The following is a 70,933-nucleotide window of genomic DNA, read 5'->3' as shown; positions in this document are numbered from 1 at the left end:
CAAACAGCATCTTCAACGCCTTCTGCTTCGCTCGCCACGCGGTGTGGTAATTGATAAGCATGCCAGTCTTAGTGTGGACCTCCCCCATAATCGATTTTGGCGACAAACAAATTTCTGTGCCAATAAGCGTGATGAGGAGTTGGGCTACGAACCTCGCATCAACGGCGTGGCTCACATTCCTAATAGCCTCTTCGCTGCATGTATGTGGGGTGTGTCTACTGATCACAAAATAGTTCTCATATTTCGGCTGATGTGCTCGTACGAAGTAAGGGCAATTCGGGTGCTTCGTACACCTGACCTCATACTCTGTAGGGTTAGACCGGGCGCACTTGTGGTCCCTTCTTGTTATTACAGCATAGTTGCTAATAAAGTGGATGACCTCCCCTCTGTTACGAAACTGTTGCCCGACCTGAATGTCGCTATTCTGGTATCCCCAGTTAGATAAGGTGTTATACTCAACAACGACACACTCCAGGAGCCCAGTACCACGAAAGTACTGGATCGCCGGGACCGGGTCATCATTGTCAGCAGCTTCTTCATCCCCACTACCACCGTCTTCATTATCCATGCATCCTGCATCGACCTCACCAGGGTCCACTCTACCTCCCTCTCTACTGGAACTGCCCTCCCCGACATGCCCTCCATCCTCTTCATGCATCACCTGCTGGCTTGAGCCTTCCACAGTGGTTACTGCATCACCTTGCACCAGTCGTGACACTATGTTTATGTACACCGCCATATCAAAGTTCTCCTCCAATGCCTTGCGTGAGTACAAAGCCCATGCATTGTTCCTACTCATCTCGAACAACGTATGGACAATGACCGAGCTATTTGGAACAAGCCGCGGCCGTACACCCTCTAAGACAACAGTATGAGACTGCTGGTTCACACGCAAAAGGCGCATAATATGTGATTTCAGGCCATCTAGATCAATAGGTACCTCAACCGAACTCTCTATGTGCTGGCAGTTCTGAATTGTTACAAGTCTCCCGTGCAAAACTGTGGGACGTTCTCCATAATAAATATGAAAAATCATACCGTATCTCCTAAATAAATATACATGTAATAAATAATAAGTACAAAAATAATACTAATTAAATAGTGCAATATACAACTAATATGCATCTTTGTTGCTACTGGACACTATCTTCTACGGTTCTACCAAACCTAAGTGATTAAACTAATTAATCAAGTTAATTGATTAATTATATTACTTTAATAAAACTAATTACCTAGATTAAATCACGTAAATTCATGTTACTATATTAAGTAAAGAATCTAATCACACTTACTAATAAAAATTATATAACCCAACTAAATCATTAATTTAAATACTCTAATTTACCAAAATAATATAATTAATCAAATGTACTTGAATGAATTTAACAATATACTGACGAAATGACTAATATACTTCTGAACGAACTAAGAAAAATCTAATTACAATTACTAATTAACTACGTAATCTAAAAACTTACCTTAAGGAAATTGAGCGCGGCTGCTGCTCGCGTCGATCCTCTCCGGCTGCCCCCTCTGCTCGAGCTGCTTCTCCTAGCGTTGCTTCGCTGCTGCTCTCTTCTCTCCACTGCTGCTCTCTTTTCTTCTCCCTTCTCTCCACTGCTGCTCTCTTCTCTTCTCCCTTCTCTCCTTTGCTACTCTCTTCTCTTCTCCCTTCTCTCTTCTGCGAGCCAGGGCTTTTTATTAAGCGCAAAAGCAGCATCCCGCTGGCACGCACACACCGAAAGCATCGACAGGACGTGAAAGCGACATGATGCACTGAATTCGGCAACTGAGGTGCCGAATACGGCACTGTGGGTCGTATTCGGCACCTCAGTTGCTGAATACAGCAGAGTACAGGGTGTATACGGTAACTGAGGTGCCGAATACGGCCCACAGTGCCGTATTCGGCACCTCAGTTGCCAAATACGGTGTTTTCGGAATTTCAGTTTCCGAAATCCAAATTTCGGAATTTGAGGTACCGAATACGAGTGCTAGATTTGCAAATACGTCGATATGTTGTCTAATTTCGTAAATACGGTCGCGTATGTTGTCTAAATTTCCAAATTTGCCGGAAGTTGTGAGCATGTGCGTCTTTGCCCTATGTATCGTCCAACAGTATTGCCCATCCAACAATACGTCTTGTCCACAAGTGGTCCAAGAAATGTATTTTCCATTAATTTACTCCATCTCCAGTGTTTCCTTACAGTTCAGGGGATGGTGCCGTTTGCCCATGTGTTTGGAACTGACTACGTGCAACTGAACATAAGCACACATAAAAACTTTGTAAGTACTCATGGTACAAAAATATAACCAGATGGTCAATATACAAGCAAGAAAAAAAAAGATAAACTTAGCATGCAAAAGATGTGTGTAATTTTTTGGTACAGTACACAAATTATTCAAATCATTTGTGAATATTTGTAAGTATGCATTTACTAATGTTGTACGTGTATAATTTTTTGAGAATTTTTTGTGTACACAAATGTATGCAACCCTAAAGTGGGTTCATATTCTAATTAAAAAAGAGGTAAGATTATGTCGACGAAGAAACTTAAGTAAATATGTACATTAGTTTATATATGAGAGTTATTAATAAAGTCTAATGTGAGTTGAGTTGAGTTTACATGAGCTTGACTATGTATGATTTTGATTATGACTAACCGAAGTATGATAAAAATGGGAGTTGGAATTTTGTGCTTTGAAGCCAAGAAAAATATATACACTGGATAATCCGGTGTTAGAGAATTTATACACACCGGATAATCTGGTATTCAGAAGATTTCACACTGGAGCATTTCAACTTAGAAATGAAAATCGAAGAACTCACCGAATGATCTTATGTTAAAGAGAAGAGCACACCGGACTATTTTCCAGGAGATACTTCAATGCTTGTCTGGTGGTTATACACACCGAATGGTCCGGTGATGAGTAGGTGTGAACACCAGATACTTCACCGGAGCATTTCACATAGATCACCTTTGGTTCAATGGAGAGAAGAGTTGTGCATACCGGATGGTCCGGTGCACAGAATAAGTGTACACGGGAGGCTTCACCAGAGGATTTTTTTCAGAAGGTTTTCAGTGCACAAAGGAGTTGTATACACCGAATGGTCCGGTGATCGATGGTGTGAATGCCAGATGCATCATCGTACCTTTTTTCTAGAAGGTTTTCGGTGGAGGGAAGATGTGTACAAACTAGATGATCCAGTAATTAGAGACTGTACACACCGGAACATTTAGTGTTCATAATTTTTCTATGATAAGATTTTTCAACAGAGAATTTTAATTTTGACTAATTGGAGATGGAGTTAGAGAAACGTGTGTGCTTGTCTTGTGATGTGTAGGTGATAGATATAGCTTGACGATCGATGGTGGGATGATCGGGGCTAAGCAGAGTGCTTGCTGCCAGACGATAAAGGGGGTCAGGCGGAGTCAAGGATCATCCTAGCTATACACGTGGAGAGCAAGAAAAACAATAGAAGGTGGATGAACATGGTATGTTAACAAAGTCAAGCGAAAGAGATGTCAGTATAAGTGACAAGGCGGCCCGATGGATCAGGAGCGAGAGAGATTTGTCGGCGGTCAAGATCGAGGATGTAGTACAAGTGTCATCATCGAGAAGGTTCTTTGGACATCAAGGAAGTTAGGTTGCTTGGAGAGCAAAATATCTATAAAACTTGGGCGGCAAGAAAGAAATCTAGGACACTTAGGGGGTAAGGAACCTCCCAAAGGCATGTAAATAGAGAGGAAGGATTGAGAGCCTCTTTAAGCCAGCCATTTGAGAGCATTTGGGAGAGAGTTCTAGGATTTTAGAAGAGAGAAATGAGAGCTTAGCATATGTGTTTGGTGAGAGCTTTGTAAGCTAAAACATTTTGTAATCTGTTAAAAATAGGGTGTTCCTCTACAAGTGATGAATATTGTGTTTACTCTTATACTCGTGTTCATCTCCTTATAGTTTTCCTGTTTTGGCTCCCTTGCATGATTGCAAGTTTTTTAGTTTTTGTGGGGATTATCATTTTTGTTGAAAATCTGAATTTTTTTCACTGTATTGGAGTTATTTTTTCTTATTGCTAGAGGGATAAAAATCATATATGAGTTGGTCTTGAACCATCCCCCACCTCTAGATTCATCAACTTGGAGAGTTTCTTTACCCAGTGTCTAGTTCTTTAGATCTAAGTGTTTCTCCATCTATTTGCACGTTTCTAAGAGCTATGACACTTTGATTGATCTTCTATGGAACCTAGGGTTCAGATTATCCATTGTAGCTATGGTTTTTCATTAAGATGTGTGGAGTAGTTTATTTTATCTTGATTTGTTGCTTCGCTTTTTTATTTGAGGTGCGTTGAGTGAAAAATTAAGATAGTCCATCCAATAATTTGATGAGACTCCTATTCACCTTCCTCTAGTCGCATTTCTCTGTCATACACAAATGTCTCATGTATGGATCCTAGCAAGTACTTCACTGGCAGTTATTGCTTAAATCACTGCACACATAGTCACTAGTCTGAGTCACAATGAGTTTGACAGGGTTCAACACCTTTGGACTGTTAGAGAGATTTGATCCACGTGTCTTTCATGAGGGCAGTAACCAAATTAAGGCTAGGCATTAGAGCACTTACAATCAAGAATATCAGAAGTTTGTGTAAGGTTCTGGAGAGTCTTTGGATGCTATGTTTGCGAGGTTTGATGGGACTATGAGCAATCTTAGATCTATTGGGGTTTTGCCTTATTCTGATCATGAGATGGCAATCAAACTTTTTTATGCTTTTGACCGTAGCATTTGGGAAGTGAAGATCTCTAGTATTGAGGATTCATCTAGCTATGATACCTTGACTTATGATGAACTCTTTAGCAAGCGTAAGTTCATGGAGATAGCCAAGGAAGCTAGGATAGATCTAGGAAATCCCCTATTTTAGAATATGGTATTGGTTTCAGGATCCAGTAGTGGCAATTAGGCAGTGGGTGGTTTTTCTTGTGCTAACCCTTCACGCGGTTGTTTTGCTTTGTCTTCCTTGATCTCTATTATAGAAGAGTAGGTAGGTGGACTCGATGATGAAAATATGGCGTTGATCATGAAAAAATTCACCCGCTTCTACAACAACCAACGAGAATGGATGAGAGATGATCCTCGTGCTTGCTATAAGTGTAGTGACACCATTTATTTCAAGACTGACTACCCCAAGCTCAGGAAGAAGGAAGATCGCAACCACGACCTTGACAAGCCTTAGAATAACAAGAAGCTCTTCTTAAAAAACCATGTCAAGATAGCCAAGAAGGCAGCCAAGGCAGCTTCACAAGCTTTTGTGGCGGCGCTCAGCGATATTAACACTTCCTCAAGCGAGGTTGAGAGCTCGGAAGAAGAGGAGTAGCCCATGAAGAGCAAGAAGAAGAACAAGAACTTCACTAGTCTAGGCTTCATGGCAGGAGAGAACAACGACCCCTAGCCTGATTCGCATGAGGTACAACCATCTTATTATCAGCTTTCTGTTAAGGTAGATCGATTAACTGATGCGCTAGTTAGTCAAGATAGGCTGGTTCGTACTGCGGCTAGAGATGTTAAGGAACTCAAGTCTAAGCTAGAGTGTTATTGTCTGAGCTTGAGTTGCGTAGGTCTAGAGATAAGGATGAGAAAAAGGAGTGCAAAATTTGTGTTGTTGTCATGATAGAGCTTGCTAAGATTCAGACTTTGCATGCTCAAGTTGCCAGTCGACTTGAGACTGTTGAAAAGAAGCTTCTTAGCAGGAGTCTAGACCTACTTTGTTAGGCACTTGCAAACATTGCCCTTTGCTCGTAAAGGATGCTAAAATAAAAGTCAAGTGTATTTAGGAGTTAGAGTCTAGATTGGAGAGTGATGGGTGTTCTAAGGATGTACAACCAAATTGTTCCACCTGCGTCATCTTTAAGGATAAACTGAACTAGGTAAGAGAGCAAGTTCAGAAGCTCATGGCTGAAAATGAGTACATTCTTTCTCTTGTGGAGAAGTTGTCAAAAGCCAAGATCAAAATGGATTTGATATTGGCCAAAACCAAGATGTGTGCTGATGTCACATCACAAAATCCGAAAGCATATCATTAAGCATAATCATGCATCATGAGCATCATATTTATTTGTTAAGCATTGTTGATCATTTGTCATTTCTAATGGTGCTTGATAATTGCTATGTATTTTGGAAATACCCGATGTAGAAGTTCTTTAGTTTAACCTCTGCTTATGCAAGTGGGTGAACCCTTTTAGAAAGGTTTCCTCTCTTTTTTAATCGTGTCACAAAAATTCCTAGATTTTTTGGAGCTTAAGTCACCTCATTTGGACTAATAGAAAGGGGAGAGAATGAATAGAATTTCTAGACAAATACTTGCCTCTCTTGTATGTGGGACCCACCTAAGCTAGATGGCCCCACCACCTTCACCTCCCTCTCTCAAGTGCTGCAGCAGCCCTTCTCCCTCTCTCTCACTCTCATTCTCTGTTGCTCTCTCAACCAGCCAAGAAGAAAGACAGCAGCAGCCATCTCCCCTCTCTCTCAAGCTCTCTCTCATTTCATCCCCAAAATCCCACCCAAGGAGCTAGAAGCAAGCTGTGCATGTGTTACCATTGTTTTCCCCCACTTTCTTAGTTTTCTTTCCATCCAAGAATCTCTTGCATGCATGGAGTTTTGAAGAATTGCAACTCATGTTCGTCACCATTTTGTTCTGAAATTTTACCAGCACCTTGTCTTCCCTTCTCCAAGCTTTCCTTCGATTCTTCCCCCAAATCAACAGCCACAAACCTTGGGAAAGCACATTGGGTAAGTCTCCTAGGTTTTCCATGTGAGGATGAACAAATTAGTTGGCATTTGGATCGGATTAGTGGGCTGCAATCGAGGAATGGCGAAGTAGCATCGTGTTCTTAAGACATTAGAGATAGAAGGAAGGTTTGAATGAGTAGAGCTAGTGATTCGAGTTAGTGGAGTGGATAAATTAGGTTTAGAATCTATGTTTTAATGCCTATACATGCTTATGTGGGTTAGGCTTTAACATGCAAGTTGAATCAGTCGAAGAATCATCAAAAAAACTCGCGTTCTGCTGGAACCCGGAGACTCTGGATCACAACCTGGACGTTTTAGGTGATCCTAATCAAAAATACCCAATGACCCCACCCGAAGGTTCACCCGAAGACTCAGGAACCCGGAAGTTCTGAGTTCAATCCGGAGGTTCTGGGTGATCCTAACCAAAAATACCCGAGGACCCCCACCCGAAGGTTCACCCAGAGGGTCCAAGTTCAACCCAGAGCATCCGGATTGTACTGTTCATCAAGTTTTTTTTTGTTTACTTTGTTAATAGCTTATAAATTTCATAATTAATTCATGCAAACTCCAAAATTACGAAACCAGTTGCGTTAGCTTCGTATGAGTATAGCTACATGTTAAAAATGCTAGAACTCAAGAAAATACTTTTTGATAATTAATCAATTAATTAAATGTGTTTCAACTTAATTAAATCATGGTTAGTTATACCATGAGCCTATGTGCTTCAATTCGAGTGTTTCTTGCTGCATTATGTTCATTACCCAGTACCACATCCCCATTAAAAGTTTGTAGCATTTTCATAGCATCTCTTTCATGCTCATCATTGTATGCGTTCGTTCTTAGTGAATGAAGAACCGGAGGGTAACGCAGACGTGATCGAGGGCAATCCAGAAGGTCTTTCCCTTGCTTGTGAAGCTGATCAACAAGGAAAACATCCAAGCATTTTCATCCCATTTACTTTGGATCATATATTGTGTCAATCGATAAGTTATGCTTTATGTATGTTTCATGTCAATTAGTCTTATGTTGGGTTTTGGGTTAGATCCTATTTGTTGCATTACCCTCCCTTGATATTGTTTATCGCTTCATCCTCTGTAACCTGGGTTATTCATGTCATATAATGGTCTAACTTAAAAAGAATGTGTTATGCTATCATGACATAAGTCCTTAATAGAAGTTGAGTGGTGGTCCGGCCATCATTCGTGAGCTTAGGGTTTACTTTATATCACAGAGATAATGATGATGGAGGATTGTGTAAGTGAGTGAGGATGAGCCGAGATTCGGATGGGCAATAGGGATGGCTCGAGAAGGGAGTCTCGGATGCTATAGGCCCATTTGAATCAATTAAGCACCGTCTGTTGTTGCAATTAGCTTTAGCACTTATCTGTACTTACCAAGTATCCGTATATGGGACGAATAAGCCAAATACCTTACGTAGCTGTGATTTTTTGGCGTGCTAGTCTCTGGTGTTGTTGACATAATAGGCTTGGAAGGGGTATCTAGTTTGCTATGGGAGTAGTTCTAGATGACCCTCACATGCCGAGACACATATTCAAACGGTTGGGGCTTATTTGGGAAAATTTGACATGAGTACCCTTTGTGTGGACCTGTGTGGTCATGCAAGTCATATGGTCCTCAAGTCGTGGGGTAATGGAGTATCCTTGCAGTTTTTAAAAAAGTTTGAATTGCCACGCTCTCGGTTATAAGCCCACTTCTGTCCATTTGCATCAATCGTAGAGTTCCGGTTGCGGTTGTAATGGTATGTTGGGAAATATATGGTGATGTTGTTGAAGTTTTGATACAGTTCAAGTAATAATTATGGTATGGTAATGATCTCAGGATAGAAAGTTGTTTATGGTTAGGTGTAGATGCTTACACTTGAGTCAAAATTGCTCTTGCATATGAAATTCACTTAACCTTGTGACTAAATCTACGTTAATTATCCAAATTGCATTCTCTTTGGAGTCAGGCTATTTATAAGTGCCCATTATGGATTAAGTCTTCGAGTACCTTCGTACTCACATTTTTCGTTTGCTTTTCATGTGAGCAAGGTTTAGTCTTTGGCTACTTTACGCCTATCGATGTTGGCGATGGGCAGGAGTAGTGTCATTCTACTCAAGTGTTGTTATTTTGGGGTGGCATCTTAGGGCAATAGCGCTACCCATCTTTTGTCCTCATGTAAATTATTCCGCTGTGTAGCAACTCTAGCAAACGTTCGAGTTATGTATTTTGTTGTAAAGTTTAATCCATTTAAAGACTTATAACTTAATTTAATTACTTGCTCTTTATTATGTCATGTGATGATGTGCTTGTTGTAAAGGTGTGTGTTCTAATCCTGGAAATATACACATGCCGGGACAACTGGGGTGATATTCTGGTTAATCGTGTAGTCATGATTACACAAATGATGGACTTCATGATTAATTAGAATATTATCTGGACGGTTTCTCACAGCGTGATATCAGATCTTGGTTTAATAAAGTAGTCTAAAAAATACTTAGGATGAGATAATAAAACATGTCTACCTCCCTAAGACAACCCACTAAAGTTTATCTTTAGTTCCTAAGTCTTTGCTTTATTTTATTCCTCATCTTATCTTAGAGCTTTTCGTACATGTGCTTGTTGATAATCTGTTTAAACATGATCTCTAACTCACCTCTTTCTTAATGGGTTTTAAGTTAGTGGATTTAAGAATTATGTAATAGGGTGTAGTTTCTTTCGTGAGCTTTTGACGATTAAGTTTAGCTATATTATGCCCTATGTATAAGACTTGTATGTTGTACCTTTATGTTGTATCAGTATCGTGACGTATAATATGTCTTTCAATTCGGTTGATTGTTATTTATTATTCTGTCATTTTATTTGTATTGCATCGACGAAAAATGTAAGAAGGTAAAGGACGCATCCCGATGGCAGTAAATATCGAGGGCTCAACTAGTGCGAGATAGGGGTCTGGTATATCTCGTATAGTGAGAGTATGAGAAGTGAATATGTTAGCAATAACATATGAACATCCACCATACGATGATAGTTATGGTCAAATACTCATGTGACGATTACATGGGGTGTCTCGTAAGGCTATGGTACGTAATGTTTCATACATTGGCAATAATATATAAAACGTGGCTTGCGCGGCAAGTTGTACAAGCACCGTTCACGCAAATATTTTATCTTCTCGCGTGAAGTGTGATGATTGTTGTGTCATTACATGCATGCCTATGATTTTTGATGCTTGTAGGGAGTGATGCACTCCAGAAAGAAACCTGTAGATAGGGATCGAGCATGCTTCCTTCATATCTTTCTTTTTTACACATTTACATATAGTGGGCTTTAAGGAACCCGACCGTATTCATGTTGAATTATCATTTCCTTGTCGTCTAAATTCCTTTTCGTTATCTTCCTTGCCAAGATCATGTCGTCACTAATCTTGGAATTGACGGCAAGATGAGGGCCCATGACAATTCGGGTTCTAACGAGAACAATCCTGTGTCACCTCCGCCGCCGAGCATGGCGGATGTGCTAATGCAGATCGAGCAGAACTGTCGAACGTAGACCATTTTGCTTGAGGCTTTGGTGCGCAACACGGCCACTCAAGGAGGAGTAGCCAGACGCCATAATGACTATTAAGACTTCCTTCGTACTAGTGTACTAGTTAATCATGTAGACCATTTTGCTTGAGGCTAAAGGTGGTCAAGTGGGCCGGGTCAAATGGGCCGGCACAAGGCACGGCACGGCATGACGGCATGGGCCGTGCTTGGGTCGGAGCCGCGGCACGACGGGCCGGCACAGCACGACCCGTTTACCTGTTCATATTTTTGTAATATTTTATATAATTTGTTTAGATCTAATACCATATAGGATATATGTTGTAATGGTAGTGTGTTTGATTCCCAAATAAAAGGTCAGGTGTTCAATTCCGAGTGAAAGCAAGTTATTGTGATTTTTTTTTCAATTTTCTGTGGGCTGACGGACCAAAAAAGGTCATCGAGCCTATCGTGCCGCGGGCCGGCACGACACGGGCTGGTCTTAAATGGGTCGTGCCTGGGCTAAAGTCACGGCACGTGGGCCGGCACAGCACGACCCATTTAGCTAACGAGCCTAAACGAGCTGTGCCTCAATGGGCCCGTGCTGTGCTGGGCTGGCTGCCCATTTGGCCACCTCTGCTTGGGGCTTTGTTTTTCTTGAATTTGAGTGGTTTTTTATCGAATTAAAGCGGTTTTCGATCACAAATGAAATACGAGAAATACTGTCGGTTTTTGGTATAATTTGATTGGTTTTTGGTACAAATCGAGCGGTTACCAAATCGTCGATTCGGTAGGTTTTTACTTTCGATTTACAAATTTAACCGACTAAATTTGAACGAATTCTCACCAAATTTTAAATAGTTTTTCACGATATTTGCGAATTTTGAAAAATCACCGACGAGCGATTTCTAAACTTCAAACGGTTTTGTGAACCTAATGGCAACAAGATATGGGCAGCTATTGCTTGAAAAATCAACAAAAAAGAGAAAAAAATGTTTGGAGTCCTGATCACAATCAAACAGAAGCTAGCCGCCATGAGTCGAGCTGCTTCGCTTCTCACTATCAGGTCGCAATCAACACGCAGCAAGGAGATAAGATGAGAAGATTCCTCCATCATCGCTTTTTTCTCGTTCCAATTGCTTGGAACAATATTTGTTCCTGGTCGCGAAAAAGATCTTCAGAATCTATTTACGGCCGCCATGTGGCGCGGCACGGCGAAAGGCGGGGAAAGTTGCGATCCATCGAGCACCGAGTTCAACACCACATCTTTATGCTATGGAACACTATGAGAAACTTCAATGCTTGGCCCTGAAAAAGGGGAGAAAATTTTCAGTGCTCCTAAAAAGGATTTAAAAATTCGAAACAAAATTAGGCCTTTAACTGTAACCTTTTTCAGCCGTTATCCCATCTTGATCAATGAGTGCCAGTTAAGTCAGTTAAATTTTGTTTTGGACATCGATACAATACATGAAATGTGCTTTTGTCATTGACTTATGTTAATAAAACACAGTTAAATTTTAACTTTGTGAACCACTTATCGAGATAAATCTACATAGATCATTTTCATGTGTGCAATTTGAATATTCAATAAGATATCAATGCTCAAATTTACACTTTTCTCATGCACCACATACAGTCACTTATTTTTTTAACTGGACAGTGTGTACGTTGAGGATCTATTATTTCGGTGGTATTAAACATTATTTGGTAAAACTTAGAGTTCAATGTTGTAATGTGTACATCACTAGGTTATATCCTACTATCCTAGTGTACAATAATACCGTAAGGACACTATGAAGATACAGGAGTAAATACACATCATGTTATAAGGGTACATCTAAATTGATAATGGAGAACAAAATTTCAGCAGCAGTACAACAACAAAATATTTGCTCTGTGAACACTTCTATTCTGCACAATGGAAACTGCACAAAGCATAAAACACCAACAATTACAGTTTTTTTCTGGAGTTTTGAAGCTCTTGAAAACTCCTCATTTGCTTGGCATCTATATAGCAAAATAGAAGCAAAATTTTAACCGTCTCAACTACTCTCAACTGAAGAATTGAGAAGGTAAACTAAAGATGAGCATGGGCAGAGGAGATTACCCATATCAATAGGCAGCGATCCCAACAGTACCAACTAAACAAAAATCAAGCTGTGTTAATACAATATGTTAAGGGATCGATCCGTGTGACTTGATAACTCTTCTGCATAGTTCTCAAAAACGGGGGAATTAAAGAAATGCCCCTTGTTATTTCATCAGCTTTTCCTCTGCTTCATCTTGCGGGTGCAGTTCACTTTCTTATTTTTCATACTTGTCAAAAGATCAGCACAAACTTGTCCTTTACAGTTAGTTATCCTGCCAAGAAGAAGAAGAAATTAGATAAACTCCAGTATACTAAAATCCATTCACAGATGAAGACACAAGAGATATATATGTATGTATAAACCAATTGACTATTATGCTGATGGTGACAAACTAAGCTGGGCTCAATACAATTCACTTGCAAGGTCAACTGCATATAAGCTAGAACGACTTAACTCTTGGCGTATGTGAAAAAGTTCCTGAAATTTGTTTGCAAAATAAAATAATCTCGCACCATTCGAGCTGCCTTTTTTTTTTTTCAATGGACGAATAAGTAGAAAAGGACCCTACTGTAATGTCCAACCTTATCCTATCAGATTTTTATTTTCAATACGGAATTTTGTTTGCAAAAGTGTCAGACGGCACGTAGTTTTCGTATGGTACCACATTACCGGATTCGCATCCTTGGCAAAGTCAGAGGTGCTACAGTAATGTACAGTTGATATTTGGGTGCTACAGTATCGCTCAGTATTATTTGCATTTAATAATTTACAGTACCTCTGTGACCCTAATTTGCATTTAATAAACTACGATTTACTGTCAAAAGATGCGAATCCCACGTTACCACGGGGGCTTGCTGAGCTAACTATAAAATGAGCACGAAATGTGACCATAATTTACATTTAATAAAGCTTACGCATGAAACTACGAACTGGAATAAATCACCGTGTTTGTACTTAAGAAACCTTTTCGGGCCATTGTTTTCGGACTGATAAGTGCATTTGTTTACTTTCAGTGTTTTTTTGGGGTTGCTACTTTCAGTGTTACTCCACTAAATAAAAGCTTTAGAGAATCTCATGACAAAACGTCAGAACCTTCCTGACTTCCTCTCCTTTGTGATACTAATCATTGGGCCAGAACTGTGCAAAGCCAAGCTTCTTTCTAGCCCGTCCTTTTTTACCCATATAGCTTTATCCTTTACTGATCCTATTGATTAAAAAATATAAATTCGTGTATTGTGCTACAGACCAAAAATGTTCCTTGTATCATGGCAAATTGAGCAATGCAATGTAGTAGCAAACGATGGAGAGTTCTAAGTTGTATAATTTGTTAGCACACATCCATCAATCTATGTTATGAAAGTACTCCCAAAATAGCCAAGCTAGTGGCTACTTTTTTTTTTTTTCAATTACAAGGTGACGCATAGATGGGTAAGTGCGCTATTCTCACACATCTACAGATAATATCACTGAAAGCACACGTGTGTACGTAATTATAAGCACCAGAATTTAAACACTAGTGCATAAAATTGTACCCTTGTACTTCCACCACACACCTGGAGGTGGTTCCCAACCGTTACTCTGTTTCGGTAGCAGAGTGGCATCAGATTCATACCTGGTCCTCAGTTTGGAGCGCTTTCAGGGTGCAACACTCCATGAAGCGTTGGATTTTGCTGCACGGCCTTCACCCCCAGCGGGTAATGCTGCCCAAACATCTCAGAAACTCAGCACAGAATTATACTACTACGTTTCTTTCAAAAAGAATGCCAAAGCTAATTGTCAAAAATTTATGTGTTGGAAACAGGACTACTGAAACGCGTCGGACCTGCGACGGAGTCGGCTGCAGGTGGTTGACGCCGAGGTAGTGCGCGTAGGGCTCCGTTAGGCCCACCGCCGGCACGTGGCTCCGGTAGCCCGGCGAGAGCGGCACCGGGTTCACCGGCGCGTTGGGCACGACCGGCTGCGGAGCCATGAACGGCGGCATGGACGGCATCGGCGCGGCGCCCATCCGCGGTAAGTACTGGTGCACGCCGGGGAACATCATCGGCGGCGCCGCGATGCCGCTACCCATCCACATCATCTGCAACGCCCGCCAAACGTTTCGGTCAGTCGTGTATCGTGGCCATTGCTATTGCCTAGAGTTCACTGCACGGCGAGGAGGATGCGGCCACTGACCTGCAGTTGCAGCTGCAGCGACTTAAGGTACTCGATGGCCTCGTCCAGCATCGACGCCTTGTCAGTCTGCCCATGGAATACAAGGAGATTAGAAACAAATGTTCCGAAGATTATGAAGTGATAATGGCGTGGATTAGTGCTTGTCTAGTGCTACCTTGTTGCAGTGAGGAATGAGCTCTTGCAGGGCTCTCATCTTTTCGTTGATCCTGTCTCGTCTCCTCTGCATCAGAAACAACACATCAATGTCGGAGACTGGGAGTATGTACTGCTTACTGTCCATTATCCAAGAACGAGATTCAGGGGATCCACAAGAATCACGCACCCTCTCTGAGAGGTTGTGCACTTCGGCGGCGCGGCTCCTCCTCGCCGTCGTCAGCTTCCGCGGCGGCTTGCGCGCTGCCATGGCGGCGGACTCAAACTCGGCGTCCTGCATTGCCCCATTTGCTTAAGTAAATATTGGATCCAAAATAACAAAACTGAGAAGTGCAAAGCAGACCTCGCTGGGGCTCTCGGAGTCCTCGGTGTCGAGCCGCTTGCGCTTGCTGCTCCGATTGCTGGTGCTCGTCGGCTCGGTGGTGGTGGTGGCACCGAAGCAGTAGTCGGACGCGAGCCCCGGCGCGCTCACCGCGCGCTGCACCAGCATCTGGTTGCTCCTGCAGATGCTCGATCCGATCGCGTTCAGCATGGACGACGACGCGCCCGCCTTCCCCGCGCTGCATATCCGGACCAGCTCCGACAGGTCGCCGGCGTCGTCGCCGCCGTCTGCCAGGCTCATCGTCTGCTGCGTGGAGATGGACATGTGCGTCGATTTCGGCGGCGGCATCAGGTCGCACGGAGCCTCGGACACCGCCAATGCCCCGTCCTCCAATGGAACGTCCCTGCAGGACTTGCCGGCGGCTGCGGCCACCGGTGCAGCCACTGGTGCTTCGTAGAAGAACTCCGAGAAGACGTCTTTGTCGAGCGAGTCGGCCAGCGCGAACGGGAACCACATGCCCGCCTCGTCCTCTTGCGCCGCCGCCGCGGGGACTGCAGCCGCCGACCCCGCCGTCTTCTCGGGCCTCGGCGGTACCTTCCTATGGGTCTGGTTCTGCATGACGACATGGCCGTTGCACCATAGCAGCTCAATGAGGTCATCGTCTTCGCTGCAAGAACGCAAAACCAAGCAAGAGTGTCCCTCTTAAGAGAGATCAAAATAACCTAAAAAATAGCCAAAATAAGGCAATTCAAAATTTATACAAGTCCCGCTGTTCATAATTCCTCGTATCTTACAGAGCAGGAAGATGCTGAGGTGAGATCCGCTTCTTGCTTAGCTGGGACCATTGGAGCTGCCCTAAAGACGAATCAATTAAGGAATCAAAGTGCGAACCCGAGTGGCCTGGAGTTGTCTCCCATGTTGCTCCAATTAGTGACGAACTGGTTCATCGCTCAGATCACCGCAACCATTGATGATGATTATTCGTTTCGGTTCAGAAGAGACGCTGAAAAAATGAGACGGGGGGAAAGGAAGCGCAAAAGAACATGAGCTGCAGGAATCAGAGGAGACTGCATGGGAACTTGAGAGGACAAACAATTCTTTATGCAACTTCCGTGTTTCAAATTATTTTTATTCAACTTCCAATGGAAACTGTAAATAAGGCTTGCAAGTATATGTATGTGGCGCAGAGCATCAGACAGAGCTAACGAGGGAAATAATCGATCAAATACTAATGTTCTATCCAGTACATGCTTTTGAGCTAATGAACAAAAAAAACAAATTGCCAGGTCAACAAGGGTTCAGGAATTTGGAAAAGCAAAAACATCTAGACTCCGAAGTTAAGAAAAAAAAAAGGAAATGGAAAGGACGAAGATATGTGGACACCACAGAACCTACCGGTCATCTGTCTAACCTGCGGGGGGGGGGGGGGGCACCTGCTGAAGAACAGCAATCAAACACAACGAAAAGGCATGAAACAGTAAAAGGTTCTTTTTTAAAAAAAACACTGTAAATCTATCTAGCATGAATACTGGAGATCAGATCCTTTATAAATATCATATAGAACATTTCCCTATAGTAAAGTAAGATTATCCTTTGATAATGAACGGATGAGATTGAAAGATTCACATCAGATCTTTCAGCCAAATAAAAACAAGCATGCCCACGCAGGGTAGGACAGAACAAGCCGGAAACGAAACAAAAGCGGTGAATTAAAAGCCAAAAAAACAAGAAGAAACAAACAAGGATCGAGAAGCAAGAGAACTAACCTGGCAGGTTCCAAGATTTTATGCCCAGCTAGCTGTCTCCTCCTCGTCCAAAGCTTCCAATCCTGCTTCAGGGAGCAGAGAGCAGCAGCTCGAAGTGTGAAGAAATAAGGCTAGAGAGCAGCAGCTCGGGCTATCAGCAGCGCAACTAGTGCGAAGGTTGAAGAGGAGGCAAGGGGGACCTGGGCGCCCGCGGTTGCTTTTAAGCTGCTGTACAGCAGCATTGCGGTGCGGCTGAACTGAACTGGATTCCTGCAGACAGAGACGGAGAGATGGAAAGGAGAGGGGGGAGGTGGGGGGGAGAGAGAGAGAGGTCTGGGCGCGTGGGGGCGAATGATTAGGCAAGAACGAGATCGAGCAGGGCAGGGCCTCGCAGTCGCATTTGCACTTGCACTGCATGCCGTTTTGTGCATCGCGCAGGAGGCCATGTGTCCCGTGAGATTTACCATTTCGAGTAACATATGGCAGTTACGTGCGCGCGCCAGGCGGATGACGCGGTGAAGCTGGCTGCTATTGGCCGGAACCGCGTCGTGCGTCCGCACGCTCTGCATGCCGGTGCTTCGCTTCGCCGCCGATGATTGGATATCTGGATGAGATGCCAGCTTCAGTTGTTGACTGCTCGAGAGGTGGCACCCCACGTTAGCTAGGTGTTGTGCTAATCTTCCTCGCGTCTCCATGACAGTGGGTACCCATTTGATGCAGAGGAAGTGTACTGCTACAAGTTCATTTGTCGTTTAAGATCTACATGTTGGGGCAAGAGGGGTATGTGAGTACTAACATTTTGATGCAGAGGAAGTGTACCCGTTTGGAACGGAAAATTTTCACAGGAAAGTTCAGTTCCCACATGATTCATTTCAGGAAAAAAAATATTGTGTTTTAAATAAGTCCTGATTCGGGAAAGAGAATAAAAATTACCAACATAATGGGTGCATGAGAACGGACAACAAAATACTCTGTTTTAAAATACTCAGGTAAACATATCTGGATCACAAAGTTTATTTTTCTTATCTTGGCAGTAGAGGACTGCAACAAAGGTTTGATCTAGCGTCCTGGCGTACCCTGCTACCACAAAAAAACTGACTCAAGTCAAAAGTATAGACAGCTACAGTTGACAGCGCACTCTTAGTGGTAACGCATACATATAGGACTAATAGGTCAACACAGATTATGTACAGTGACAAACATAGCGGAGTCATGAAGGGGGTCTGATCTTCTTCTTCCTCCTCATCCTCCTCCTCTATCTCATCTTCCTCCTCTTCTTCTTCTCTTGCAAAAAAAAATGGAGAGGGGTTACGGGCTATAGGGGAGTGGCAGCCCCTAGGGAGGCTAGGGAGAAGGGGGCTACTGGGGAGTGGCAGCCAACGACAAAGATCCTCTGCTAACTATGAGTAATGCGTATAGATATTTCATCAACCATGCCACCACCAACGCCAGCATCCACACCGATGAATTCTCCGGTGAGCATCGACAACAACTATGCACAATTGCATCAAAATACAGATCCACATTGCTATTCTTCCCCAAACGACTAAGATCGCCCTTATGGCGTCCACAAATCAAGGTTAGCTCACCCAATTCCGCACTTAGTGATGTATTCATGTAATTAGGCTAAGGTTCACTGTTAGATTGGTCCAAATTGAGGTTAATACTAATAGGTCAATGTAGACTATGAGCAGTGACAGACTATGCACGTGACCAAAGTTGGAAAAGAAAAAATATATTGCACATGTTATAGAGCGCAAGTAAAAGAGAATGGAGGGAGTATATCATTGCATAACCACAGTTAGTGCACATTTTTGTACACTAACACAAATATGATTCTTTTGGAGGCCATAGTTCCAACTGTTCGGAAGCAATCATCCCGTGTTTCAAAGACCAATGTCACATCCAAGTTACATGTAGAGCATCACTGCAACACCATTACACCAGAAACTAGATGACGGCCTCATAATAATGTGTATCCATATTTGACAAGTTTTGAGGGAGAATATTAGTTTTGCAGATGAGACCCGCAACCCTGCCACCGTAGAAATATAGTGTGTACATACCTGACACGGACACTGACAACTAGCATAGGGTTTCTACAGTTAGGACAGCTCTAATGGTTAGACTAACTCTAACCATTGAAGATGCATGGAGTGTAAATACTGCGCGAGTGTAGGAACATAACCATATCCTGAGAAATCCTAATAACCTGACACTGGCACATGACATGAGGTGACTTTATTTTCAGAAGGTTTCTATGGTCACAGAAGAAGGTTTCTACGGTTGCAGGGTCGGATTCTACGGTTGCGGAGGTTGGTTGGTTGACTGGCGCGCTCGATAAGCCCCAGCGCGCTGCGCGCCAATTAGCGCTAATTCGTCCAATTAGGAAGCAACAGTTTTATTCTTGCAGAAATTTCAACAAAGGAAGAGTGATAGTGAAACATGACATGGAATTAATGGCAGAAAATGACATTAAATTAATGCAGGAGAAGTTAATATAAGGACTTCTCCGTTCAGAAAATGACATTCAATTAAGAAATCTGATAGAAAAGTACTCATGCCGACTGTTTAATTATTGTGCCCACAAATAAGTACGGGATGCAACGAATTAGGCTCTGTAATTTTGACCTCCAGCTGCATGGGAGCTAGGCTCTTAGTTTGACCCTGATTTATTTCCCGATGTCAATAACAAACCTTTGACAATTTTGCAACCCTTCCACATCACATGAAGCATATATAGTCAGTTGTTCATACGCAACCATTCCTGCTTGTCCTGTATGGCTGTACTCGCATATCTATCTAGTTTGTTTCTTGAAATTAAAGAAGCCCCTCTTTGTATTTTGCGTGGAAACAAAATATCTATTTGACTAATCTGTGTAGATCTCAAAGCCTCTCACACTAATCTAGATCATGTATATAAATTAAAGATCACATGTTTGTAGCTTCTTTTAACAAATAACAAAAGTGCATAATATTAAGTTTGGTGGCTATGTTATACGGAGTACATTATAAGTGTTATTAATACATGGCGATATATGGGTTGGGGATTATATCGTGAAAAAAGAAATCATTTAACATGCAATTCATGAGACTTAGTCTAATCGGAGGGTTGAAACTCGGCTTAGCCGGGTTGAAAAAATAGCCATGAATGAAATTGCTTTTACATGCAACGAACGAATTGTAGAGATGAAATTGCTGGTATCGCCACGAACGAACGAATTGTAGAGGCAGGCAGGCTAGCGGCCAAGCAGGACATGTGACTATGCTTCTTCCCCACAGCCAAGCCAACTCACAATTCACAGCACACTCCCTGAAATAGACCTCTCTCTATCTTCTATCCATCTAGCCTTCATCAGTCCGAATACACTGTGCAACTTGATGGCTACTGCTCATCACATGCCATGAAGACCAAAGCTGCTCGCTCATCACAGCCAACCAGTTGGCAGCGGCTCTTGGTCTGAATGATGGGCAGTGCCCGGCCCTGTGTCCCTATCCCTGCATATGCACGCAGTTGTTTTTGTTGGAGCAAGCAGCTGCAGTGCTCCTCCCAAATAGCTAGGAGTAATTCGTTGCACTCATGGGGAGATTGCGTGGAGTCGAATAGGTATTTTAATAAAAAATAATTTAAAACGGATGGTCTTCTCCTGTAATCACCTAATGCACCTCAAAATCTTAGTAGAAGTAAAAACACTAGAGGGATTATTTAAAAAGAAAAATTATAAGGCAACATAACTCTATAGATGGTATATGACATGTATATTTTATTCAAGATCATTCTATGTGTCTTAGTATATAAAAACTTGCAATTTTGAATCAACATCAGCTACCTAGAGAAGAAAGTCTCCAAGTTGATAGAATAGAGGCAAGAGAATTTAATAACTACATGTACACATATGCGTGTGAATTATATGTCTCTAACAACAAAGAGAATAACTTCATATGGTGCTGAAATTTCAGCTTAAAAATCAAAACGAAAATCGCATTCAAAAGAAAAAAAAACTTACAACAAAATATAGTGCCAATAGAAAGAGACTAGAAGGAGATAAACTCGAACATGGGAGAAAACTTGCACTTTATTTCAACAAGCGATCAGCTCTATTTTAAATAGATTATAAAGTATTTTTCTCTTACAAAAGCTTTAACATATTACAAAGGTTAAGCATATCCCATTTTCTCCTCTAAAACCCTAGCTCTTAAGCATAAATGGATGGCTTAAATCTTTCTTACAGCCCTACCCTTTTATTTATAGGTCTAGAGATGTACCTTAGCCCTTAAACTTTCTTGTTCCTAAAATACCCTTAATTACAATAGCCTCCTACCTATCACCAGAGCATTTTGGTATATTTTCTGCTCTGTCCATCGAATAGCCGTGACACCTTCACAACTTAGCTTCGCCTCGACACTAACTCCGTGATGATACAACGTGCATTTCACCCCTCCACGGTTTTGAGACCAAACCACAAAATGGCCTCACACACTTCTCAAGGTGTGACTCACAGCTACTTGCTTTGACCTCAAGTAAGCATCTCGATATCAATGTGTGTACTTTATCTTGCGATCTTGGCCGCCGACAAGTCTCTCTTGCTCCCGATCCCTCGAGCCGCTTTGTCACTTGCATTGGCATCATCTTTGCATGATTTTGTTAACACATCATCTTCATCCTTCCTTTTAAATTTTGCTTGACCTCCATGTGTACAGTTAGGATCACCATTGACTCCACCCAACCTCTTCGATCGTCTAGCACCAAGCATCCCACTTGGCCTCGACATCCCACCATTAGCCGCCAAGTTGCATCAATCATCTACACATCATGAGACAAGCAGACATATATCTCAAAAACATCATGTAAACTTATCGCAAGTTAGTTAAAATCAAATACTTGTTGAAAAAGACAATCCAAAGAAAAATGTGAACACCATATGTTCTGATGTGTATAGTCTCTAAATACTAGACCATCTAGTGAGTACAATAATTCCTTCTTTAAAAACCTCTTGGAAAACCCTCCAGTGAGTACAAGGTCCATCACTGGATTATCCAGTGAATACAACTGCAATAGACCTCATTTTGCAACATCTCTGTTAAATGGTCTAGTGAATCTGGTGCTCATAGAGCTCATCATCAGACTATCCGGTGTGCATCTTCTCTCTAGCACCAAAAACAGGTTTCTCTGGAAAATTGTCTGTGTTCACATCCCCTGATGAACTCGAACACGAGAGAAACTTGCATTTCATTTCAATAAAAGATCAGCCCTATTTTAGATAAATTATAAAGTCTTTTCATCTCACAAAAGCTCGAACCTAACTTACAAAGGCTAAGTCTATCCTCTCATCTCCTATAAAACCCTAGCTCTCAAGCGTAAATGGCTAGCTCAAATCTTCCATACAGCACTATCATTTATTTATAGGCCTAGAGAGATAGCTTAGCCCTTAAACTTTCTTGTTCACAAAATACCCCTTGTTTACAATAGCCTCCTACCTACCACCAGTCATTTTGGTTCATTTTTTGCTCTATCCATTGAACGACCGTGACACCTTCACAATTTAGCTACGCCCCGACGCTAGCTCCGCGATGATGCTATGTGCACTTCACACATCTACGGTTTTGAGACCAAATCGCGAAACCGTCTTGCACGCTTCTGAAAGCGTGACTCACAAATGCTTGTTTTGACCTCAAGCAAGTATCTCGATATCGAAGTATATACTTCATCTTACGATCTTGACCGCTAGCAAATCTCTCCTACTCCTGATCCCTCGAATCGCCTTGTCACTTGCACCAGCATCCCCTTCGTTTGACTTTGTCAACATACCATCTTCATCCTTCCTTTCAAGCTTTGCTTGACCTCCATGTGCACAGTTAGGATCACCTTCGACTCCGTTCGATGTCCTCGATTGTGTGTGTCGGTGACACAGGAACCAGGGGTCCCCGAGTTCTGAGGCTAGAACAGCAGAGTGCCACGTGGCGCCCTCCCGCAGGGGTTATCTCCCCGAGGTACGAGAAGACCAAGTCCCGGAAGAGGGTGCTCAGGGCCATGAATAGTGGTCCCTGAGTACCCGAGTTCCCCGATGACCCGAGAAGATCAAATACTGGGAAGAGAGTGCTCGGGGCTGCGAACAGTGGCCCCTGAGCACTCAAGTCCCCCGACGACAAGAAAAGCCAAGTACCGGGAAGAGGGTGCTCAGGGCTGTGAACAGCAGGCCCCGAGCACCCGAGTCCCCCGAGAACCCAAGGGAAATCAGTTTCGAGAGGGAGTGCTCGGGGCCATGAACAGTGACCCCCGAGCACTCGGTTTCCCGAGGACCCGAACAGTCAGTTCCGGGAGAGAGTGCTCGGGGCCGTGAACAGTGGTCCCCGAGCACTCGATTCCCCGAGGACCGAGAAAGGTCATATCCGGGAGAGAGTGCTCGAGGCAGCGAACAGTGGCCCCCGAGCACTCGGTTCCCCGAGGGCCTGAGAAGTCCTTTGCCGGTGGCCCCCACAGAGGTCCAGCGGTAAGGTGTCGGCTAGTGAGAGGCCTGATACTGCATTTAAGAGGGCGTGTGGCCTGTCACTTCCAACTGCTCCCCCTACGCTCGCTGCCAGTCCCTGCCACGGCCTAGCAGGGAGACGTGGGGACATTTAATGCACAGGTCCCATCGTGGGACATCCGGTGCGCCTCGGGATAACATCGTGAAGCCCAAGGCGCCCCGCCTGCCGCCCTGCTGTGTTAGGCTTGCTCTGACCGGGTGAGCACGCCGGGCTGCTCGGTGGCTGCCCGGTGGGCCCTCCCGCGGTGTCCATTGAAAAACGGCATGATGACGAACAAGACCGGACGGGGCGCGTTTTCAACCCTCCCCGTCACCTCGCGCAGCAGCCCATGATGGTTGCTTTCCATTTATGACGCCTTGTAACTCGCGCCATCCTTTCTGGGAACGCTACCGCCCCGGCGAGTATAAATGCGGGGCGGGCTCCCCGGAGAAGAGAAGACCAGTTCGGACGAGATCAAATCCTCGGCAACCGGTGACAAGCACAGAAGCTTAGATCAGCCGAAAAACAAGGAGCACAAAGCTCTAGACTAGAAAAATATTCTTGTAACCCAGCAAACACTCAGAGAGATATTCTCATAGCATTTATAGCATACACAATAGGAGTAGGATATTATGCTCAGTGCAGCCCGAACCTGTCTAAAAATCCCCTAAGCATTTACTGCTTCCTGCATCCGATCCTTTCGTTCCACCTGTATCTCATTTATGCCCATTTATTTCACCCGCAAAATGGATTCAGAATCATCCCCTCGGCCGAATCTCAAAGGGGGTCCCTCCGGATCCCCGCTTGAGGAGTTCACCCTCTGACAGTGTGGCACTAAGCACCCCATTTGGCCCCAATCATCCCGCTATCGGCCGCTAAGTTGCATTCATCACATACACATCATGAGACAAGCAGATAGGTATCTTCAAAATACCATGTAAACTTATCACAAGTTAGTTCAAATTAATCCCTATTGAAAAAGACAATCCAAAGAAAAACGTGAACACCGCATGTTCTGATGTGTACAATCTCTGAACACCCGATCATCTGGTGAGTACAATGATTCCTTCTCTAAAATCCTCTTGGAAAACCCTCCAGTGAATACAAGGTCCATCAGCAGATCATCCAGTGAGTACAAATGCATCAGACCTTATTTTGCAACATCTCTATTAAATGGTCAGGTAAAGCCTCCGGTGCTTACATAGCTCATCATCAGATTATCTGGTATGCATCTTCTCTCTGACACCAAAAACAGACTTCTCTGTAAAACTGTCTGGTGTTCATATTCCTTTAACACCGAACCATCCAATATATATAATTTTTTACACACCGTATCATCCGTGAGTACAATTTCTCGAGACTTAAAGACAAAAACATAAACTCTATTTCTTTTTTATTTTAATTAGATATGATTATATTTGTAATATATAGAGGTACTCAAACAATTCAAAACTTATCAAATAAGATTATAATCTTATTCATCACTCATTATAAATAAATCAAATCACATTTTAATTTGGTTTCTCACCGTAGACATTAGACAAACTCTACCGTGATTGGCCTACGTGCTACCACCAAAAAGGAAATTTCGCCTTCTCTTTTGCTTCCGTTTCTGCCAGCAAGGCCGATCGATCCAAGGTTCTAGTACATTTCAAGCTGGAAACTTCTAAGCGCTCCCTCCAGTGATGTGCCGAAATCATCAGAAACCGTCGGAATCATCTTGAAAAACCAACCGTGCAGTGGATGTTCTATCGAAATCCATTGGAGTAACAAGTAATTCACTTAAGGATCTGTTATCGGTTGCAGTTAATCCTATCTTCTAATGGAATGTAAAAAACTAAAAACAATCCTATTCGTTAAACTTTATTCACTATTTTCTTCTGCATCAGAAGAGTCAATCGACAGAGCAGACTCACTCGCTATCTTCGGACTATTTCCGGCTCAAATCTGTGTGCCGTGTGCCTACTATTTCTCCCGGGAGTCTACGGGTACATACAGCGTATCTGCATAGACATCGTCAGCTATGACGACTCAGCTGAGCGTACACGAACAGGGATCGCGTTGCTAGTCACCGAAAAAAAAAACTTTCTTTTTCTGCGCTCTCTTTTTAGATTCCAATCATCTCTCTGGCAACTTGACGATCGACTCCGATTCAATGGTGAAATGAGATGGAGAGAAAAATAAAGCAGTTCCACTTCCAAGAGAATGAAATCTGTAACAGTCTGTTTAAACTCCCTTTTTTTCTTGGGGAAAAGAAAGAGATGTGCAAAGGAAGTGCCAACGTAGAATTACCACCTGATCGCCAGCTTCAAATCAATGTTTTTTCCCCCTTGTTCGGGAGGCGTTTGCTCTACAATTTTTAGTGACTCGTGACGACTGGATATTGAAATCCCCCTTATTCGTAACGAAGCTAAGATGTTTCGATGATACCTGGCTGGATCATGGGAGATAGCTAGAGAGATTGTGCTTTAGGATTAACCTAAAGCACGGTACCTCGCAAAAAAAAAAAAACTAAAGCACGTTAAGATACGAAGTGATCAAGTGTGCAGTGTTGATTTTTTCAATAAATAAAGTTTTTATTGAACTCAGATAATTATATTGAGATGATACAATCGAACTGAGAATACTTTCGATACGGTGTTGATTGATCCTAGACTTCTGTTTTTTAAGAGACGGCTTCGTACAGCCATGGAGAGGTCAATTGCAACCTAATTCGATTCCATGCAACTCCTTTCACATATGTGGAAGGTCACATGTCCTTTTATTCTCTGGGGAAGAGTTGTGTGGCTTCAAGTTTCAGGTCACAAATTTCTTTTTTTGTGTGGGCGAATGAATCAATTCAGATACTCTCTCCTATCGAAAATACATGATGTTTTTAACTTTTACCGGTTTTTGACATGCAAGACCACTATTTTCTATTATATTATAGTTATAATATAAAATAAAGATATACTATTATAAAAATATTTTTAAGATAAATCTACATGTATGATTTTTATGTTTATAAACTAAATATTTTAAAAGCTGTTAACGGTCAAAATTTTAAAATTTTAATCGGATTATGATCAAAATATCAAATATTTATAACAGAAGGAAGTATATACCTACACAATCGGAAATTAGATGTGATGACATATTATAGCTAGAGCTATGCTAGCTAGGACCCTATCTTTTGTTCTCGCTTACAGCAACAATGACGAGAAAACTATATAGCTCTTTGGTGAACTGGAATAATTTATTGGAGCTGTTTTTGTTTTGTGAATCGATAGCGAAGCAGTTAACATTGAGGGCTTTAGGCTATATGTACTCAGTTAGAAGATATTTTATATTTCTTTTAAGTTGAAGCTCAATCTCCTGGTAAGCATGTCCTATGTTCTCACTGCTTGCTTACAAGCTCAGATTTCGAATTCATATCCTCGTTTTTTAGAGGAAGGAATCCATATCCTCTTAGGCCTTCTCCAGCGGAGTCGGCATTCGGCCCGCGGGCTGTATCCACGTCAGATACGGGACGTCACGCGCCCGCAAACGACGTCCAGCAGAGTCGGCTTCGGGGTGAACAGCGATACGGCTCGCGTTCGGGGGCGGCAAAGTTGCGGGGAGGATGCGGCGTCCGCTTCACTGTGGGAGGCGCGAGTGGCGAGGAGGTCGTTGGTCCCGCGGAGCGGCGGAAGCGGAACTGGCGAGCGGGTGCGGAGGCGAGGCGGGAGGCGTCGGAGGGCGGCGGAAACGCGGAGGTTCCGGAGACCGGGAAGGCGACGAGTCTTCCCCGTTGGGCGACGAGTGCGGCGACGCAGATCCGGCCGGCGAGGTGCAAGGATCGCCACCTTCGGTGTGCTCAGCGGCAGTAGGAGGCCCGTGGTCATCCCGACGGCCCAGGTATGTCCTCGGCTCCCAGATCCACTGCTTAGGGTTAGGCGGCGAGCGGGCGGAGGTAGGGTTCTCCGGCGGGGGTGGGGTTCTTCCGTTTGGTCGGCCACATAGGTTGGTAGGGTTTGTGTTGCTGCAGATCGACATTTGCAGGGGATCGCCATGTGCACAAATGTTTAGGCACCCGATCCCCTTTGGTACGAACCCCTAATCGCATGCAAATGTGGCCGGCACCGACCGGATTGATGACAAAATCTTAGGGTTTCTGTGTGCGCATGTAGGATCATCTCCACACTAGCAAAATTCCCTGTTCTTGGTCCATTTTGGTGGTGACAGACCTGTTCTTGGTGACTGTAGTGTGCTAGATTTGTGCCTTTCTTTATCGAATGCAGTGCGAAATAGGTTATAATTGATGAACTTTGGACACCCTTGTTTGTGCCTGGAGATGATGCTACTATGAAACATTGCTATGTGTTTTGGTTCCAGCAATTTCTGTGACAATAGCTTCGGAAAGTCATGAGGTATTGAACAAGTTTACTTGGGAATGTGATTTTGTGCACTACTCTCCATTGTTGTCTAGCTGGGAAAGGTAGGAACAGCAGCGCATGTAGGATCATCTCCACACTAGCAAAATGACCAGTTCTTGGTGCATTTTGGTGGTGACAAAAAGTTCTTGGTGACTGTAGTGTGCTTGATTTGTGCCTTTCTGTATCGAATGCAGTGGGAATTAGGTTGTAATTGATGAACTTTGGACACCCTTGTTTGTGCCTGGAGTTGATGCTAGTATGAAACATTGCTATGTGTTTTGGTTCCAGCAATTTCTGTGACAATAGCTTCGGAAAGTCATGAGCTATTGAAAAAGTTTACTTGGGAATGTGATTTTGTGCACTACACCATTGTTGTCTAGCTGGGAAAGGTAGGAACAGCAGGCAATGTTTTAGCAAAGTTGAACCTCACTGCATAGGCTCATGTAGGGTATTTTTAGCACACTATCCTGGAGTTAACAAAATGTGTAACACTATGCAGTGAGGCTTCGCATCCTTTGATTGGTGTAGGGCTGGGATAAGTAGGAAGTGTAGGGGATAATGGGAATGGCAATGAGGGCTGGCAATGGTACATCTTTGGCCATCTAGGTAGGAGTAGGAGGTGAACATTACAGCTAGTTGTATGGAAATAATGTTTTTTGTAGTGCAAGAATCACTGCTGTCTGGACACTAGAGTAGGATATGATCTGTTGCAGTAATGACATATGTTGTGTAGGGTACATATGTTGTGTATGGTACGTATGTGCAGTAAAGAGTACACCTGCATTGATTGAGTCCCTGCATAGGGCACACATTAGCACATGTTCCTTTAGTCATTCTGAACCCGTGGTTGTAGATGGACCGCGCAGCGCTTGTCGCTCTTGTGTCGAAGATGCAGGACCATGTGGAGGAGTCGGCGGCCGCTTTGAAGAAACTGGCCATTGACAACTTGAGTCCAGAAAGCACCCCGGCTGCCGTGGACCTCAACATGGCACTACTGCATGTGGAAAACATAGCGGAGGACTTGGAACAGCTTGTGTTCCAAGTTGAAGACTGTATGCGGGACGTTGGCGTCGACAACCATGGTCTTGACACCGACATTTCAAGCGCAGCAGTGTTAGAGGAAGGGGCTGCATCACAAGACAACGACGAGGATGGTGTCGTTCAGTCTGACTGGAGCACCGATGAGCTCCTGTGTTCCGAAGATTCAATGTCCATCGAATCCGATAGGTCATGGAGGCTGTAGTTGGGAACAATCCCTATTATGTTGTATGCAATGTATGCACTGAAGGTAGCCTGTAGTTCCTGTTGGTTAATGGATGACATTGGAAGTGTCGGTCTTGTCCTCTAGTTGTCAGTCCTTAAGTATGATCGTTGCCGTGGTAGTATGTCTAGATGTATGAGACATTTCGACAACCTGGGTGACCGAATGCTATATGTTTTCGTGAACTTTTTGTGATGACTGATAGCAGGAACTTATGGTCCAGAATTGAAACATTACATGTGGCCCATTCATTGCTTATTGTCTTGTACTGAACGATTACATACTTCCTACATGTACTGCTTAATGTCTTGTGGTCAAGGACGAAATGGAGTACGCTGGATTCCTTCGCGGGGAAATGGAGAACATGCCGTGGGATGATGTGTTGCCGCTCACCGAAGATGCCATCATCGGCACCCAGACTCCTTCCGCGCAGGTGCAGGACAATGAGGCACCCGTAGAGGCGGCAGCAGGTGGTGGCCGTGGCTGCAGTTATAAGTTGGAGGAGGACCTTCTCCTGGTTGCGGCCTGGTTGAACGTGAGCCTAGATCCCGTGGTTGGGAGCAACCAGAGCTTAGGTGCATTCTGGCACAGGATCGAGAGTTACTACAACGAGAGCAAGACATTTACATCAACTCGGAATAAGAAATCGCTGCAGGGGAGATGGACATTCATCAACACGACGGTCCAGAAGTTCTGCGGCCACTACGCAAGAGCCCTGCGCACTAAGAAGAGTGGAACGACCGAGGCGGAGACGGTATGTATCTTTGCTGCAGCCTTACAGGACTGTACATACACGGTACTGTCTTAAATCATGTTCAAGCATATGGCCTGCATGCACGGTCCTCTCTTCATATCATTGAACCTGATCGGCAAAGTAGTTGAAGTACCCTACTGCCTCGGCATTTTGCAGGTCGTTGAGGCATGTAAGATGTTTCAAGCCGTGGAGCATAAGGAGTTCACCTTGCTGCCGTGTTGGAGGGAGTTGCGCAATCATCCGAAGTGGCAAGCGGAGTCGGCGCGCAAAAAACAGAAAACTGCACCTTCCGGAAGTCCCTGTTCGACACAACACGGAGGGTCTTCAGCGGGGATGAACATACCTGAGAAGGTCGGCGAACATCCTTCCACCTGCAGCCCTCGTGCGAAGAGGCCTCCAGGGCGCACGCGATCGAAAGACGGGGCACGGGGTATGTCTTCCTCAAGTTCTGCTTCAGCGCCCATGACAGATCTTGTTGATCGCCAACTCGCAATGAAAGAGATGATTGAGAAGGAAAGGGCTAAGAGGTTCGCAGAGTTGATGGAAGTTGAGCGCAAGAAGCTCCGCCTTGAGGAAGAGCGTATGCAAATGCAGAGGGAGAAGGAGGAGCGGGACATAATGAACATGGATATTTCACATATGGATGAGGACCAGCAAGCATACTACAAGAGTCTTCGGCAGAGCATCATTGCAGCTCGTCGCGCCTCTTCTGGGCCTTCTGCATAAAATTCGAGTGCTTGCTGTAATACCAAACCTGATATGTGTAGTGTTATGCACTTTACGGCTGCTTGTGTATGTTTTTTTGTCACGTACTCTTATTCATTTTCCTGGAATTTGAGACTTCATATGATGTCCTGTTTACTGCAATCCCGTTTGGTGCCATAATTTTAATTGATCCACTTGGTGCCATAATTTTAATTGATCCACTTGGTGCAACATCCACTGTCATGTTTGATCATTTTTTTCGGTTCAATGGTACAACCTGCCATACTCCAACACAAGGTACATAGTACTTAAATTTCGTAGTACTGAAATTACATGCCGATAGTGCATACAACTGAAATTTCATACTCCAAACAAAGTACTACTGAAATTACATGCCCATAGTTCATACTACTGAAATTACATCCCCATAGTTCGAAATGACATAGCAAATTCGACAAACTTTCGACGAAAAAACCCCACTACCAAAGGACAACGTGGACCTCATTTTATTTAGTTCACTACATTTACGTTTGGACTACTCTCCGCCATGGAGCTGCCATAGATGCTCCACAAGATCTTCACGAAGCTGGTGATGACCCTGCCTGCTAGTTATCATCCCATACCTATGCGTAAAGGTTTCAACAGCGGGTATCGGGGTGTGCAACGGCTCCACAGGGTCACCTGAACCGTCGTAGACGTGTTCAGCATCATCATCACCTCTCTCATTTTCCACTATCATGTTGTGCATGATAATGCAGGCGGTCATGATGTCATGGAGGGTTTCCTGATCCCATATCCTTGTAGCCCCCCTGACTATAGGAAAACGAGACTGCAGCACACCGAAGGCGCGTTCGACATCCTTCCGTACCGCCGCCTGCTGAACGACGAAGTGTTGCCGCTTCAGCCCAAGCGGACAAGATATGGGCTTCACGAATGTGGCCCATTCCGGATAGATTCCATCTGCAAGGTAGTACCCCATGTTGTAGTGGTGTCCATTTATTGAGTATTGTACCTGTGGTGCCACACCAGCAGCAAGGTTGTCGAGCAGATGCGAGCGGTGCAGAACGTTGATGTCGTTCAGGGAACCCGGCATTCCAAAGAAGGCATGCCAAATCCACAGGTCCTGCGACGCCACCGCCTCTAGGATGATCGTCGGAGAGTTGACGTGGCCGGTGAAAGAACCCGACCAGGCTGTCGGACAGTTCTTCCACCTCCAATGCATACAATCGATGCTTCCCAGCATCCCCGGGAACCCTCTTCGCTCGTTTGTAGCAATCAAACGAGCGGTGTCCTCCTCGTTCGGAGAACGGAGGTACTCATCGCCAAACACCTCGACGACGGCCCGAACAAACCGCCTCATGCTCTCAATGATGGTGGACTCTCCGAGTCGGAGGCACTCATCCAGCGAATCCGCAGGAGCATCGTATGCTAGCATACGAAACGCCGCAGTGACTTTTTGCAACGCGGACAGCCCGAGCTCCCCTGCCGCGTTCCTCCTCTGTTGGAACCACGGGTCACGGTCCTCAACTGCCTCCACGATTCTGAGGTACAGGCCACGTTTCATCCTGAACCTGCACAAACATGAACAATAAGACGCCACGCACATACATGTGTTCATAATACTACGTGACGAGACTTTCTATTCACACTTGTACCTGCGCCGGAATATGTAATCGGGGTACACAGGGGGATCGGCGAAGTAGTCATTGAACAACCTTTGGTGCCCTTCTAGGCGATTCCGCTGGATACGGCGACGTCCGGGCACTGAACCGCCCCAAGCTCCGCGCTGTGTTGCCGACGACTCATGGATCGCGGCCATAGTCGCAACGAACAAATTATCTTCCTCATCGGAAGAGTCATTGCCGAAACACAACTCTCTAATGGTGTCGTTCCAGGCTTCGTGAGGATCCATTTTTCGCTTTCTTGCAAGGTCTCACTACCTCATCCCCTTATATATAGGCCACGGGTATTCCTTCCCTAACAAGCCACCGCACGAGCCTTCCGCAGCAAGACTGGAGGCCTCCTTCCTATCCTTCCATGGCACATCAATCCCTTCCACTACAAGCCACTACTCATTGGTCTTCCGCAGCAAGATTGGTGGCCCTGCTTATTGTCCACGCTAGACACAAGTAGAAGGCGCAAAATACTATCGTTGCAAACATTCATTTCTATCTCCGGTCACAGCAGGGGCCGCCAAACACTTTGTCTACACGCTCATCTCAACTGCCATATGTACTGCGCAAAAAATAATTCAATTCAGATTACCTCAGTTCTATAACACTAATTTGTACCATGCTACATGTCCAAATGAAATTGCTACGGTGGCGGTTATGGCGGTTGGGACAAAATCAATTTAATATAGGGGAGAGAAGATAGCGGACGACATATAGAGTAACTGCTGGAGATGGTTGGAATGAGGGAGGCTGTAATAGTGATACATGATGCTGTAATAGTGTTTTAGAGGATGAAAATATAGGGTAGCTACTGGAGATGGCCTTAGCAAAAGTAAAAAAACAAAAACGGGAAACGACAGGCTTATTTTGATACGACAGGCATAGCTGGGGGCCTGGGGCCAAGCGTATTGGGCCGGAGAATCACCATTACACAAACCGATTTGTGTAACTAGCTTACTAAAACTTCATGCTAAAAGTTGTGAAAAATTTCAGCAAAAAAATATGATAGCCTAGAGCATGATATCATCTATCATCTCATAAAATTTGAGCTCAAACAACAACTTATATAAGGAGAAACAAAAAAGAAAATTTCATCTGTGAATAGTACATCTGTATGAATCAATGAATTTTCTCTCTTTTTTTCTCCTTGTACAAGTTACTTGAGCTAAATTTTTATAAGGTGGCAGATGATAGCATGCTTTGTACTATTATATTTTTGTTAGAATTTTTTTATGACTTGTAACATAAGGTTTTAGTTAGTTGGTTATACAAATCAGCTTGTGTAACTGTTACATAATAAAATTTCTCGTTGGGCTGGACCTATGTTAAATCTTACTAGGCCTAATGGCCTTGATCGCTGCAAATGGGCTGACCCTTTTTGTTAAATTTTGGACCAAACCAGCAGGTGGTGGTGGGTTGCGAGCAGGGTTTAAATTGCGTTTGACCTCAAAAACCGGCCCTCGGTGATTACCGTAAAAACCATGGTAATTGCATAGTAATTCGGTGGAATTTGATAAAAACCGGTCGATTTTTGTCAAATATTTGATTTTTTTACTTTTGAATTTGAACTTAACCGAAAACCGGTCAATTTATGAATACGATGCGGACCGAATCAGCTTGTAACCATGATAACCAAGTGATTACCGACAATTTTGTGAACCCTAGTTAGGAGTTGCTGACCCATATAAGATTGTTGTATTTCATCTCATAAAATTTGAGCTCAAATAACAACTTGTACAAAGAGAAACAAAAATTTTATAAGATGGCAGATGATAGTATGCCCTAAACTATTATATTATTATCAGAATTTTTTATTACTTGTAACATGAGATTTTAGTTAGTTTGCGTAACCGTTATACAATAAAATTTCTCATTGGGCTGGACCTATGTTAAATCTTACTAGGCCTAATGGCCTTGATCACTGCAAATGGGCTGACGCTTTTCGTTAAATTTTGGACCATACCGGCTGGTAGAGGTGGGATGCGAGTTGCTGACCCATATAAGATTGTTGTATTTGAGAACCGAACGGGATAGTTCGGTAGGCTTGGTGTGCCGGTGTTCGCCCCGTGCGGGTTTGATCTCTGTGGGATCGTAACTCATATGTCTTATCGGGGTTTTTTCTTGGTAGCATCCTGGTTGGGTTCAGATTAGATTAATATGTACGTGTTAATGTTACTGTATGTTTTCGTGTGTTGAAGGTCTCGAGTCTTTTAATACCTTTCTAACATGTGTATGAACATTCGTATACACGTATATGTGGTGTGAGTGTAGAGTGCATGAATAATATGTGTTCCTTATGTACCCTTAAAAAATATTAGATTGTTGTATTTCACTAATTCCATTAATTTTTTTAAAAATGCCAAATATCTTATCTCTTCTACAAGATATAGGTGCGCCAACACTATCACAAGCTATTCGCTTCAGAGTGTAGAGAGTCCAATATGGACTACTTCCATATATCTTCAGAAAAAAGTTCTACATTTACCAACCATACTACTTTTTTTCTAAATTGTGTTGCAAAGAATTTATTTTATTTTATTTAAAAGGAAATTGTCAGGTCGATAAATATTGCCCCCAGTCTGCTGCAGCATGCAGCAGCAGAGCCGATGCTCACGTTCTCTTCGTCACTTGCCATTGTTCCCCCAGTAGAACCCCAACTTGGCCTGGCCGACCTGCACGCCGCCGGCCGCCGGGTCGTCCACCTGATCCGTCGTCCCTTCCGCGGCGTCCGACGCCTTGGTCTGCTCGTCGTAGGCTGCCTCGCCGATTCCTAGGACCGTCAGCCAGCCGGTGGCCGGCCTCCCCTTCCCCTTGGGATTGAGCAGCGACGCCCACATGGCGAGCTGCTCCTGCCGCGTGCCCGCGTCGTCGTCCCGCCGACCACGTACGGCCACTCCCGCTCCCGCACGAGCTCCTCCTCGCCGCCCAGCGCCGGGGACGCGCCCGCCCCCACCCACGGCACCTGCCTGCGCGCCCAGAACGCCTCCGGGACGTGGTGCATGCGCCGCGAACGGCAGCCACTTCCCGGCCCTGGAGGCCGCGTCGTCGGCCGCGGCACGCCGCTGAGCAGCCGGCGCCAAAGCGAGCTCCAACGTCGTCGTCGGCCCGGATGTCTTGGTCTGCCGTCCCAGAGGCCGCGCGGCGGCGCACGGGCATGCGCCGCAGAGCGCGAGGAGGTGGAGCGATGTAGTGATGGCGGCGGCGGCCAAGGCGCGTTCCATGATGGAGCTAGCACGCGTGAGTAGTAGTGACGATGACTAATTATATAGAGCACGATCGAATCGAATTGACTAATTATGTATTGGAAGAAGAGGAGGTATCGCATTGCACCTAGAACGGTAGGAGTGGGGGAGATAGAGGAATGCATGCATGTGTTGTAATTGCAGCCTAGGTACTGCGGCGCTGACCGCATTGACCTGCCGTGCAAGCGAAGAGGAACAGAGTAGGGTTAGGTTGGTCTTAGAAAACCTGAAAATTCTCAATCCACAATTGGCTCTCGATCTCTTAAAAAATTCAATTATATCTTTTAGAATTTTTTTACTCTATATATATATGGGTAACCCATCATCATAAATATATATGGAAAAAAATATATTTCCCCTATATTGTGTCTCTTTTTTGCAATTATTCTCTCGAGATATCGCTGGACCACACTCGGTAGCAGCGGTTTCTCAACATGTTATCAGCACAAAGCTCTGCTAGAGATCAAGCTAACAGAACAAATCTGTACTATATCGACATCGTCGTCAAACGAGTAGGTCATGGTCTAGACTATATGCTCTACACGGCATGAATCTATTCACAAGAATTTCAAAATATGATCATAATAGATCAATTTGTATCGCTACTGTTTTTTATTGCAATCGATGTACACATAGTACTCACAATAAACAGTATCGATCGATTCTCTTTTATCACTCCACCAGTCCAAAGCTGATGCGCCCCCAGGTACCACCCTGCAGGCTGGCGCCCCTGCGATGAGGTTCCCCTGATCACGGCCGATGCTGGGCGGAGGAAAAACCGAGATCACGCGGGGAGAGCACTTGTCGGCTGGCTGCACGGGCATGTTGGCTTGGCCGGCGCCACTGCCAACAGCCACGTGCCACCCATGAGCAGTCGGTCCAGACGTGTCATGCACTTGCGCCGCTCCTTTGCCATGTCAGTCGCCTACAGAACACTGCCATATGCACCGTTGTTCTGTCTGTATGCACCACTGCCACCCGTAAATCGGCGCTGCCGATTTCTAGCCGCCGCCCACTGCGCCAGAAGCACAGCACCGGCCACCTTGCCGACGCCCATGCTGATGCACACGCTGCGCCGCTCGCAAGCGGCCGGGCTGCCGCCCGCCTTGCGCCATCGTTAGTGTCATCATCCTTGTATGGAGCACGCATGCATGACCGTGTGTACTGGAAGTGATGGCACGTATGTACGTACACATGGTGTACTGGGAGCGATTGGATTTCGATCATGCGAGGTCATTCATCGCCCGTGATGAACGCATGCATGTGCCATCGTTACTACCGAGGGAATGCTAGCAGAACGCCACCCTAGGCACACTCGACCGCCTCCCATCGGCACCATCGGCAAGAAGCCACTCCACACCGCGATTCCACTCGGATCCGTTCACCCATGATAGTGCTCAGCCGGAAGCCGTCGTCACACACGAGCTTCTCGAGTAGCACGCTGCCACCCACACGAGATGGGCCCAGCAGCCACCACCGGGTGAAAACTCTAACCCTGGGTGGATTGGGCCAAATGGGCTGGTAGCCCATTCACAGCTTAGAACAAGAATTGAGGTTCGTGGGTTAGGATGGGCTGGGCCAGCCCAATGCTAGCAGGTCGGCCTAATAAAAAAAGAGAATCGGTCGGAATAAGAAAATAGAAGAAAGATGGACCGATTAGAAAGAATATGTAGAGGCTGAAATAGAAAAGAAAAAGGGTATGTAGAAATTTTGCAAATTAGATCCAGTGGTTTCTAGAAATTACGTAAATTCTGAAGTTTTGCGTATAAACCCTAGAATTTTACAGAAAAACACCGAAAGTATTCTTGCAGAAAAATACCTTAGAATTTGAATTTTGCATCTATATTAGTAATTATGCAGTATTTATTTCTATGTTATTGTTATTGTTTAAATTGCATGATATGCATTTAAATTCAATACTATTCATATAATAGCATAGAAAATATCGAAAAATTTGCAGTAATCTAATTTAGCAACATGATGCAACTTTACTACTAGTAATAATTGCGTCATTTGAATATAAAGATGGATGGCATCATGAACAAGGAGTTCACTGAGCTGAGTGCAAATAGCCACAACTATCTCACTTGGGCGTCAAATGTCCGAATTGTACTTGGAGTGATAAAAACTCTACACTGCCATTGGCCTAGGAACAAGTAGTGCAATGGTTTCAACAGTGGATGAGAATTTCAGGCACTTCATTTTCTCTATCACCAGCTCTCCCCCACTTTGAAGGATGAGTACATGGTAATGATCAGCACTAAGGTACTTTGGGATGCACTGCAAGAGCATTTTGAACGCCTTAAGGACACCATCAAGCCACTGTAGAGCAAAAATGGGTCCGGCTCCATTTCTGTGACTTCAAGCATGTTAGAGAGTACAACTCCACGCTCACCGTATTTTCACACTCTTGTGTCTTTGTGGGAAAGAGATCACAGAAGAGCAGAAAATTGAGAAGACTCTCTCTACTTTCCACCTGAATGCTGCAGAATCCGCATACAATCACCATCAATCAAAATACAAGAAGTATTCTGAACTGATTGACGTGTTACAACTTCATGAAGAAGCCATAAACAAGAACTTCTTATACCAGCTACAATGAAAGAGCAGTGGCCTAAAAGTGAAACACAGCTCTTTCAAAACACGTAAGAACCACAATAAGAAGCATGGGAAGGGAGGAAGGAAAGTGGTAGCAGACAAGGTCAAGCCTAGTGATGATAATGGCAAGACAAAGAAAGAAGCCAAGCCATATGGTGAGCAGAACCAGAATCTGCAAAACACCAAAGCATGTTGTGGAAGCGTACCAGAAGAAGAAGAAAGAATAGCCAGAAGCACACCTCGCCATTACAGTGGGGATGGAAGTAGACAAAGTAGCTGCAATTGAAAGGGAAGCATCTCACATGGAAGTTGATGATACTCCCACACTGGCAGTAAAAAGACCTCCCAATGAATCATGTAGAGGTCTCTACTTTGTTCTACTCTACTGCCATATAAGATGTCATGAAGGATGAAGCGGAAAAGAAAGTCATTATAGAAGAAATGGTCGAATATTTCGCACACTATCTAGAATTAGGGTAATTAGCCGTTCATTTAGTTGTTGAATTTAGAAGGATCGAGTAAATGAATGGAAGCTCTAGAAGAGCAAGCTTAGCTGCAAACAATATTTTTTGGTATTTAATAGAATATGTGTGGTGCCCATATGGGGGAAGTATGTTTTGTGGATAGTAGAATCACAAACACCAACTTAAGAGAAAAGGTGTATTTTCAATCTATTAGAAATAGCTCTAAAAAGTGATAACTGTCACTAGTAGTGATAATTATATAGTAAATTCTGGAAGAGCCATAGTCATACTACCTATAAGAACTACTTCGTACATTGAAGAAGCATTATTGTACCCCGAATCTACAAGAAACCTTCTTAAGTTTTAAAGATGTTTGCGCTAATGGTTTACATGTAGAAATTGGTGAAGAAGATGGTAGGGAGCATCTATTCATCACTAAGTATGATAGTGAAATAAGAATACTAGAAAAACTTCCCTACATGAGCAGTGACTTGTACTATACTCGCATTAAAGCACCTAAGGTGTTCACTCACAATGCAGAATTATTCTCCCTATGACATTAGGTCACCCTGGTCTTAGAATTGATGAGAAACAAGGTCACGGAATAAATGTAAAAAAAATCCGAATTATGAAGAGTTTGTATACCCTGTATGTGCTACCGGGAAATTAATAATAAGACTGTCTACCTTGAAGGTATAAGATAAAATCTCTGCATTCCTGGACCGAATCTAGAGGGATATTTGTGGTCCTATTCAGCCATTTTCTAGCCCATTTTGGTACTTTATGGTATCAATAGACGTATCCTAGAAGCAGTCGCATGAATGTCTATTATCTACCCATAACCACACCTTTACAAAGTTGATCTCGCAGATCATACAGATTAGGAATAATTTTTCCTGACCATCGAGTGAAATCCATCAGAATGGACAACACTAGAGAAGTTACTTCTAAAGCGCTCAATGATTATTGCACTGGTATGAAAATTAAAGTTGAACATACTATACCGCACGTCCACACTCAGAATGAACTAGCTGAAGCATTGATAAAAGGAATAAAATTCATTGCTAGACCTTTGTTGCATCATTGTAATTTGCCTACTACATGTTGGGGACATGCATCTTACATGCGGCTACTCTCATTCATTATAGACCATCCTCCTATAAAATCCTCCTAGTGCAAGGGGTAATTTCAAAAAATTTCCATTTACGCAAATTTGAATGCATGGTTTATGTGTCAATACCGCCGCCACAACGAACCGCTTTGGGACTTTTGTGGAAAGCTGGAATATATGTCGGTTATGAGACCGCATCCATAGCCACAACGAACCGCTTTGGGACTTTTGTGGAAAGCTGGAATATATGTCGGTTATGAGACCGCATCCATAATCTGATATTCAGGAGCAACAACTGGAAAGCTGCATATGGCCCGCTTTGCTGACTGCATTTTTGATAAAAAATAATTTTTTGTCATTAGGGAGAGGAAATATACCTTGGATGAAGAATGTTAGGAAATTATTTGGCAAGCTGAAGGAATTGTGGCACATGATCCTCGCACTAATGAAGCAAATGATGAAGTGCAGAAAATTATTGTTTTGCATAAATTAACAAACGATATGCCTGATCATTTTGTGATTTGAAGAGCATGACTAAGTCGCATATGCCTGCGTGCAATGCACCAGAGAGGTGGAAGTATGAATAGAAGGTGCCGCTCATCTTGTACTAGGAGCTCCGAAAAATAAATAAAGGACAAGAAATTCGGTTCCTCAAGTCCCAAATAGCTGGAGACGTTTGACGAAAGTGGGAAATGAGAGTTTACCACAGCCGATCATAAAAATGATCCCAAAGGAAAAGAAGGGGAGCGAGTTGAGACCTGACGATAGTATAAAATCTCAGGAAGTAGGCATACCAAATTTGAATCTTCCAAGGCAGGAAGAAATCAGCAAAAATGCGCGCTAAAATTGACGCTGGTAAACTAAAGGATATTGCTTCAACAGTAAGAAATTACAATGAGCAAGATGTAGAAGCACTAGAAAGTACAACTCATGATGAAATAGCAATAAATTATGTGAATTCAGGGGAATACTGAAACAAAGCCATCACAATAGTTGATAAATACTTCGCAAACAAAATTGCCACAGTTATAGATCATGACCCTGAGCCTGCATCACTCACTAAATATAGAATGAGGTTAGATTGGGAAGACTGACAGAAAGCAATAAAAGTTGAACTATTATACCTGAGCAAAAGAGAGGTTTTTGAGCCAGTATGTCGCACACCTCCCCACATCAAACCAGTAGGATACAAGTGGGTTTTTGTTCGTAATAGAAATTAAAGGAATAAAACTGTGAGGTACAAAGCACGACTAGTGGCACAAGGTTTCACTCAACGACTATGTATTGATTATGAAGTAACTTATTCCCTGGTGAAGGGCGGAAATACCTTTAGATATTTAATCTCAATGGCAGTCAACCTACAGTTAAAAATGAAAATAAAAATGAAATTGATGGATGTTGTGACTACATATCTTTATAGGAGCCTTGATTTAGACATTTATAGGAAGGTACCTGCAGGAATACTATTGTCGAATCAGGAAAGAAGAAATAGACACATTTATAGCGTACAATTGAAGAAGTCACTATATGGGTTAAAACGGTCATGTCTCAGAATGAATTTTTACATATGAAGATGATTTGAGTATCATCGGTACAAAATAAGAAATAGAAGAAGCAAGTATGTACTTGAAGTATGAATTTGAAATGAAAGATTTGGGTAAAACTAAGTTCTGCTTGAAATTTTAGTATATCAGTCAAACTACATTCAGAAGGTTTTAGAACGGTTTGATTTTGAAAAGTTATTTCCCGCTAAAACCCCCATGGTTGGAAGATCATTAAAAGCAGATCAAGATCCCTATAGGCCTAGAGAAGAGGGGGAGGAAGTATTAGGATCGAAATTCCTAATGTAGTGCAGAACCTACTAAAAGGCATTGAAAGGGTATGAAAGAAATTCTGCGTTACTTAGAAGGTAGCAAAGATATGGGTCTGTTCTACAGAAAGAATCATGACCTATGTTTGACTGAATACGCAGTAGCTAGGTATCTATCAGACCTGCATATAGCGAAATCACATACTGACTATATTTTCTTATGTAGTGGAACTGAAATTTCCTAGAAATCATCAAAGCAAAGACTTATATATACTTTGGCAAACCACTTAGAAATAATAGTTTTATATAAGCCGTATAGAAATGCATATGGATTAGAAGAGTGATCAATCATATCTAACAGTCATATGGTTTGAACACTACTAACACCCTCACTATTATCCATGAAGATAATGTTACATGTGTTGCACAAGTGCAATCGGGATATATGAAAAGCAACTTAATGAAGCATATCAACCCTAAGTTCTTTATGCTCATAAATTGTATAAGATGAATGGAATAAAGGTAATGCATACCAAGTCATATAAAAATTTTGCAGATTTATTCACTAAGTCTCTCTCTGCATCTAGTTTTGAAAAATGTGTTCGTGGCATCAGATGATGAGGTTTAGAGAGTTGCACATTTCAGGTGGACGATTTTCACATAATACCAATATGAGGAATTAAATTTTAGTCAAAAAGATTAAGTGTGCAAAGTTATATGAAGCATTCTGAGTGGATTGTACTCCTTTTTTTTTTTGCTTAAATGAGTTTTTCTGAAATTTCTCATGTTAAGGTTTTTAATGAGGTAATTCATATGACTATGTCACGAGCTATGTGCTCTTTCTTTTAATTTTTTACACTGGGTTTTTGGAGGGTTTTGATGAGACATATGCATTTCGCTAGAAGTGTTAAGTGGGAGTGTTAGGAAATCTGAATATTCACAACCGAATGTGAACCCATCTCGATCTATTGAAGGATTCGATTATATCTTTTAGTGATTTTCTGCACTATATATATAGGAGGTAATCCCTCATTGTAAACATAGATAAAAAAGAAGAGAAGGGCTTTCCCTACATTGTGTCTTTCTTTTTGCAACTGTTCTTTCAAGAGATCGCTAGACTACACTCGACAACGTTTTCTCAACAATGTCATCATGCATCCATCTCGTGAGTCATGAGTGCAGCCTGCAGCAGCGATCTGGAATGAAACAGAGAGAGGCTGGGAATCTGTTTTGAAAAAAATTACAAATTTATACTTTGTCGCTCTTACAACGGACGACATGGTTAAAAATAAAAAATATTACATTCTAATACTCTCAAAATTCAAAACACTATTGATATAGTCATTAAAAATTTTGAAAAAAATTTATGGTGTATAGGATGTCATCAACTAGCTCTTTAAAAACTTTCAGACAAAAATATGATTTGTACAATGAGAAATAAAATAGATAAATTTCAGTGATCGTTGCACAAGTAATTGTTTTTGTTGATAATTTTTGAAGAGCTAAATGATAGTATCCTCTACACAATAAAATTATTTTAGAATTTTTTATGATTATTTCGATAGTGTTTTGAGTTTTGAGAGCATTAAAATAAAATATCTTTTATTTTAAAACCTATTTCCCGTTAGAAGGCTTTCAACGGCGATATAGTCTTAGATTTGTAATTTTTCAAAACAGTATATATTTGCAGTTTTTATTTAAAAAATAAAAAAAGGATCGATAGCCTGGTCAGATTGACTGGGCCGCCTGGCATGTGATGTGACGCGGGTGTTTTGATGGGCCAGGCCGGCCCATCCGACACTCTCCCTGCCTAACCTGCCTTAAGAGTCCATCTTTGCACATCCTTAATCCTTATTGGACACTGCTCACTAGTAGTAACATAATGATAGTGGAGCAAGTCCCAGTTGATCATCTTGAGGAGCAGAACAAAACACAGCAAGACAAGGAGCAGCAGTCAGCTAGGACCTTTTCGGAACATAGGATTCTTAAAATAAAAAATAGGAAAAACACATGATTGAAATACCCTAGCACGTTGAATCCAATGGAATAGAAAAATATAGGAAAACTGCATGAATAATCATTTGGATAGAACATAGAAAAACATAAAAAAAATTAGATGAGAGATAGACACAAAAGAAATTTCCATGCATGAGGTTAGATCTCATGTTACAATTCCTCCAAAATTCTTATAAAAGAAGCTATTCTATAGTATTTTTAGAAGAATTTGACAAATAGATTCCTTTGTTCCAAAGTGCCCTTATAGTAAAAAAATTTAAGGATTAAAATTCTCCAAAATTCCTATAAAAATATGCAAAAGAGGCCTCAAGCTGGAACCTGTGCTCCCTCGCAGGTACCTGGAAAGTGATCCGTCCGATCGAGAACCTATCTGTGTCGCATCGACCAACTCGATATCTTGATCTGTCCACAAAATTGAAAATGCATCTAATCTAATCAAGTGCTAATCAACTACCCGCGCGCGCATTATTCTACCTAGCTAGCTTCGCATTATTCTACCTAGCTTTGCCAAGTGACAGTTACTACTTGCTCCATAATTGTGCCACAGCAGCGACAGCCCTCAAGCTTTGCCAAAGGGTTGGCGGAGAGAGAGAGATTAAAGAAAGACCTCACCTTTTCTCCCGGCGCTGATGATGGGAAACAGACGGACATGGCTGCCTCAAAGTGAAAGGCTGATTAACCAGCTCCTAGCTTTTCGCAAAAGGATGCAAACCAATATCTATCGCTACCTCTCACAAACTAAATTCTGTTTTTTTTCTTTTTCGTTTTAAGAGGGCTGATGAAACAGATTATATATGATTTGACGCCAACCGCTAACTGCATATATGCCTCTATGATATGGCAAATGCAGAAAAGCCAAATATGAAAAGCTCATCCACCTCTCTTACTCTCTTTTTTTATAAAGAAAGGTTTTATTGATCTCAGATTATTATATCAAAGTGATACAATCGCACTGAGAACACTCTGACCTCTAAAAAAGATACACATAGTTTTAAAAATAAGAAGAGAAAACATAAAATTTTTAACAGAGGTGAAAAACAAGAGATACTAAGAGGCTCCTCTCTTACTCTTCTTCCCTCTTCCTCTTCTTCTCTCTCCCTAATAATTTGCAAATTGTCCACTAATATGCCCTGTCCACTAATAATTTGCAAACTCCCAGTAGCACATACTGTTCTTCCTTTTGATTTGTCAAAATAAATGGGGCATCTTGAGTTCTTGGCTGACGATCGAATACAGGTATCAGGTGTGTAGTTTACACCTCACGACAAGTCTCTCACAGATGGCGTGACTATCCTGTATTACGCTAGTATAGATACTAGATCTCCCTACCAAGTTCAATTGGAAACACACGAACCGTAATCCCATTCATCGATTTCCTAATGAATTACTCGAGGTTTTGTTGCTTGTGATTTGTGATCGATCGGGAGTCATGACAAGTTCGCACGCATCGCAAATTGGTACGAACGGGGCAACAAAAAATGGGTCGCCAACTCTGCAAGAAACAAAATATTCACTTTAAGCTTGAGAGCAAAATGTTGCATCATATTCGTAGCGAAGAAGAAACCAGCTTCTAGAAGACGTACGCGACCTGGATGACCTCGGAAACTTTTTCTTCCAAAGAATGACCTCAGAAATTTTAACCTGTCCTATCCATACAGCATGGTCTTGATCGATTTAACTTTGATTCAGTGGGAGAAAACGACCGAGTTTGAATTTGTTTGGCAAATGCGTGGCGAAACAGCGTGCGTTGGCCGTTGGACGAATTTGACGCATCTGTACAAATGTTACGTGTTCATGTGAGAGATTGTTCATCTCCATTTGATTTGGTAGGCCCTGGGAGGAACATATGTGGATTTGTTAATTCATTTGTTGGAGAAAATTTACTTGACCATCGAGGGGCCCGATTTCCTCTTTCTTTCCAACAAAACACCAACCCTGTTAGCTTCTAGAAGTGGCGTGTGTTTCTGGGCGTTTTGGTCAGGTCTCGTGCATGTGTATGTGGTCAAGTAACAATGACCTCAGCCCGAGAGAAACAAGTCTTAGTTTAGGTGATTAGTGAAGGTGATTATACTTCTATTTATCAGCGATTAAATTATAAGTTTGCTCCTTATATGTATCATCAAAACAAAATTTTCTTTCAACGTTAGGTGACGTATCCGTTAACAGTGAGACGTATGTGATGACATCATCAATCTTCAAGCTCTGAATCTCCAGTATCCAATAGACAATACGTGAGTACGTGTTGTGGTAAGTATGTTTGTACGTCTACGTGTTGTACTATGGTTTAAAAAAATATCTTAGTGGAAAATAACAACTACTGTAAATTATGATCATGTATCTTTCAGCTCTATTGGAATGTTTCATAAATCTCAGCTGCAGATAATGTTTCTATGATAGTGTGCTCAGTATGGATGCTCAAATCAATTCGTGGGGCTAACAGCATGCTTTAGGCAAAAATGTTCCTAAAATCCGGTTGTGCACGTCTTGACGAAATCGATATGCAACAGCAAACTTGTTTGCACAAAAACAGTGCTATAGGATTTACACACAGCTTGTTTTTCAACAGCGTAGAAACACAACACGCTTGGTCATACAATGTTCAATCTTTTGCTCTTTGTTCCTGAGTTTCACACTACTTTCAAACGGAGTGAATAGTTTACTCAGCAAACGGTCTTTTCAATTTGAGCTGTCATGACCGGATCTAAGAACGTGTGCCGTCCGAATTTTGACCATTGCAAGGTTCTTTCCGCCTTTGAAGACCGCAATTTCTCTCGTCAAACAATGAGAACTCAATCAGAGCGTTCATGCTTATTTTTTATTTGTTCTTTTAGGAAATGAGAATAGCTATAACTATAAGCTCCTACCTCATTTTGTATTTACTATATTTTTCAATGCTAAACTCTATTGCTCATTGGTCACACTGTGTAGCTGGGTACCTACCAGGCTACCATGGAGGAGAGAGATGCTAGTATATAGCTAGGCCATGACTGTAGCTTCTTTTCGACGATGGGGTTTGCTCAACAGTATGACAATAGTGACAAGGAAAGCAATAGAATTTCAATAGGAGTGGTAGCTGGCTGTCCAGAATTAGAGAGCAGACAGGTTTGATTTCCAAGCTATATAATCAGCTCTAACTCAAATTGACTTTCGCATGTATGGTTCGTTAACTCAGAAGTTATTTAGGTTGCATATAGTTAATCGTTCTAAACTTTAGCACAAATTATTTTTATAATCAGTTTGAATACTTAAAAATAATATAAATAAATTTATCTTAAAAAATACTTATATAATAATATGTTGTCACTGTATTTTATCAATATATTACAACAAAAAGTAATAGAAAAGGTAATACCACTCCAACGGAATCGGTATCCTCATACGGTATCACTGTTGAGCGTGATTTGCCGTTTGCCAGTAGCCGCATCGTCCTCCAACAGACCTCGTATCCAATGCTACAGTGTTACGGCCGTGACAATAGCAGCTAGTTGGAGGTAAATTTGCCGATGCTTTGAGGAGTCCGTATTACTAATTCCTGAGTATGCCTGTGGGTTCGAGAGAGGAGGAGATTAATAGAATGTAGTAAATAGGGTATGTGTTAGAGATAAAAAAAAATAGCAGATGTTATAATAGGATTATAAAGATAAATTTTTAAATATCTGTTAAAGATGACCTAAAGAAACTGCATCCATACTCAAAAGCACGTTTATTGGTAACCGGATGAAGTAATTATCTGACTACTTAGTCTTGTTGGCAGCAAAACTTTGGGGGCATGAACCATACATTTCCTCACGAGTCTACTAATTATTCCCTCGACCCATTTTGGGGGTTGTTGATGCCCGTGACCACGCATGTGGGAGCGAAACGTCCGGATACCTCCGACGGAGACACGCAGAAGCAACCGAATCTCTCTGCGTTCATATTCCGTCGTGGTCCAATGCTTAAGCTGGCGGCTTTATCGATGTACCCCACACGAGTTAACCACCCAGCTTGCCATGCAAGTGTGAACAACAGTAGCACCCAGCAGCACTTACCCATAAGATCACTGTCAATGTCTGGTCTCTTAATTGATATGTTAAGAAAAAAGAGTAAGACATTATTATTAATATACAAACTTACAATATGTTGCTAGTTTTTTATATCTCCTAATACAATTTATTATCTCATAATTATGTAGGATTGCTAAAAAAACTAGTTTGTTCAGTAAGAACAAACTTTTTCTCTTTCATCTTTAAATTATTTATCACACCATCTTTTTAAATAAATATTTTATTAATATCTGAGAAACTAACATTAATAGTGACCTAATACTCCCTTATCATTAGTTGCTAGTGCCACTAGCTAGGCGGCATGCACCGATCCGTTCCTTCTTTTTTTCTTCTTTTTGCTGGACGTTCGAAGTCACGAGGTGCAGTCGTCCGCACTCTGGCTGCCAGACATGGACGCCCGCCGCGCGAGCGTCGGCTTGTGACGCTCAGGCCCCGCACCATTGGCGCGCCCCGGCGTGCTCCCCGACCAAGAACCAGTCACGAAATTTGGAGGTACAGATTTCTTTGCGTCCTCAAAATTTCCTAGGATTGCGGTGAAATTTCGAAAAGGGGAAGCTAGGGATCTTTAGGTGGGGAAACGAACCCAGCTGATGAGATCGAGAGGCAATCTCGCCCAAAAGAAAGGAGGCGAGTGGGAGAAAGGATTGGCCTCTCAGGCCCGTCCGATCGAGTTCCCTGCCGCTTGGGCTCACGTCCGACTGCAGTGGCCATCAGTAATTCTTTTACTGTACCAGCGAAGTGTTTTGGGGAGAGAAGGGCGTGACGGCAGATGCAATGCAACGACCAAAGATGAAAACAAAAGAAAGGAAAAAGAAAAGAAAAGAAAAGGAATGGTCCGTGGCGTGGCACGTGCGCTAAGGTGAAGAAGAGCAGCCCCCCTTGTCGGAATCTGCCTTTGCCTTCTTCCCGCTTTATAAAGGCAACCGCCTCGCTCGGTCTCTCTCAATTCTCAAGTCCACCACCACCACGTCACCGTTAACTCGGCAGCTCCCCTGTCCATCGGTGATCCCCCAACAAGTAGGAGCCTTCTCCTCCTCCTCGCCGCCATGGCGACGGCCATCCGGGAGTGTGCGAGCGTTGCGGCGGCGGCGGCGGCGCCGTGGGCCGACATGGAGACGGACTGCCTGGTGCACGTCTTCCGGCGCCTGGACCTCGAGGACCTGGCCGCCGCGGCCCCGCTCGTGTGCCGCGGGTGGCGCCGCGCGGCTGCCGACACGTCCCTGTGGCGCGCGCTCGACCTGCGCCGCGACCACGTCGCGCGCTTCATGCCGTGGGGCGCGCTCGCGGCGGCCTTCGCGCGCCGCTACGGCGTCGAGCGGTTCACCTTCGCCGGGCTCCTCAGGCTCTGCGTCGCGCGCGCCGGGGGATCCGCCGCCGATCTCGCGCTCCCGCCGCTGCTCGCGTCGCCGGCCGCCGACCTCGACCACATTTCGATCCGGTACGTGCTCGTCCTCTCGATCGTGTCTCGTCTCATCGCGCGATCGACGCGCACAAGAACACCACGACCCTCGGTCTCACTACAACTTCTCATCAAACGCTTCGATTCGATGCAGCTGCCCGACACTGCGACGGCTGGCGCTCCCGCAGGTGCCGTCCTGCGACGAGGCGCGCCTGCCGGAGCTCATCCCGCGGTGGCCGCTTCTGGAGCACCTCGATCTCGACGCCAAGCCGTCCTCCTGCTTCCCGGCTCTCGCCGCGCAGCTCGCGCTGCACTGCCCAAACTTCACCAGCCTCAAGATCTCCGGGGCCATCAAGCCGGAGGACGCCGCGGCCCTGGCGAGCTCCCTGCCCAGGCTCCGGTCGCTGTGCCTCGACAGGTCCTACCTGCCCAAGCAACAGCTGCTCGCCATCCTCTCCGGCTGCGGCGAGCTGCGGGAGTTCAGCGCGCGGAGTTGCGTCGGGTTCGACGACAAGGACGAGGAGGTGACGAAACGAGGGGCCAGGATAGAGCGGTTCGAGACCGGAGGGTCCAGGCTGGTCGACGAGCTGGAGGACGAGTTGGCCGGCGGCGACGAGTTCTGCAACTCCTCCTACGTCGACGTGATGTGATCTGGTCTGCTCGTGGTGCACAACTGCACATGTATCGTACTAGCCTAGCTAGCGATAGGGAGATAGTTTAGTGTAATGTGCAATCGGGCTTGGATTTTTATGGGTATAATTTAAAAGTAGTCAATTATTAATTTATTATTGGTGTATTTGTGCTTGATTGATTGCTAGAGAAGTTACTTCTATGGTTGATAATTTGCTAGGCTCGGGTCTTTCTTTGGTAGGAATTTAATTTCGTGTGTCACACTTGGATGCATAGTATATACCAGGGCTGATATTTTGGTGTACGTCCAACATTGCACATTTGCATGTGTATGGAGTACCCCAAAAGAGTGCTGGTGTGTCTGGATCTACATATTTGGAAGGAGAGAGAGAGCGCGCTTTAAAGTGTTGAAGTGTAGATATTGCTTCCCTTTCTTCAACCGCTTAGCCAAAACTTTCTTAGTAACCTTTTGGCTAAGCTTGCGACAAATGAAACTTGAGATAATTGATAGAGTCCGTTCTATATCAAGTCTAGTTCTAATTCTCAGAATTCCTCTTTCTCCTAACTTACATTTAACTTTTATTTTATTTTTTGTGAGGACCCTACCTTACATTTATACATGTTCCTAGATAAAAGATTTTTTTAAATGAAGATAAAAGAAATTTTTAGGCTCAACAATATACTATATTATTATTTGAGTGTTAAAAGAGTCACCATATTCGCTCTCAAGGCCATAAAATTATCACGTTAATAAAAAAAAGAATCTAGATCACTCAATTTTATGAACATCTAACGATTTAGATTAAATTAAGAAGTCTATATCAAATATGATTAATAAATAGCTAAATTCGAAATTAAAAATTATGAAAAATTAGCAGCTCAATTTCCATACAATTTGGGAAGCAAAATATCTAAATAAAGAATCCAAATAAGATAAAATAAATAATAATTGAAATTGGGGTTAGAATAGAAAAAAGAATGATCCATATCCGATATAGCTTAGAAAAATTAAATTATTATAAAAATCAAATACCTAAATAAAGAGTCCATATAAAATACAATTAATCAAATATTGTCATGACAAATATTGCAGCGAGGCTAGCCATGCTATTAGTGTGAGCCACAGTGCAAAGTTAGATCCGGTTCCTCCTTCCAAAAAAGCATTTAATCTCTCATTATTTGGCTTCCATATCAAGACGTCCAATATTTGCCTTCCATATATTCAAAAAATACATTCAGTATCTTATTATTTGCCTTTCATACTCAGATGTTTAATATTTATCTTCCATACATTCGTCGTCAGGTTTTTCCAGAGAGTGTGTCGTCTCCCACACTTCACCTATAGTGTCGAGTTCTCCAGAGGATGCGCCTCCACCCGTATGTCGCCTCCACGCTATGTTCTAGGGAGGTCAACTCCTTTGCGTTGTCTTTACACTAAGGTACTATTTGAGAATTGTCTTCATTTCCTCATAAATCAGTCATTATCTTATCCTTCTCACAATATTGCTACGAATGAGCAACTCTGGACGATGCAGTCCCCTCCTCTCTCTTGAAATTACATGATCATGTTGTAAATTTCGTGTATGCAAATATCTCTTTTGTTATACTATATTTTTTTACTTATTTATATTGCTATATCTTGGATTAATTCAACAAGTGTGAAACACGTGTTCAGTTGCAAGTATTGAAAAGGCATCTGATTGTCAATATTTGAGTTTACAAAAATGAGTTCTTCGATTGAGAGTATTATATTCATGCCACTACAAGAAAAAGAAAACATTTTAGATTTGCATGTGCAAGGTGTCTTTGAATACGATGGATTTCTCTTTGAGCACGTGGGATGTCAGAGTTGGTCTACAAGCAAAATGCATTGCCTTTTTCCTCCCCTAAACATTAGCTAAAAACAGAAAACAGCCTTTGAATTTCGACAAAAACATCCTTCGAAAATTATCCCTCGCTGCAGTTTGTGAATCACCCTTGACCGCTCTACTTTCTTCTCTACAAGACTTTAACAAAACAAAATCAATTAGTCCCTTCATTTCATATTTAATCTGCTGCTATCATTTCTTATTTAATCCTGAAATAAGAATTGGTATTGCTGGTACAATGACCAAGTACAATCTTATCAGGATGCCTTGATTGCATAAGCAAGAAAATCACTAATCAGTTTAATTTCTAGACGGGTCATTTGGTTAATTATCATAGTCAACGTCCACTCATATAGTACAAGCAATTTTTTTTAAAATACTAGAGCAACTCGTAGACACATCAAACTTTTAAAATTCATTTCAACAATTGCTCCTAAAAACAATTTTCTCCTGCATAAACAATTTGAAAAAAATAATATCCAGAGTAATCCTCAAAAGAAAATCCAGCGTAATCCTCAAAAGAAAAAAAATCTAGAGTAGTGCTTGAATCTTTTTTTTTTATTTGCTCAAAAGAAGCCTTGACGCTTACTGTTTTTATGTATTAATTGGGAATTTTTTTTGCAATATTATAGAAGCTTAGCTTTTCCAGATTGTAAACTTGTGCATCGCTTTCAGATCTGGTCATCGAAAAGGACACAAATAGTTCATAAATCTTTTCAATGACGTGCTCACCTGCTAAATCTATCCGGGAAATTTTGTCAGAGAGCGCACAATAATCTACGGCCCCGGGATATACTAAACCATGGAACATCTTATATATTTTCAGCATTGATGTGGTCTTTTAAGTACGTATTAGCCGTAGTTTATATTGCACCACTTTGTTATAAATCACAAAAGCCAGATAAAATATGACAGTATATTTCGCATTGAAGTCAGTGTATGGTTCCTATTCTGTGTGTCTCACTTAGATGTCTTTTTCATATTGATCGTCAAAGTGAAGTTGTATTTGCAACCATGCGAAGCAAGACAACTCATTGTATTATATAGACTAGAAAATAGCTGATGCAATGTATGATGCAGCACATGGATAATTTTAAACATTGTGTAATAGTATACATATTATGACTTTCTCCCATACTTAAAATAATGCAAAATGGACTAGTCAATTAAAGCAAAATAGAGCATAACTCGTGCATACAAGGTAATAAGCCTACCTACTGCTCCGATTACGTGTTGAAAAGCTTGTCGTCGCGTCGCATTTTCTACAACGTGATCTCGAAGCTTTTGGTGCATTTTGAGACTTCGATTATTAGTGGCTGAGGTGAGAGAGTGTCCAAAGCATAGATGAAAAGCCCTATGAAAATTATTCGGTTTTCCTTTTCCTCTAGTTGCTAGTGAGCCAAGTCGTCCGGGTTTTTTTTTAGAAAAATTCTACAGTGATTTTGGAGGAACTTAAGTCATCTATTTTTTGGGATCGGATGATCTAGATTGGTTAGAATAATACATATTATTTAGAGCTAGTATGAGTACTATATGAGAGGAGTATATGTAGTATAAGGGTATTTTTGGAAAAAAAGAAATAGCATGCTAGTTATATCGTGCAAATTCATAGGTTTAATATTTAGACTGTCTGAATGCTGATAATTTAGTTGAAGGATTGTTTGAGGATTAGATATATAAAAAAAAGATTATGGTGCCCTTCAATGGTATGTTGGTTAAATATTAACATTATTGTCGTAATTACATAAATGTCCAATCACGTGGACGGTCAGATTAAATTTATACTAACTCCTGCCTACAGGTAGTATAGAACACCGTAAAAATGCTCTTTTTTTAAACGATGGTAAGCCTGTTATATATTAATAGATGGAGAGAAGAAACATAGTTCAGCACTATACTATGGCACCTAGTGAAAGGCATAAAAAACTAATTATAGGATAAGACAAACCGTGTAAACATAACAGATTCCGCAAAATAAAAGAAAAAAGCCACGAGAAAAACACACCTTCTAACCTACTGATCCAGATCCACACTGAGGAGAGGGCAACTGGGCCTGCAAGTCGTCTGGTTGTTGTGTGATGCTATCAACCACTTGGTAGATGTAGATCTGATGCCTCCACCCGATTGATTCTGCTAATATTACCGCCAAGTGAACGAATAACTAGCATATATTTAGTTTTTAATCACCACACTAAAAAGGACAAGCTATTACAAAGGAACGATATATATGATGCCCGACACAAAGCAGGACAAACTAGTACAGTACAGACAGGAATTGCCGATGACGCCAATTACAACTGAACGGGTCAGTCTGTACAACAACCTCGAGAATCAGCGAAAACGTAGGCATGCACAACTACTATTTTGAAGAATGCATGCATGCAATTGTTGTAGCGATATACAGGCAACTAACTTCAGCACTACAATGTAGCAAAGTAGCACTGTTTGATGCCAGATTATGAGTAGAAGAGGTCCCATATAGTCGTGCCAAAGCGTACACGAACAATCAGACCACCTGAGCACAAAATTGGTGATCTCCTCTTTCTCATAACGGCTATGCACTATTTGTGGATGATCAAAGAACCTTCCTTCAAGGCCACCAGGAAGCAGTGGCAATCCAAGAACAGCTTCAGGAAAATCGCTACGCATCGAATACATTCATACAAACCCGGGAATTAGAGATCGCATGATGAAATAATCCCGATACGCGGTTACAATTTTCAATAGTTTAAGGCGAGTATAGATGGAAGGATTACTTAAGCAGCTTCTAGAATTTCCTCTATTCGAAGTTTCAAACGGGCCCTTGGTCTTGCAAGTGCGTACCGACGACTGTTCTTCTTTACAGCCGGGAGGATCAATCAAATTTCCATAGACCATTTGTTTCCTAAAGCCCAAAGGCGATTCAGTTTCGTAAGATTGCCTCCACCGATTGTTACATTATTATCATCCATCGTCCATGATGCATTGGCATTGCCATCAGCTTTATGCGGCGAAAGCTGCCCAGGGTGCAGTCGATCGACTAACTGATCACCACCACTAAAACTGATTCTGGAGGAAAATCAGACAATGATTCATGATCCAACATTCCCTCCCCCTCACCCCCACCCCCCCCCCCCCCAAAAAAAACTTAAGGAGAAAAGAAATGAAGCAATTGCAGCCTCACACTGTTTAAATGGGTAACAGTGATTGATTTTAAAAATTATAGCAAGTCACAGTTTAAAAAACAAAAGTTAAATTAATTGTTAAGTCCAAACATAACGAAAAAACAGAACAATAGCAACAGAAACAACATTTCTCAAAATGGCCTGAACAAATAGATAAAAAAACATGCTATCAGATAAAAACGAATTTATTTATTTCTGCCCATCATAGTATTCAATTCTTTGGTATGAACAGTAAAGAAAAGATAAAGAAATATATTACGAAAAGATAAAGATATATATTCACCAATGGCACCAAATGGACATATAAAGGTAGCAGTTTCAAGAGTTAAGTCCTATATCATGAACCATCTTTAGAATCACAATTACAACATCACACTGGTATAGAAAAGAGTGTCAACAGCAACAGTTCGAATGAGAGCTGCCATTGACGAACAATGATGGCAAGGCAACTGTGGAGAACTATAAGAACTGACTGCACAAGTAACAATGGAAAGCGTGTCGTGGCGCAGTCATTTACATGGGCAAAATGTGGCCGAGGGAAGAGAGTATCATGAAAAGCATCTATGGACCACGAGCCATGGTGAAGCATAAGCATCCCGATGATTGGCCATCCGGTATCATGCCACCGCCTTTGCTCGTGTCAAGAGCCTCTAAAAGCTGCACCACCTCATCCATATCAGGACGTTTATCAGGATTTGCATCCCAGCATTTCCGCATAACATTCATGAAAGCGCTTGGACAGCAGCGGGGAATATCTGGGCGCAAATTCTGCCAACAAATAAAGGAATAACTACTATTGACGTGTGCATTCTGTGTACGTTATATAAGGCGAGGAAAAGAAATATTTGCATAACGGGAGTGTACATGGAACACAGGGCAAACCTGATGAACAACAGCAGATGAGACATCTGCAAAACTAAGGTCTGGGTACGGCATGTCACAACAATAGATTTCCCACAAGCAAATGCCAAAGCTGTAAACATCACACTTCCTGTTGTATGGTTTACCATCAAGAACCTGTTAATGAATAAAAAGAAGAGAGAATTTTCTTTTTAAAATGGGGATAACTGAAATGAATGTGCACTTTGGAACATAAGAGATTCAAGAGGTCAGCCCAGTAAATACCTCCGGGGCCATGTAACCAAGTGTGCCGGTTGCACCAGTCATATCCTTTGGATTCTGAGCCTCAACGCGAGCAACACCAAAATCAGCAATCTTAAGGTTTCGCTGTGTATCAAGTAGCATGTTTTCAGTTTTCACATCCCGGTGTACAATTTTTCTGGAGTGCAGGTAGCTCAATCTGCAAAAGAAAGCTCCAGAAGGTTACCGTTGGATTCAGAGATAATAATGCATGCCAGTGATTCCAGCTGAAGTGCTTATTACCCTCTGGCCAAATCCAGTGCAAGCTGAACCACAACTTTGTAAGCGAGTTTCCGACGGCTATTCTTTATGAGATATTGCTTCAAAGTTCCTCCAGCGAGATATTCTACTACGACACAACATGCTCTTGCTGGCAAGTTAGTAGTTCGTGCACCACCATTCGAACTGTTGGCTGGAATCTTAAGGTCTGTGGTCCCCATAGATGCACCAACAAACTGCAAAAGAAGTTACGCTATGTATTTAAGTGCTGCTCAAACATCCCTTTTATGAAGATACCAGCCACAGATTTGGTAAATTTTGGTAATCAGTAAGCTAAGCATTGCTGAAATCAGGTATGAGTGAAAATATTCACCTTTGTAACATTAGGATGGCTGAGCTTGTGCCAAACAGCAACCTCCTGCTTAAATGATGTTCGCAAAGTGGCAGTTTCAGCTTCTGTGGCAAAACCATCTTCTCCCCAATCCAACAGCTTCACTGCATGTATCACAGAGAAATATAACTAATTTGACCCCTGGAATGGTGCTTATTAATGCATACATATGTGAACATAGCAATGGCAGATTGATGAAGCATCATATTTGTAAGCTATTTGTGATAACAAGAATGAGAATTCCTATTCGAACAGCGCAAATACAGAGATCTCAACTTTATAAAACTGATAAAAAAGAGCAATAGAAAAGAATGAAAAAGGGTCCCGAATCCCAGTATGCCATAACAGTAAGATCTTGGAACAATAGAAAATATGATCTTTAAGTGCATATACCATGTTTCCCTTAAACTAAATATTATCATTACCAACAAAGCAATAAGAGGAACTTTGAGGTGCTCCATGGACTAAAGACCAAATTTTTTACAATGGAAAATTACAAAATTCAGATGAAGGAAATTGAATTGGGTCAAAGGATACAATCTTAGGGACTATTTGGTAGAGCTCCAACTCCAAGAATTCTTGGAGCTGGTCATCTCTAGCTCAAAAAATTCTTGGAGCGGAGATGTGGGTAGTTTAAGAGTCTTTGGTTGAGACATTTTCTACTTATTTTGGACTAAAAACAAATATTTAGAACACTTTATTTTATCCTACAAACACCAAATCCTGCATGGATCGGCTGGAGCTCTGCCAAACAGGGTCTTAATCTAGCAAAAAGGAGTGCTCCGAATAGACAGTAAAAAGTAGCACAGATGAGCTTCAGGTAGCAGTCTTATTTGTTCTAGTGACATATCTACTACTAACGAACATAATAATGGCATATCTACTATTGATGAGCACAACAATGGCATATCTACTATTGATGAGCACAACAATGGCACATCTACTATTGAGAAGGCTACAACAATGTTCCAGCTATTGGAAAGATTCAACACAACATATTATCCTAAGTACATTTTCAAAGGATTTGAAGATCATTGATAGAAAGATTAGTGACTTTTAACAAAAAAGAAAAAGAGAGAGAGAAAATAGGTCAATGTTGAAACATCTCTTAACTCGCAAGAAATTGACTATGGGTATAACATGGGGCAGGATAGCAGCCCAAAGGTGAAAAGTGTGAACTAGAAGGAAGAATGAGAACACAAAGCATAATAACAAGAGCCAGGGTTTAGGAATTGGCAGAAGTGTAGAAACGGTATCCTGAAATTATTCATGGGCAAGATCATCAAATGGGAGTATGCAAATATGCAAAAGCACACAGGTAAATCAAAATTCTAGGCATGACCAGCATAAAACAAGGTCCTATCAAGTCATCTAGGATAGATGCAATGCAGAGTCCAGACCATTATTTGCAGTTAGTAAAAGGTTTCTGCTGACACATGTATTTAATTCCATAATAGAAAACAAGTGTCAAGTTTCTTGATTAACAGTGCGGTTGGAAGATTTAGCATTAAAAGGCCGTTATCAAAATTTTGCTCCTAAATTATATGGGATCAGCAACCTTGCTATACAGATCGCAAACAGGTAAAAAGCATACATTTAGTTTAGTCTAGAAACAAAAAAGGGTAATCATATCTTGAAGCGCACATATCAGATAGAGCATATCAGCAGTAGCAAAGAGAATAAACAAAACTGAAGGTGCATAAAAGCACAGTAGATACATTGTTACCAAAAAAAACTATGCAGCATTGCGTGAAGCACAAACAATTAAGATAAAGTTCTGAATTAAGACAGAAAACTAGTGCGGCCAGGTATTACTTTTCTCAAAACGATTAAGGCTCTCATTTCACAGGTCACACGTGGAATGAACTTCAAGAAGTAAACTACTGGAACTACTTGCTTCGATAAATGTATCATACAACCAACGCACACATGCATTCCTTTGATTCTCTAAGATTATGTGTGTCATTTCACCTGAATTAGTAAGACATCATAAGACAGACTGTCTATTCAGAACATCAGCTCCTAAACCAAGCAACATTCACCCACATTATCCAACAAATAGAGATAGATCATAGATACCTGCAACATCCTGGCCATCATACGTGCCGCGATACACCGTGCCATATGTCCCCTGAGTGATCACATAGCGGATCTCCAGCTTAGCAAGGTCAATCTCCCAGTCCTCCTTAGGCCCCTGGGACTTGAGATTAGCCTTGCCCCAGGTCTTGGTCAGCTGCTTCTCTAGCTGGATGTCGAGGCTTGTAAGATCAATCTTGTCGGCGCGCACATAGGTATCGTTGCTTCCAAAGCTCCCGGACCTCTTTAGCTTCTCCTTCACCTCAGGCATCTCACTGGTGCTCGACGCCATCGCTCCGGCGGCCAAAATCAGCTGTCCAGGAACTAAACCGCAAGCTCCCCAAAACAAGAACTTCTCACCGGAGATGCACAGACGGTATGCTACAGAACATATTGGAGCGCCATATATGAAAGAAGAACTGGGTTATTGCCCCAAGAAACCGATCCAAGAACTGGTAAAGCTTCAAATCTTGGTTGGGCCTTGACTAGATTAGAGATAGCTGCCAAACGAAATTTTCCAAATCAGGCCAGGACCAGACTGGAGATAGACAATTAGATACTGACGGATCCAAGTCCAAGAGGCAAAGAAAGGTCGCGGCTTTACCGAGCCAAAGCAACGGAAAGCAGCACGAAACTGAGAACGCCGGAGACCGACCAGTTTGACCAGCGGCTCACGAAGGTGCCTGGAATGAACGCGAGTTGGGGGAACCAACCTCTCGAATCCAATCAAGATGGCGCCAGATTGACCCCCAACCCGCAAGAACACGGACCCGGCGCCTGCGGTCCAAGAAACCGTCAATCGACACCCAAAAACGCAAGATTTGGAACGGAAAAAATCTCCGGGATGAAAACGCGGACGCGTCGAGGATTTGAGGATTGGATCCTCCGACTTCGATTGGACGGAAATGACCGTCGAACTGGCGCTCGGGGTGGGGCGGTCGCGGTGTTGACCAAGAGCATAGCGAGGAGGCCGAGAGCCGGTGGGGCGGAGTAATTTATTGCTACGGCCACCGGCTGCTGACCCCGCTTAGGCCTGTCCGCTCGCCTTGCCGGCTCTCCTGTTCCACGCCGCGTCTCTTTGCGGCCGCAAATGATATGCATCTTCGCCACGGTCCAAGAAGCACTGCAGAAGAGAGATTTTCTTTCGTCTACGCCATGCGCTGAAAGATTACCAGTTGTTTGATTTTCAGTCGAAAAGGTTGTAGAAGTTGCATGAGTTTCACGTGTTATGTACTACGTACTTGTTTCTTCAGAAATGATTTTTTTTCTATATTTAGCTAAATTAGTCTAATGCTCTATAGTCCCATCAGTCAGATAATAATATGAATTTCAGTTCAATCAGTCCCCCGAAATATTAATTCATTCAATCATATGATAGCATGAGATGGTTTCTTTTGTGGAAGTTTCGGCTCTGCTCCCATACGTTTTCAAAATATAAGATAAACCTTGTATATTTGAAGAAAAAAGCTAAAATCAAGCGTAATTGTTTGAAAGATACGTTTGCTTGATATATATAGCATTAAATTAATTACAAGAAAAATACACTTCCTTCTCCTGGGAAAACAGTTCTACAATAAAATGCTTTACTTTTTTTTATACAACATGATCCAAAAAATATATTAGATATTTAAATACCAGGTAGCCTTTTTTTAATCTAAATGCCTGTTTGGTAGAACTTTCAGAGCAGCTTTCTGACTGGAATCAGAGGGAGTTCTGCCAAACATCAGCTTTCAGCTTTTAGCTCTATAAGTAGAATCTGTGAGAATGATTATCTAAAATAAACTAGAAGCTGGAGAGCTGAAAAAAATCAGCTTCCTCTTATTCACTTCCCACACATAATCACTTCCTCCATATATTTTATTTTAGATAATCATTTTCAACCATAAAATCACTCTCCGCAGAAAATTTGGACCAGAAGAGCTCTACCAAACAAGCACTAAGAGTAGTGTGGCATATGGAAGTTGCGCAACAACATGGTATTCAATCACAGTGTCACCCTGATCAGAGAGCTTACACGAAGAATTTAAGAGGAGGATAATTACTCAGTTGCCACCCTAAAAAAGTGTCAATTACTATTAAGGATGATATACGGACTACCCTAAATCTATGTATATAAGATAAGATAATAAATGAGCAATTATCAGTGGCGAAAAAACGAATTCCCTACTAGAGGAGGGTCAATGATCAGCGGTTGCCCATTCTTCCACAGTAGAACTCGTAGTAGGTCGTCGTTAATTATTTTCCCTACGAGTCCTCCAGCCACTCAAGTTCGCATTGATGTGGTGTAGCCGTCGCTATAATAATCTTTTCCCTTTTAATGAAAAAGGTGCTAAGGCGCGTTCTTAAAAAAAGGTAGTGTGACATTCAATAAAAAGATTCACTTTCTTTTACAGGCACTATTAAATATATATTTAGGAACACGAATTTCACGAGAAACAATCTAATTCCCGCACGAATGCAGTGAAAATTTCCATTCCAAAAGGGACCTTAATACAGTTGTACAACATATATCGGCTCCTAAAAAAATGTGAATATTAGAATGTATACATTAAACTCTAAAACTCGACCCTAGTATGTCTACCTTTAAATTAATGACAATGATATTGTTATATCCACTATCAAAACTCAAAAGTACTCCATATTTATTATATATTTTTTATGAACACATAATTATAAAATAATAACAATAATCAAAAGTTAGAGTTAGAGGTAGTGTAGGAAGAAAATGAAAATACCGCTCATTTTCCAAACATATAGGTAGGATCCATACATAAGAGATATGACTTGTTTGTTAAAGTAACTTCAGCACCGTATCATTCTTGCTTAGACTAATATCTGAGAAATAAATTCAAAGGGTTAGGGACACAGTTTAACTTATTTTTGTAGGCTGGTATTATATAATTTACTTCTTCTAGTAAAAAAAGTGACGTCCTAGGTCAAATATCTGAGCAATGGCCATATCAATCTCGTTATGAATTTTACATCATGTATAAGAAAGCAATTTGTGTAGAATGCTTCGAGAAATATTATGTTACAATATGGTGCTCAAAATAGTCGTTGAAGCCTATGCCGGTGTCCAAAATGCCGAGCATTCGCAATATACGGAGTACAAAAGGTTTGCAAAAGTGATAAAAGAGATGCTTGACGAGACATTTATAATTGCTGGAAGCACCGACCATCTCCAAAGCATGTACGCGGCTGGTCCTGCGGCAGGACACAAGTCACACAAGCATCTCGACACGACCGATCTCTTGCTCCAACTATATATCATCGACGAGCACGGCGTATGGTGGCAAATGGCGATTACCGGAGAACAAGGTAACAAATAGTATTGTAGCGGTTACTAAAACATCTGCTATTGTGGTATTGGACTTTTGCCACTACCACGTCAGGGTAACAGGGTAAATATAGCGATTTGTAATCTAGCGATCATAATAGGAGTTAGTAGGTGTTATTACGAGTTACAATAATAATTAATGGGTTACTATTGCGAGTTGTAATAACAATTAGACTTGCTCATCATGTCAGCTCCGGTCTCCTAATGCCATCGATTTGTTTTGCCTTTACATCTTTGGCTTTGGAGCTTAGCACTTCGATTATTGAGACCAAGATAATAAATAGCAGAGAGCGGGGTAGTAGATTGGTGTTAGGATTGTAGCGAAACTAGCCCTATTAAATTATGATTATGATTTTAGTGATTAATAATAATATAGTCATTAAGACTAATATATTTGTCAAGAATATATGTTAGTAGACCTCATAGATGCAATATATTAAGAAGCCACCGTAGACAGGATAAAATTTGATTGAATTGGAGAAGTCCCAGGAGAATTGACATCACCAGATAGTCTGGTGCAGTAAAGCATTGGGCACAGAGGCTGATAGCCTCACTGGATAGTTTGATGCTCTATGTGTTGAATTCATTAGAGTATTTCTGATAAAGAGAGAGAAGGCTGAGGATATCACCGTATAGTTTGATGATCTACACTGGGTAACACTGGAGCATTTCTTGCAGAGGAGAATACGAGTGCAGAAGACTGAATATCAACCCACCGAAAGATTCGGTGCTTGGTTTGTGCACACCGAAATATAGCACCATAGCTTTTCTTATAGAGGCGACTACAAGTGTTGAAGAATGAAGAACAACCCACTGAAAGATCCAATGCTTTGAAGATCAATGCACTAGAGTATTTTACACAGAGAAGAAGTGGCACGATCTGCCTTAAGATAACACACTGGAAGGGCCGGTGATGGATTTGAAGTCACATCGGAATGTTCGGTGTCCACAGAGACTTTGAGTGAAGTCCCAATGGCTAGTTTCTGAGTTTGTACTCACTGGATGATCCAGTGTTAGTACTACTATTTTCACCGGATCATCCGATGTTAACAGCTTTTCTAGGTTATTGAAAAAACGGCTTGTCGGAGGGTTAACTCCTGTCGCAGGGATCCTGAGGGACCCCTTTTTAGAGATTCGGCCGGGGGATGATTCTGAATATGTTTGCCGGAGAAATAAATGGATATGAATGCGATGGCTGGCGGGGTGGAATGATCTAGTGCGGAATGAAGTAAATGCACTAGGGGTTTAGACAGGTTCAGGCCGCACGGAGGCGTAACACCCTACTCCTGTATGGATGCTATAAATGCCCTGAAAATGTCCCTCAAGGATGTTGCTGGTTACAAGAATGTTTGTCTATCCTAGAGCCTGGGACTCCTTGTTCTTTAGTCTGTGTGTATCTGTTGGCTTTGGGGGTTCTTGGACTTCTCGATCTTCTCTACTTCCTTAACTTCTTCAGTCGTGCAGAGCTTGCCGGGCTTTTTCAGCCTGAGCGCTTGTAAGAGAGATTCAACCCTTCAGACCTCTCAGACTTTCCAACTTTTTCAACTTGTCTTTGTCCGTGCTGCCGGCTGCTTTAAATACCCGCCGGCAGTAGCGTGCCCCGAATGGGAGGGCACGAGTTCCAAGGCACCATAAATGGAAAGGGCATCATCATAGCCTCTGTGCGAAGTGACCGGGGGTTGAAAACGCGCCCCGCGCCCGGTCATCAGTCGCCATAATGGCACTGGCAACGGGCGCCGTGGAGAGGACCCACCGGGTAGCCGCAGAGCGGCCCAGCGTGCCCGCCCTGTCTTGTTCTCCTGCCACAGCAGCGCGGCAGACGGAACCCCTCGGCCCTTGCGACGTTATCCCAAGGCGCGCCGGATGGCACGGGATGGGACCCGTGCATTTAATGTCCCCACCCCCTTCTGCCAGAATATGGTAGGAACTGACACCGAGCGTGGCGGGAGCAGTTGGAGGTGACAGGCCACGCGCGCTCTTAAATGCGGCCTCGGGCCTTTCACCTGCTGACACCTCATCGCTGGACCCCTGTGGGGGCCACTGACGGAGGGGCTTCCTGGGTCGTCGGGGAAACGAGTGCTCAGGGGTCACTGTTCGCCTCCCCGAGCACTCTCTCCCGAGAACGCCCCTCCTTGGTCCTCGGGAAACCGAGTGCTCGGGGGCTACTGTTCACCTCCCCGAGCACTCTCTCCCGGACATGTTTGTACGGATCCTCGGGGAACCGAGTGCTCGGGGGCCGCGGCTCGCAGCCCCGAGCACTCTCTCCTGGAACTTCCTTCAGTGGGCCCTCGGGGTACTCGGGTGCCCGAGGGGCTACTGCTCGTAGCCCCGGGCACACCCCTCCCGGTACTTGGTTCTCCTGGTCGTCGGGGGACTTGGGTGCTCGGGGGTTACCGTTTACCTCCCCGAGCACTTTCTTCCCGTCACTTAGTCTTCACAGATCATCGGGGAACCTGAGTACTCGAGGACCACTGACTGTGGCCCCGAGCGCCCTCTCCCGGGACTTAGTCTTTTTTACCTCGCGGAGGTGACCCCGCGGGATGGCGCCACGTGGCGGATTGCTGGCCTGGCCTCGGGATTCGGGGACTCCTGGTTCCTGATTCACCGACACGGCTAGTTAGCGAGTTTGAGGCTATAAATACCCCTCCACTCAGTCATTTGACGTGTGGCATGCTCTTAGAGTCTAGAGGAAGCTCATAAACACTTGAGAAGATATCTAAGCCACTAAAGTATTTAAAGTGGTCATCCACGGCAATTAAACACAAGATTAGATAGATTAGATAGTGTTTAGTGTTTATAGGCCTAGAGTGAGTTGTAGCTAGACGTTGCAGCTTGAATAAGGGATCAAGGAGTGATCCCAGCTTATACCGATTGGTACGTCAGTGCCTTGGAGTCTTGGTGACTCGCTGGCATCTTGGACCTTGGTAGTTCAAGCTTGTTGACCCTCCAATTTGTTGTGGAGTAGTGGCAAGATATGTGTATAGGAACGCAGAGACCCTTGCCTTGGTGGCTCAAGCTTCGAAGTGATCACGGCGTTAAAGTGACCGGAAGAGAGGCTAGTAGTGAGACCTTTCCTTGGTGGCTCATTGTGCTAGAGGTCTTGTCTTAGTGACTTTGTAGCTCAAGAGCTGTGACCGAAAGAGTTGTGCTAATCGGGAGTATATCCTTTGTAGAGATCCAACGTAGATTATGGGTGGCATTTATAACATCGATACCACATGATAAAAATCCCTTATGCCGAGTTTATCTCTCTATCCTTATTTACGTTTCCGTATTTACATACTTGCAATTTACCTTGCTAGAGTAGATTATAATCCTCTTGAGCGGTAGAGTAGACACACTAGATAAATTTAGAGCATGTTTAAATAGAAATTGAGATAGGTTTATCTTATGAAATTTTTAGAGTCAAATAGTTTCTAAGTGTCCTAACTCATTGCCCCTCTTAGGACGTCACTGTTCCACACAGGGGTAGCGAATTACGGAGAGCGGACGATATTGCGGACACCAAGTTCCCATAGCGGAATTTTAAAAATACTCACAATTTTGAGTGTAAATCATGATATTTGACTTAATAGTATGATAAAATCATAATTAGCAACTAAAAACAAATAAGTGACAAATCAATACGAAGTTACGAATATATAAGCATATAACTTAAAAAAAGAAAAAAAAATCAAGTTTCCCTTATAAGTTGCTAAGCCATAAATCCAAAGATGTAAAGGCAAAACAAATCAACGGCATCTGGAGACTGGAGCTGACCTAACGAGCAAGGCTAATTGCTATTGCAACCCACAATAGTGACTCGCTAATTGATATTGCAGCCCGTAATAACCCCGCTAACTTCTATTGTGGCTGCTAAATTACAAATTGCTATATTTGGCCCGCTACCTTAACACGGTAGCGGTAGAGGTTTGCTACCGCAATAGTGGACGCTACGAACGCTATTTGTTACATTGTATGAGACTTATGAGGGAAACTTGATGTTTTTTTTTCTTTTAAGTTATATACTTATATGCTCGTAACTTTGTATTGATTTGTCACTTATTTGTTTTCTAGTTGCTAATTGCTATTTTACTGTATTATTAAGTCAAATATCATGATTTACACTCAAAATTATGAGTATTTTTAAAATTCCACAATTAAAACTTACCATCCATAATATCGCTCGCTATTCGCAATCCGCTACCAGACACCAATCTACTATCACCCTACTATCTACTATTTATTAGCTTGCTCGAGAAGATGATAATTGGAGTTTTGTTTGCTGCTGAAGCAATAGCAATTCATGTGGCACCGTTGCTAAGGGCTAAAGCAGCATCCATGGCCCCTTTCTATTCACCCAGTAGTCGCTAGATGGGGAAGTTTAATCATTGCGAATGATATTTCTCCAGATGCATAAAGCGGCCTTGCTCTATCAATATTGGCGTAAAAAAATCTACATAGACGTGATGGACAAATTTAGTAACTTTTATATAGTCCCAAATTAAAAGTTGTGTAGTGATATTAATTTGGAAAAGGTCTATTTCCCATCTGTCAACGATGGACGTGGTTTAATTTTCATCTATAAACTCTAATACCAGAAATCTTTCATCCTCCAACTTTTAAAACTATTCGATTTTGGTCCCTAGTCTTGTTTTAAAGTGGTTTTGCACGCATGGCATTGCTGAGTCAGCTATCTCACAGCTTGGGGTCCACTCATCAGTCCCATCGGCTCCTTCCTCCCCTACTATTTGTTTCCCCTCTTATTTCCATAGTTGACGTCGCTCTGAGGACCCTCATCCACTCCAGCGCCGGCCACCGAAGCCATCCTTCACTGTCATCATCCTCTCCCCCTTCTGTCAGCGCCCCATGGACGTTGCCACCGGTCGAATGCAACAGGATCCGAGCCGCCACCCACCGTATCTGACAGCAAAGGGCGTGCTCGAGTGACATGGAAGGGTCATGCCCCGCATAGTTGTTCGTCGACCAGATCCAATGTCAAGCTCCCTACCTTTGCTTGTTTCCAACACCCCCTCCGTCGCCGCTCAGCGGGATGTCAATGACCAAATCCGATGGTGAGTAGCTGGTAGAGGCAGCGCACGGTATGCACGCATCTGGCCAGGATGTCCAGCAGTGGCAAGAACTCATCGACACTCAGTGGGATGTCAGCGACCAAGAAGTCAACGTCCTCATAGTCGTCCTAGATCTCCAGCGGTAGGAACTCATCTTCGTCCTCGCCCTTGTCCTTGAGGGTGTGGAAAGAGAAGACGACGTTGTGGACGTTGAACACCCGCGCCTTCCACTCCCCAACGTTCTCTATCTTCTCCTTCCGTAGCCACATGGTTCTTGGCACGAGCCTCGCGGAGGTGATCTTGAGCCTCGGACGGTAAGCGGTCGTGTCTGGAGTAGCAACGTCCTCATCATCGCTGGTGACCACGGTCACCACGAACGTGTCATGCACCTCGCGCCGATAGTGGAGCACGAGTTGTGAGCCTGGGGGAGGCGATGGCCGCTGGCGCTGACCTCGTCACCGAAGAAGAGGAAGGAGTGATCGGCGTGACGGATGCGAAGGCCTCCCCTGCACCTAAGGCAGAGCACCTCCTGGAGCAGGGTCCACCCGATGGGGTTCTAGAGTGTGGGGTACACGCCAGTGGCGGTGATCGAGGCCGCGAGGGATTGGATCCTGGGCCAGACAGCAAGGTGGGGCGCGATATCACCCCCCGACACGTCACGGCGGTCGAGCACCGTCGAGACGTAGGACACAGGACGAGTGCACGAGCGGTGGGAGGCCAGCAAGGATGATTGAGAGCAACGTCAGAGGATCCGATTCCAAAAATAAGAGGGGAAGAGAGAAGGAGGGAAAAGGAGAGAGATGCTGAGTCAACAAGGTTGCTTACCTGGAATCCATGCCTACCACATATGCAAAACCACTCTGAAATGTGCCAAGGGATGAGAATCAAACGATTTTAAAAGTTAGAGGATGAAAGATTTCTGGTATTAGAGTTCAAGGATGAAAATTAAACCGCATCGATAGTTGAAAGATGGAAAATAGACCTTTTCCTATTAATTTTACTGGTTCATGCTCAACCATGTTTAGCGCACAATCAATGCAATGTTGTGTGTTCGGAATATATGTCCCGAGGCTTGGTAACAACTGACATCGATTCCTTCCAACGACAAAATCTTCAATTCGTAGATGCGATAATAGAGAGATACTCCAGATCATTAGTTGCATATAAAATATCGGTCTTAAACACTAATAATAAACACAAAGAACAGTTGAAAGAAACAAAGTTGTGTGAAATTAACATACTCTGTCAATATGTGATTTGTTTCAAAGAAAAAGCGTGATTATGAAATCGAAAAGAACCAGAACAATCTTGAATGATGCCGAATTAATGATTTCTTCACCGCAACTATAAAATCGGAAAGACAATATGAAATAGGAAGAAAGACAAGAACAATCCACATATTATTATGATTTGTATACTTGTATCTTCTTTGGTACATACGAATTCCTGCATTCCGAAAGATAAAAAAGAGTTTGCTTCAATAAATCATAGCTCAAATTATACAAAATTGTTGATGATCCCCTCTCAGATCACACCCCATTTAGTGTTGTGTAGAGCTAGATGATGAAGTCTAAAGGGAATCAATCTTATGGCTGGTAGAAAGACATGCCAAGAGCATGCACACAAGATTACTGAAACAAGATTAGAATAACTGAATAGGGAAGAAGAACTCACCCACTCGTGACGTGGCATCCTTCAGCACCTGCTGGTCTCAGACAAGGCCTGTCCGAGGCTACAATATGCATATGATACTCTTATCTTCGCCAAAGTAGACAACCTGCAGCTTGCTAGATTGAAAGACATCCTGGACACCCTCACCTCCATGATAGGTCTCCACATAAGATCACGGCAGCCTCGATGTCAAGGACCTAAAGCTCCAAAATGACAGCCTCCTGTTGAAGTTCCTTGTCAAGCTACACGAACCTGCTTCCACACCATGGTAATAGTGGTTCTAGAAGCACTATGGCTGGGGCAGCGGCTACAACCTCGGCTATCGACCCCCACCACTTCGACACTCCGCCATGGTGTAGCGAATATGATCTTTTAAATATATATATATATATATGTGTGTGTGTGTGATTTTGTTGATTAATGATAATATAATCAATATGACTAATATGTTTATCAAATATATATTTTAGTAGGTCTTATGGATACACATTTGAGAAATTGAACAAGAAGATAGACTTCAAAGAAGTTTGAATTGAACGAGTTCTAGAAAAACTCTATACATCGGATGGTCCAGTGCTAGGGAGTTTATACACGTCGGACAATTTTTTTAGAAGCAATGCTTAATACGTGTATACACTAGATGGTCCGATGTTGAAGCAATTGAACATGCTGGAGTGTTTTTAGGTTCAAGTTGTACATGTTGGATGGTCCGACGTACACAACAGAGGTATTAATTCTTTTTGTTCAATGGAAAAAGGATTTATACACGCCGGATGATCTGACGTATATCTTGGAAGTGTCGCCAGGGTAAAGTCCAAGAGGTTCCTATTGAGTGGAAGCTGGACATGTACACGATGGATGGTCCAGCACATACAAAGGAGGCTTTACCGGAGGTCAGTGGCTCTAACGACTAGTTTCTGTGATCAATCCACATCGGATGATCCTGTGTTTGGAGTAGGTGCAAGCCGGACCTTCCGGCGTTTAGGAAAAATGTGATCATTGGAGCAACTACTAGTTTGCAGGGTTAAGACTATATATACATCGTACTCTTAGGACATCACCGATCTCTTTCAATTGGTATCAGAGTCGGAGCTCACACATTTCACAAGGACACACCGATCCAAGTGGCATTTGAGTCGTGATCTTTTTTTGATCGGTTAGGCTTCACCACCTGGTAAGTTGTGATGTTAGGGGTAGGGATGGATTTGGGTAGTACTCTATATTTTGACGGCACTCACTTCGCCCGATGGAATCTAATGACTTGTTTTCTTCAAGCTAAAGGTTTAGATGTTTGGAGAGTCACCAAGAAGGGAATAAAGGAACATCCCACTAACAAGGAGATGCAATTTGATGCTTTGGCGAAGAGTATCCTTTTATCTTATTTATGCATCGATATATTCAATCGAGTATATTCTCTCACTAATGCACATGATATTTGGACTGACCTCATTGAAATACATGAAGGCACAAAGAATGTGCGCAATGATAAATATCATGTGCTAGTCTCTAAGCTCAATAACATTAAATAACATGCTTATGAAAGTGCTAATGATATGTACTCATGTTTTACTATTCTTGTCAATGAGATCAATGAGCTAGGTTCAACGTCAATTGGAGATGATCAAGTGGTAAGAAGAATACTCAAGCTCTCCTTTGTGTCTCCATCATCTACGACAATAGTGACATTAGCAAGATGACTCTAAGCCAAGTACTCGGCAAGATCACTATCCATGAGATAACCATGAACACGGGGATTGAAGTTTACTCCTCATCTAACGCTAAGAATATTGCCCTCACAAGCAAGCAAGCAAGCAATCTCCTTACATACACATGCAAGAGAAGATGAGGAGGTAAGAGCAAGAGTCAAGCTTAAGCGAAGATGATGGTGATGAAGATGAAGAGAGCGATGAAGAAGATGAGTAAAGCACATCAAGTGACAAAGAAACGGACCCCAATATGACCAAGCTCATCTCAAGATTGGAGAAAAATATCAAGAAGATCAATGACAAGATCATTCAATATCCATTAAAGACTTGGTCAACAAAATTGATTATATCAAGAAGTAGAAAAAGACTAAGAACAAGAGGAACAAGGGGAAGAGCCAAAAACATTTGCAGGTATAAGGATACATGGGTGAGTGAAGATGAAGATTCAAGCTTAAGTGATGAGAGCTTCACCATCTACTCCTCAAAGAGAAACTCTTCCTCAATATCGTCATCACGTAAGTCATCATCACACAAGTGCTTTATAGCATAATGTATGGAAAGCGATGTAAATAATGATGAACCCGATGAGGATTCACCATCTCAAGAAGAACTTCTTAAATTGATCAATAAGCAACAAATGAACTTAAATACATCAGCTAAAGAACTTAAAAAATTCAATACCCTTAATGACATTAAGGCTATCTTTATTTCTAATTATAAATAATTATTAAGTAAATTTAAATTGCTAAACAAGTAGTATGAAGAATTTAAGGCAAAACTTTAGGACATTGAATCTCAACCTAAGACCCCTTGAAGCAATATATATCTCTCTTTAATTTTAATCATAAGCTAGATGCTTCTACTTCTTGTGATGATTTGATTGATCTATCTAACTCACCCCTTCGCAATGAGAG

At 42.7% G+C, this 70,933-nt stretch overlaps 5 protein-coding genes and 1 pseudogene across 11 annotated transcripts; 2 read left to right on the top strand and 4 right to left on the bottom strand.

The window, feature by feature from the left end:
* Positions 1-11,247: 11,247 nt before the first annotated feature.
* On the bottom strand, positions 11,248-17,100 carry LOC133912926 (transcription factor PHYTOCHROME INTERACTING FACTOR-LIKE 13-like). Of its 6 annotated transcripts, XR_009908926.1 has the most exons (10): positions 16,808-17,100; positions 15,933-16,044; positions 15,063-15,708; positions 14,889-14,993; positions 14,721-14,786; positions 14,568-14,632; positions 14,217-14,481; positions 14,007-14,094; positions 12,412-12,665; positions 11,248-11,612 (listed from the first exon to the last, which is right to left on the bottom strand). XR_009908926.1 is itself a non-coding variant. In XM_062355907.1 (9 exons), the coding sequence occupies exons 2-8, from the start codon at positions 15,986-15,988 to the stop codon at positions 14,014-14,016; spliced, it is 1,284 nt and encodes a 427-aa protein (XP_062211891.1). In that variant the 5' UTR covers positions 15,989-16,044; positions 16,437-16,459; the 3' UTR covers positions 11,689-12,665; positions 14,007-14,013. The 6 variants fall into 6 exon arrangements, 5 of the variants coding, with proteins under 5 accessions (XP_062211891.1, XP_062211890.1, XP_062211893.1 ...); XM_062355907.1 differs by lacking the exons at positions 11,248-11,612; positions 16,808-17,100 and adding an exon at positions 16,437-16,459 and having other exon boundaries at positions 11,689-12,665; XM_062355906.1 differs by lacking the exon at positions 11,248-11,612 and having other exon boundaries at positions 11,690-12,665.
* A 12,173-nt stretch (positions 17,101-29,273) lies between these two features.
* Positions 29,274-30,428, top strand: LOC133910684 (glutathione S-transferase T3-like). Its single transcript, XM_062352994.1, has 2 exons — positions 29,274-29,702; positions 29,859-30,428. The coding sequence occupies exons 1-2, from the start codon at positions 29,274-29,276 to the stop codon at positions 30,426-30,428; spliced, it is 999 nt and encodes a 332-aa protein (XP_062208978.1).
* Positions 30,429-31,012: 584 nt separating this feature from the next.
* On the bottom strand, positions 31,013-32,226 carry LOC133910683 (uncharacterized). The gene is made up of 3 exons (XM_062352992.1): positions 32,063-32,226; positions 31,420-31,978; positions 31,013-31,030 (listed from the first exon to the last, which is right to left on the bottom strand). The coding sequence occupies exons 1-3, from the start codon at positions 32,224-32,226 to the stop codon at positions 31,013-31,015; spliced, it is 741 nt and encodes a 246-aa protein (XP_062208976.1).
* Positions 32,227-34,704: 2,478 nt separating this feature from the next.
* Positions 34,705-35,301, bottom strand: LOC133912925 (uncharacterized; annotated as a pseudogene).
* A 13,028-nt stretch (positions 35,302-48,329) lies between these two features.
* Positions 48,330-49,608, top strand: LOC133912924 (F-box/LRR-repeat protein At3g48880-like). The gene is made up of 2 exons (XM_062355905.1): positions 48,330-48,805; positions 48,921-49,608. The coding sequence occupies exons 1-2, from the start codon at positions 48,414-48,416 to the stop codon at positions 49,414-49,416; spliced, it is 888 nt and encodes a 295-aa protein (XP_062211889.1). The 5' UTR covers positions 48,330-48,413; the 3' UTR covers positions 49,417-49,608.
* Positions 49,609-54,683: 5,075 nt separating this feature from the next.
* LOC133912923 (serine/threonine-protein kinase STY13-like) lies at positions 54,684-59,351 on the bottom strand. 2 transcript variants are annotated; one of them, XM_062355904.1, is made up of 7 exons: positions 58,859-59,351; positions 58,258-58,792; positions 56,161-56,282; positions 55,812-56,023; positions 55,554-55,728; positions 55,311-55,445; positions 54,684-55,196 (listed from the first exon to the last, which is right to left on the bottom strand). In XM_062355904.1, the coding sequence occupies exons 2-7, from the start codon at positions 58,544-58,546 to the stop codon at positions 54,990-54,992; spliced, it is 1,140 nt and encodes a 379-aa protein (XP_062211888.1). In that variant the 5' UTR covers positions 58,547-58,792; positions 58,859-59,351; the 3' UTR covers positions 54,684-54,989. The 2 variants fall into 2 exon arrangements, with proteins under 2 accessions (XP_062211888.1, XP_062211887.1); XM_062355903.1 differs by having other exon boundaries at positions 58,258-58,754.
* Between the last annotated feature and the right edge of the window lie 11,582 nt (positions 59,352-70,933).

This window comes from Phragmites australis, chromosome 3 (assembly GCF_958298935.1).
Source record: "Phragmites australis chromosome 3, lpPhrAust1.1, whole genome shotgun sequence".
NCBI classification, from domain to species: domain Eukaryota; kingdom Viridiplantae; phylum Streptophyta; class Magnoliopsida; order Poales; family Poaceae; genus Phragmites; species Phragmites australis.
The sequence above is the reverse complement of the archived record's forward strand: the minus strand, read 5'-3'. Positions and strand labels throughout refer to the sequence as shown.

Coding starts and splice junctions, on each gene's coding strand:
- LOC133912926 (XM_062355906.1), bottom strand. CDS start 15,988: ATGAACCAGTTCGTCACTAATTGGAGCAACATGGGAGACAACTCCAGG. Junction 14,787..14,888: donor TGCACAACCTCTCAGAGAGG/GTGCGTGATTCT, acceptor TTTCTGATGCAG/AGGAGACGAGACAGGATCAA. Junction 14,633..14,720: donor TCATTCCTCACTGCAACAAG/GTAGCACTAGAC, acceptor TTCCATGGGCAG/ACTGACAAGGCGTCGATGCT.
- LOC133910684 (XM_062352994.1), top strand. CDS start 29,274: ATGGAGTACGCTGGATTCCTTCGCGGGGAAATGGAGAACATGCCGTGG. Junction 29,703..29,858: donor GAACGACCGAGGCGGAGACG/GTATGTATCTTT, acceptor GGCATTTTGCAG/GTCGTTGAGGCATGTAAGAT.
- LOC133912924 (XM_062355905.1), top strand. CDS start 48,414: ATGGCGACGGCCATCCGGGAGTGTGCGAGCGTTGCGGCGGCGGCGGCG. Junction 48,806..48,920: donor CTCGACCACATTTCGATCCG/GTACGTGCTCGT, acceptor GATTCGATGCAG/CTGCCCGACACTGCGACGGC.
- LOC133910683 (XM_062352992.1), bottom strand. CDS start 32,226: ATGGCCGCGATCCATGAGTCGTCGGCAACACAGCGCGGAGCTTGGGGC. Junction 31,979..32,062: donor GATTACATATTCCGGCGCAG/GTACAAGTGTGA, acceptor ATGTTTGTGCAG/GTTCAGGATGAAACGTGGCC.
- LOC133912923 (XM_062355904.1), bottom strand. CDS start 58,546: ATGGCGTCGAGCACCAGTGAGATGCCTGAGGTGAAGGAGAAGCTAAAG. Junction 56,024..56,160: donor GCCATCCTAATGTTACAAAG/GTGAATATTTTC, acceptor CTTCTTTTGCAG/TTTGTTGGTGCATCTATGGG. Junction 55,197..55,310: donor CATCTGCTGTTGTTCATCAG/GTTTGCCCTGTG, acceptor ATTTGTTGGCAG/AATTTGCGCCCAGATATTCC.